The sequence below is a fragment of the Cyprinodon tularosa genome, unplaced genomic scaffold (assembly GCF_016077235.1).
Source record: "Cyprinodon tularosa strain WSP-4 unplaced genomic scaffold, ASM1607723v1 ctg1138, whole genome shotgun sequence".
Lineage (NCBI taxonomy): Eukaryota > Metazoa > Chordata > Actinopteri > Cyprinodontiformes > Cyprinodontidae > Cyprinodon > Cyprinodon tularosa.
This window is the reverse complement of record NW_024037935.1, coordinates 46064-107011: the sequence shown is the minus strand read 5'-3', so window position 1 is coordinate 107011 and position 60948 is coordinate 46064. Positions and strand designations below refer to the sequence as shown.

Here is a 60948-nt window from a genome sequence, read left to right as displayed (position 1 = left end):
AACTGTCTAAATGTAACTGTACTAAATTGATATCTACCGTGTACGATTTATCTTGTTTCTTTTCCATTAGTGACATATCTACTGTTGCTTCTGGTAGAATCCAGGGAGGTATAATTGATATTGGTGTTGTTTGACTCATTTCTAAACTATTCATTTTAAATTTTTTTATTTTATTTTCAATTGTCCATCCAAAACTCCTCATTTCTTTCTTTTCTTTTTCCCAGCATGGATTTAAAATGTCCAAAGTTGGGTGATCCCCTTTATTTCCTTGTAAATTTAACCAGTAATTGATTTCTAATTTTGTTCTTCTTAAATCTAATGGCATTTCTCCCATTTCTATTTCTAATGCTGCTGTTGGTGTGGTTTTAAATGCTCCAGTACATAATCTTAGTGCCTGATGTTGGATAATGTCTAATTTGGTTAGATATGTTTTAGCTGCTGAACCGTAAACTAAACAACCAAAGTCTATGTTGGATCTAATCATACTTGTGTAAATCTGTTTTAGTGATTTCCTATCTGCTCCCCAGTCACTGCCAGCCAAACATCTCAAAATATTCAAGATTTTCTTACATTTATCAACAACTTTTTGTATATGTATATGCCATTTTAATTTTTCATCAACCCATAATCCTAAAAATTTTATACACTTTACCTGCTCTAACTCTTGTTTATATAATTTTAATTTTATTTCCTTGTTTATTTTTTTCTGAGTAAATAACATTACTTTCGTTTTATCAACTGAGAATTTAAATCCCCATTGCAACGCCCATTTCTCTATTTCAATAATAACCTTTTGTAATTTTTTAACAATAAAATCAACATTTTTCCCTCGTTTCCAAACAGGTCCATCATCTGCAAACAGTGAACACCCCATGTCTTTTTCAATATCTTTAAATACATCGTTTATCATAATTGAGAACAATAGTGGACTTATAATACTCCCCTGTGGAGTTCCATTTTCTACTTTATATTTTCCTGAGGTAGATTCTCCTATTCTAACTTGTATTTTCCTACCTGTTAAAAAGTCTATAATCCATTTAAATATTCTCCCTTTAATACCAATCTTGTATAATTTAATTAATAATCCATCCACCCACATCATGTCATATGCCTTTTCTATATCAAAGAATACAGCCACTACACTTTCTTTATTTACTCGTGCTCTTCTAATTTCGTGCTCTAAACAGAGCGTTGGATCATTAGTGCTCCTCCCTATTCGAAAACCACTTTGATATTTTGATATATATCCTTTACTATTTAGATAATATACTAGTCTATTATTAATCATTTTTTTCCATTATTTTACATAAATTAGATGTTAAGGCTATTGGTCTGTAGTTTTCTGGGTTTGAATGATCTTTCCCTGGTTTGGCTATTGGTATTATAATTGATTCCTTCCAGTTCAACGGTAATTTTCCCTCCTCCCAAATTTTATTATATAGTTGTAATATTATATCTTTAGATTTTTCACTAAGTTGCCCTATCATTCTATACCAGATTTGGTCTTTACCTGGTGCTGTGTTTTTTTGTCTTTTTAAGTGCATTGTTCAATTCCGTTTTTGTAAACTCAACATTTAACAAATTATTTGTTTCTTCAACGCTCTGTATAAAATCTTTATATTTAATTTTTGTATTTTCTCTACCTTTTCTTCCATTTTCACTAATATTATTTGAACTATGAATTTTACTAAATGTTCTTGCCAATATTTCAACTTTATCTTCATCTCTTATTATGTTTGTATCATCTATTTTTAGAACAGGATAGTCAAACTCTCTTTTAATACCATTCATTATTTTGATTACCTTCCAAATTTTTTCAATTTTTGTTTCTTTCCCTATCATATTACAGAATTTTTTCCAATATTCTCTTTTTGCATACTTTATAGTTCTCCTTACTATTGCTTGTTTTCTTTTATAATCAATTAAATTTTTATAAATTGGATTATGTTTGAGTGTCTTAAATGCTTTATTTCTTAACTTTATTGCTTCTTTACACTCATTTGTCCACCATGGAACCATTTTCTTATCATTTTTACTCCCTGATTTCTTTATAGAATTATCTGCTGCTTCCATTATTATTTTACCAATTATTAAATTTAAATCATTTATATCCATACTCATGTCTACTTTTTCTAAGTTTATTTGACTCAAATATCTAAATTTAGTCCAGTCAGCCTTATTAAAATTATACTTTTTCCCAATTTTAATATTCCTATTATTTAAATTTAGCCCTACTCTTACTATTATGGGGTAATGATCGCTACCTATTGTAGATTTTTTATCAATAAACCAATCACAAATACCAGCTAAAACATTTGAGACAATTGTTAAATCAATAACTGATTCCATCCCCGTTCTTATATTGATTCTTGTTCCCTTTCCATCATTAATACATACTAGATTTTTCATTTCCATTATTTCTTCTATAACTTGTCTGTTTTTATCATTACATTTACCCCACACTGTACTATTTGCATTAAAATCTCCACACCAAATTACCTTCCCTTCCAAATATTCATTTAACTCCTCCATTATTTCAATCGATAATGTTTTACATGGATTATAATAATTTATTATTTTTAATTTACCTTCTTTTTCCCATATCTCAATTACTACATATTCTAGTTCTTTCCCTTTCCCCAATATCTGATATTGTATTCCTTTTTTGATAAATAATGCACATCCTCCTCCACTTCCCTCTGCTCGATCTCTTCTTACACTATCATATCCTTTGATCACAAATTCTAATGTTGTTTTTAACCATGTTTCCTGAACACAAACAATTTCCGGTTGTTCTTCCAGCTCCTCAATATAACCTTTAAGTTCCTGTCCATTAGCGATTAAACTTCTAGCATTCCATTGTAGTATTAACATGAACCGTTTTCACCCGAAGGTCCTGGTCTCCCATCTTCCTCCAACTTTTTATTTATGTTCTCCCATGATCCCTCTTTAAATCCCAAAAACTTTTCAGCTCCTCTCACTATTATTTTAATCTTCTCAGTTTTGTGTTTGGCTTGGTCAGTGCAGTTGACAACATAAGCTATGAATAATATTAGTTTTTCCACTGGAATTGTGGCTTTTTCTTCTGTCTGTACTTTGCTTTGTTGTGTAGTTTGTCTCACTGTTTGTTTAATCTCTCTTGTTTCCTGTTCCTTCACATTCTTAACTGCTTCTGCATAGCTTATGTTTTTAGTTGTTTTAATCTGTACGATTTCTTTTGCACTTTTCCTTACTTCGCATCCTCCAAACGTGACTCTATGGTTCCCTCCACAGTTACAACATTTTTCTTGTTCTTCTTTACACTCTTCTAATTTGTGATCTTCTCCACATTTTGGGCATCTTTGCCTCCCTTTGCAGACTGCTGCTATGTTTAGTTTAGTTTAGTTTATTTAGGATCCCCATTAGCTGTAGCAAGCTACAGCTATTCTTCCTGGGGTCCAACAACAAAACATGAAATAAAAAAAATTACAAATGAAATAAAATTATGCGGACATTAAAACAACATCTCCCATAATCTATACATATACATACACACATATACAGATACATATATACATATACATATATACCCATATACATAAACAGAAACAATCCAAACTAATCAAAACAAACTACAAAGCACAGCAAGTGAAGAAGACTGTCCTAATCATGTTTTACCTCTATATTTAATAAATGTTCTTTCAATGATTTTTTAAATTTCCTTAAATCAGTTATCAGTTTAATGTAATTCGGCAGTAAATTCCATGCTTTCATACCTCTATACATAACAGTTCTTTTTAAGGCATTTGACTTTACTTTAGGCAAACTAAAGTTTCCTTCAGTCGCATGCCTAGTCCTGTATTCGTGATTCTCTGAACTAAAAGTAAGGTTTGTAAATAACATATAAGGTGTTTTTAATACAGATATGTTTCTAATCATAACAGTCAATGAGTATGAAAGTCTGTCTTTAACCAACAACCAGTTTAATTTTTTATGCATTGTTATGATATTTGTCCTTAAATCACACTTCAATATTATTCGGGCAGCTCTATTTTGTACATGTTGTAGTTTATTTAGCATCTCTCCAGGGGCATTTGACCAAACGACTGGGCAGTAATCCAGTTGAGAAAATATCAATGATTGGATTATCATTTTAAGAATATTTGGGGACATAAAGGTTGCATGTCTTCTTATGACTGTGATTCCTCTACCCATCTTTGCAATCATGTTATTAATATGTTTTCTCCATAATAACGTGTTATCCACCGTCACTCCCAGAAGCTTGGACTCATGCACATTCCTTATCGAGACGTTATTGATATTAATATTCAATATATGATTACTGTTTACGTTGTAATTTGACCTCACAATCATGCTGTTAGTTTTTGCTGTATTCAATACCAGCTTATTTGCTTTCACCCATTTATCCACTCCCACTAGTTCGTTATTCATAATAATTTCTAATTCATTATTTGTTCTTGCTGATGTATATATAGTGGAATCATCTGCATACATAATTATTTTAGTTCTTTTGAGTATGTATGGTAAGTCATTTGTAAATATTGAAAATAATAAAGGACCCAGGCAGCTCCCTTGAGGTACACCACATGTTACAGTTTGTTTTTCAGAAAATGCACCATTAAAATATACCGTTTGTGACCGGTTAGTTAAATAACTGTAAAACCAAGTAAGTGCAGATTGTTCAAAACCATAGCAGGAAAGTTTTTCTAATAGCAGATGGTGGTCAATTAAATCAAAAGCAGCTGAAAAATCTAGAAACACAACTCCCACCATATCTTTCATTTCAATACTCCTAAGCCAGTCATCAGACATACTAATTAGTGCTGTTGCTGTAGAATGAGCCTTTCTATAAGCATGTTGAGAGTGACAAATTATGTTATTAATCGACAGATAATTATTAATTTGTTCATATACTATGGTCTCTGTTATTTTTCCTAACACAGGCAGTAGACTTATCGGACGACTATTTGAGCTGGAAAAGGGCAGTTTCTTATTTTTCTGTAATGGGATTATTTTGGCTGTTTTCCAGGCTTGTGGACACACTGAAGACATAAAACTTAAATTAATAATGTGAGTAATTACAGGAGCGATTTCATCAGCAACCAATTTGAGAAGTCTGACATCCAGTTCATCAACACCCGGTGGTTTATCTTTGCACTTTTTCAGGCAATCCTTTACCCTCTGCAAGTTAACCATTTCTAATTTAAACTTGGACCTTTTCCCTTTCATTATTTCATTTCTTATTAATAAGTGAGATATTTCATTACTTAGGTTAGGCATATTTTCTCTTAGTTTTGCTATTTTACTAATGAAATAATTATTTAAATAATTAGCAATTTCTCTAGGTCCAGTTATGAAGCCATCATTTGTCTCAAGAAATAATGGATGCGTTCCATTCCACATTTTTTTGCAATCATTCCCCGCCTTCTTTACTCTATCTTCATAATAATTCTTTTTTTTCTTTTTATTTAGCTTGGTCACAGCGTTTCTTGCTTTACTATAGAGGCACCAGTCTTCCTTATTCCCAGTTATAATTGCAGTTTTTTTCATTTGGTCTCTCATTTTCATAGCTTCTTTCATTTCTTTGTCCAGCCAGGGTGTTTTCGATGTTCTGACGGTAAACCTTCTCAAAGGTGCATGTTTCTCAATCACAGGTAGAAATAAATCATCAAACTTTGACAGTGCAAGCTCAGGATTTCTTTCAGTCAACACTTTAGACCAACATATTTCTCTCACATTGTCAACAAAAGAATAAGGATTGAAAGATGCATATGATCTCTTAAAAATTATTGTAGGTCCTTGCCTATCTACCTTATTGTTTTTTTCTACTATAATCAGATTATGGTCACTGCTTCCAATAGGGACCGATGATATCTTGTTAACTGTTTCTGGAGAGTTTGTAAAAATGTGATCAATACATGTAGCTGTTTTAGTACCATCTTGTTTTACACATATTCTTGTTGGCTTATTCATAATTTGATCAAATCCACCTGCATTAGCTCCAATTTGTATCTTATTCTTCAGTGGACAGTTATGAGCAAACCAGTCAATGTTAAAATCTCCAAGTAAATAGACATCCAGACCCACATTCATATTAGCTAACATTTCACAGATTGTGTCAAGATATTCATTGTTAGAACTTGGAGGTCTGTAACAGCAGCCTACTAGTATAGGCTTTCTGTGAGGAAAATAAACTTGTAACCATAATATTTCAATATTATATTTCATCATGTCAGTACACATTTTCACAGGTAAATGATCTTGAATGTAAAAAGCTACTGTCCATATCTTTGGCATTTGAAACACCGAAGTGGTGGAGGTACATATGGTCTGACCTGAAAATTGAGGTATCCTATTTTGATGTTTTTTGGCAGCTCTTCATCTTCAAATTCAATAAGGATTGACAAGCTTCCTACTCTTTCTCCATTCACTGTTTTTGATAATCTTTTCAAGTTGTTCACCTTTGCACCCACAACACTTCTCTTGATTTTATCAAGATCTTCATCAAGAGGGATCCCATAAATCACTCCTCTAATTTTTTTATTTTCTCCCATGATTTTTTTCTCCAGAACAGTTCTTTTGCAGATACTCTCCACATTTAAAGCCTTATTCTTTTGTTCTATATCTTTACATATCACCAATAGGTTTCCGTCTCTCAAAATCTTTACCATTTCAACATCTCCAATTTTCTTTTTTATTTCTCTTGATACCACAATGGGACTGATTTTATCCTTTTCTTCCTCATTTTTAAGTTTTAATATTACTTTAAATTCCTCCCTCACAACTTTCCTCCTAACCACCCTTTCTTCTTCTGAGCTACTTCCTTCCAACTCCCGTTTATTACCTTGACTGTCACCTTTTCCCCTTCCTTCATCAGTTTTATTTCTTCCACGACCTCTCCCTCTCCCTCTTCCCGCAGGCGTCCACCCTTCAAAATCCTCGTCTTCCTCATTTCCTATCTCCATTTCCATCCGAACCATTCACATACCAGTTTATGCCAATCCGCCTTCTCACAAGTGATGTTTTGAATTTTTCCGCGTCCAACACAAACGTTCACCACACGTGCTCAACCGCTCGCGAGACCGTCCTTTCCACAGTTTTACCAGCAGGTGGCGATAAAGTACCACAGCGTTGTTCACCTGCTTCCAATGAAGCCCTGAAGGAGATGAAGTTTGCTTTAGTTTCCGGGTGTGCTGTTGTGACGTCCGTTGTTGTGAATTCGGGTTTAGTTCAGTCGTCGATACATCCACCTCATCCCTGGAAAGATTTAAACCCAGCGAGCAGCGGAGAGGCTGACGTTCAGCCTCCGGGTCCAGTTTTCAGGTCGGTGTTTTTTCCTCTCACTATTCAAACGGTCAAACTCTGGGAACATGCTAGTACTGGTCGCCTTTAATGCTAGTGGATCTGAGCTGGATATGAACACACTTGTTTGCTTGCATTCACATCAGAACAGTTGTTTCTGAGGTTTACTGCTGTCTAAAGAGATTATCTCTGTGTTCATGTATCAATGGTGAGCTAATAACTTCTGGTATGTCGACATAATCTTAATTCATTTCATGTTGAGCTAAAATCTCATTTCAAAAGGCTCCTTAAACACTTTGAATAGACTGCTTATTAAGGTAACAGAGGCACGAATGTACACTTTTTATGATTTAAAAAAATGTGAAGGTAGTGATAATCCAACAGAATTGAATTGTGCAGATTGGACTCTCCTAGCATAGAGTTAGGGTGGCCATTTCTATAGCACCAAAAAGGAGGACATTGTGCGGCATATCAATAAATTACTAAGGTGTACATAAGAATCGGGTAAAGTCACATTTATAGTACAATTCTTAGTAGTTTAAAGAGGATGCTTGTGTAGCTGAATAGAACAAAATATTAAAGAAATGTAAAAAAGAATTGGTTCCCAGCATTTGTATTTATTTAATACATTGTGGTGTTTAAAAAGTGACAATTTTTTAACACGATTAATTTGCGCAGAACTGCTGCAATTGATCATAAAGCAGTTATTTGGAAAAGAAGCTCGAGAAAGAGCTAGAGAATAGGACGATGCAAACTGCAAAAAGTGGATGGAAAAGAGGAATTCATGACATGGCTGCAGCGTGTCGAGAGTAAAGATGATTTCACCATGTTCTCTATCTATCCATATCTATATATATATATATATATATATATATATATATATATATATATATATATATATATATATATATATATATAAACTTGAGTCATGGAACTGTGCTTACAGCTCCTTATTTCATATAAACTAATAACTTGTGTACATGATACTTGTTGATGGCATTAAAATTATTTCTAATAGCATTAAAAGAGCATTAAATTAGAGTTCCTCATTCCTGTATAAAACCTGTGAACGCTTAATTTAATCTGACATATTAAAAAAATCCCCATCATCATCCAGCAGATGTTCAGTTTCTGCCCAAATATTTTCTTTCTGTTGTGAATTTTTGTAACAGGGATAACTAGGATCATACATAGTTTGTATGAACTCTGTTTATTCTCTGCTTCCAAACTCATCATCTCTTCATCCATTCCTGCAATAAGAATTTTCTTTTAAAGTTGTGAGATTCACTCTAGAATCTCACAACTTCTTCCTGGTCTGTTGAAGCACCAATAGTCTGCATCCAATTATTTAATTAATTGCTCATAGTTTTTGGGAATATATACAAACTATGCTCTAATTTCTAGATACCGATCTGTTTTTACTATAATTTAATTTGACAAACCGGGTCTTCTCTACATTCTTTTTTCTGTTTGGTGCGATTGCAATAGCGGGTCTTGATCTGGACGGACCGGAGGGGAGCAAAAAATAGCTCAGCTCCGTATTTTGACGGTGAAGGACGGAGAAGACGTACGTGGGCGGTGACGAGCGGAGGATGTGGAACAGCTCTCATTGATTTACATGACAGACAAGTACTCCGTACGTGAGCGGGGTGGAGCGCTGACGGAGTATGTGGAATCTGGGGGTAAAGGAGGACAAATACACGTCCGGCTGGGTGCAGCGCCGGACGCCGGACAGTGCAATGAAAATCCGGACTGTCCGCCCTAAAGCCGGACATCTGGCCACCCTACATAGAGTTGATCTGCTGACTCCACATCTTCCACCTCTGCTTTCTGCATGCTAAACCTCTACTTCTAACTACTGTTGCACCGATGCCATTTTTTGGCCACCAATACCTGGCTGTGCAGTATCGGCTGATACGATACAATTTGTTTGAAATTGATGTTTGTGTGTATATATATATATACAGAACTGCATCCTACTTAGATGTAAAATAATTACCATCATGGCTTTGTCAAGCTGCTGCCTACCTTTGTGAAGCAGGAAAAAGACTAAAACAAAGTGAATCCAGTAGAACTTTTTTATTGCCTACCTGGAATGGGTGACAATAGTTGAATAAACTTTGGCTCTCAAAATGGTATCGGTATTTGTTGGTACTCACCGATACAGATACCACCATTTTAGTGGTGGATCGAGGCGCCACCCAATTCTGGTAAATGGAAATCAATAAATGAATGCAACAAAAAAACATTAGCAAAGTCGGTCCTCTGTCACCTAAAGTGCATCTCCAGGATTAAAGGACAGTGTCTCGCCAGGGCCGTGGAAAAAACAAATGTATCTTTAGTAGAATTGATCACCGTAGGGTTGTTTTTAATGCTCGGGCTACAAAGTGGATCAGAAAGCTGCAGCTGATCTAGAATGCTGCTGCTTGCGTCCTCACTAAAACTAAGAAAATAGAGCACATCAGCCTAGTTCTGAAGTCCTTCCTCTGGTTCCTCGTATCTCACAGAACAGAATTCAGAACACTGTGAATCAGTGAATGGTTTAGCTCCAAAATACAACACAGACTTGTTGTCATGGATAAATGGGCAGACTTCTCAGCTCTACCAGATCTATTCTACAACTAACACCCAAAACCAAACACGGAGAAGCAGCTTTTATTTCTTATGCTCCACTTATCTGGAATAAAATCCCAGAAAACTGTAAAAGTGCTGAAAGCCTAAACTACTTTAAATCAAAACAGGTTTACTATCAAAATTAAAGGCCTTTGACTGGTTTATCTAAACATTGTTAGTTATGTTTTCACTCCCAACTTTCCATTTTATTTAATTTTTTTTATCAATTTTATCTTTTTTAATGTAATCATGTTATTTTAATGATTTTAATATATTCTCTTTAATTATTTGTGTTGCCTTTATGCTGCTTTAGTGTCATGTACAGCCTGCTGATATGCTTAATAGATAAACTTGCCTTGATGTCTGTGCTGTAGGAGGATCACTGCAGAGGTTCAGTGTTAACCTGCGTAGCAGAATCGCTGAACTACATTTAAAAATAAAGAAAAATTTTGATGTTAAATATTGGATTTCATGTGGGTTTCAGGTGATACTTGATGGGCCAGCTGTTGATGCTTTGCTAACATACAGAGAAACATGGCCAGCAACTTCCGGAGCTACATCTGGGACCCCGTCCTCATTATATGTCAGATCGTACTGATGCAGTGCATCTACTACAGTTTCCTTGGCCTGTGGTTGGCTGGAGTGGACAGCCTTGTGCAGAATGGCCGGTCACTTGATCAGATCTTCAGCTATGAAGTGAGTTGGGGAATCCTTCATCTGTTCCATCATTTCTCTCTCCGCTCTTGAACCTGCATTCTTTTTATGTTTGCTCTTTTTCCACAGGTCCTTGGTTTTGCGACGATGCAGGGCAGGCTGTCAATGATGGCCTTCATCTTGAACTCTCTTACCTGGTGAGAATTAGCTGTATTCTTTAGCACATTTAAAGGGACAGAGACATTAGGAGGTGTTGTCGGAAAATTTTTATTTCTCTTCTATTATATATTAATTTATCCTATTTACTCACTATAAAAGTTTTCACTCAGTCTGTTTCTCTCTCAAGGCCACACAATTTTCTGCGGGATGGTGTTTGTAGACCAGACATAGCTTCTTCCCATAACAAACCAGATTCTTTCTCAAGGTTTATTCTTTCTGAGGTCACCTCAGATCCTTTACCCCGGTACAGGGCGGAACTGACACCTGCTCATGTTTATCTATTTGTAGAAATGACCAAAAAACAAGCACATGGTGTTTCATCCACACGCCTTTCAAATGGGGCTTTAAAATTTTCAGGTGGACTTTCTCACTTTTTACCCACTTATCACAGTAAATATAGCTGCCATTGTTCCAGGCAAAGAAAGGATAGGATAGCTCCGCCCAACGTGCATCGGACCCAATTTTTAACCGCGCAGCCAGAGCAGCAAAGATGCTTCAGCCGCGCGTCAGAACTAAACTTGTACAAGCATCAAAAATGAAGCAGAACACGCGTTTTTGTTGTTCCTGCTGCTTGCAGTGTGAACGTAGCATTGGAGGTACAGGTCATCAATGATTGGTAACAAAAGAGCACACATTTTTTCATGAAAATCAGCTGCTGACGATCGCCTCTAGATGTAACCTTTCCTCTAAAACACTGAGCCTCCATCCTCTATCCTCTCTCTACCTGCCTATGTTTCTGTCACTGTCAGTCTCTGTTTTTAACATGAATGGTTGAAGAGTCTCCTTTGTGTTCAACATATAATCATTCTGCAGCTTTTTAAAATTCTACCAGGCTTTAAACCTGGTAGAATTTAGTTGTTTTTAGTTTTTTTTTTTTTTTATTTCATATAGCCTACAGTCTCTTTGAGGGACATGTCATCTGAGCTACAAGCTAATGCCAGCATCCTTCTGTTCCGGCAGCGCTCTCGGGTTGTGGTTCTTCATTCGTCGAGGGAAGCAGTGCCTGGACTTCACCGTCACCGTTCACTTCTTCCACATGATTGGCTGCTGGATCTATAACTCCCACCTCCCCTCGGCTCTCTCCTGGTGGCTGGTCAACGTGGCCTGCATCGCGCTGATGGCCGTCATCGGGGAGTACCTGTGCATGCGGACTGAGCTCAGGGCGATTCCAGTCAATACTGGACCTAAATCCAACCTGTGAACTCTTTCTCCTGTTTTATTTAGTTTTTTTGAGACACGAGGAACTCAATGCGAAGAGTAAACCTTCATAAACGGACAGACTGAAATGTTATGAATCCTGTCATAAAGTGGTCCTCCAGCCCACCTGATATTTATTCATAGCTGCTTGTTTAATGTTGGACAGTATTTTCTCTGTAGCTTATTAAAAATGTGTCTTTTATTGTTTTTAAAAGCGTATTTCGCTACAGCTGGGAGTTATAGTTTGTATGTTTACTCATCTTAATATCTTTTATTGTCACATGATGATAATGTGTGCAATTTATACAAACTGTGCCCGCATCATCATCATCCTCATTCTGCAAGTTTTAGGCGCAACAAAATAGTGGAATAAAAAAAAAAACAACAAGCTTTTTTAAGGGGATTTTATTTATTAGTAGCTGTACTGGCAGTTGCGGTTCTAGACCAAATGTACCAGGGGGGCAGCGTTTTTTCATGGGGGCCCAGAAAAGCATGTAATAAAAAAAAAAGAGCAAGGGATTCAAATATATTAAGAGAGCTGCATGAAGGGAAATTTCTGTTCATCTAGGTTAAATTAAAATTCTATTTCTTGTTAGCTCAATATACATTTATAATTTAGGAATTTTACATATTTGTGATCTAATCTAAATATTACAGTTTCCTATAAAATCTGAATCTGATAAATTCAGTTGTAAAAATTATAGTATTTTCCAAAATTTGTTTTCAGAAAAACATTTAGTTCATGAAAACTGGGATCCTATGTCAATACCACTGAATCTTATCGCCTTATTGTTTTTAAATAATTGGTCAGACAGAATTTGTAAAGGGAAAAAACAAAATAGATCCAAAGGACCTATAAGAAATTAAGTCTGTTCCAGAGCATCATCATTAGAATATCTTTTAGCATTTTGTCTTCAGTACAGGGGCCAGGACATGATTTACTGGGGCACTGGCCCCTTTAGATCATGTCTAGAACCGCCCATGTTTACTAGCTTTGGGGTTTACTTTTACGATGGAGTATTAGCGCCAGGCTAGAAATTTTTTTTCTCTTCTATTTGGAGAATAAAGTAACGAGAATAGTCATAAATTACGAGAATAAACTCCTAAAATAAGGAGAAACAAGTTGTATTTTATGACAACTCTTAAAAGAAGCAGTTTCTTCCCTAAAATGAGGAATATCGAGCATCATGTGAAGTTATACTTTGGCTCTGGTTTGACCAATAAGGAAATCTTTTAGCACCAGCATCAAACTGGGCAGGATGTCAAAGTGGACTCAGGCTGCTGATTGGTGGAGCTGGTCGGCCGTCATCTGCTGGTCGGAGCTCAACGCTTTCTTTCTGAAATGGGTTGTTATATGATGACTTAATTCTCATAATATTACAACTTTTCATTTTCATTCCCATAATGTTACAACTTTTTTCTCATAGTTGTACGACTTTATTCTCGTAATTTTATGACTTTATTCTCATAATAATACGACTTTGTTCAGTGCAGCTTCTCTCAGGCTGATAGTCTCTGGGCTTTCAGTTAACCCAGGAGTCCTGTGACACAGGTGATACAAATCCTTTGTGTTTAAATCCCAGGGATTTTAGCAGGACAGGGGCTATGCAGTAATTTGCTCAGAGAAGAGAATCACACCTGAGATCCTGCTTTGAGAATGTATTAGGACAAACTGAGCCACATGTCATCCTGTGGAATATGATGTTTCCAGCCACACCCCTTTTTAAGCCAGGATTTACAACCTTAATTATTTAAAACCAAGATAAATGTACCCTTTCTTAAATCCTGCACAATTCAGCTAGAAAATAATGACCTGTAAACGCTCCAATAACCCGACTGAGTGTTTGGTTTTTTTCTCTGGGTTTATTTTAGGCCTCAATTTCTTCCTCTGGTAATATTTGCTCATTCTTTAGGCAAAAAAATAAGAAAAAAAGATGAGATAACAAGGATAACTCGTTTCCAGCCTTCTTCCTTGGGACTTACAGCGTTTTCTGGATTACGGCTAAATTGGTGTTTTGTTTTTTTTATCATTTTTATTTTGATCAAACAGTTTTGTCAATTATTTAAAAGCATGTTTTAGGGGTTTTTTTCCTCCCATGTGGACATAATAAAAATTATACAGTGATATTAAATGTTACAAAGTCTTAACAAAATGTTAATAATGGATAGCAAATGGAGGGAACAGCAACGATTGCCCTTCACTATTGTATTAGTGAATCCATGTAAGGTAGGATTTTTTTTCCACTATTATTGCAAGCCGGAAAAAAAAAAAAAAAAAAAAGTTTTTGGAAATAATAATTTAAAACAAACAAAAAAAGGAATCCAGAACTGAAACTTTGAAAAGTTTTAAACTAAAAGGAATTTAGAATAGCTTTGCTTTTCTAAATTTTATTTTTTCAAATGGTATATTTTCAAATGTAGGTTTTTTTTTACAGATTATATTTTTTTCCAAATGAGTTACATGAATTGCATATACAGATCACATTCTGTTCACTTAGAGCAAACGCTCACTCTTGACCAATGAGAATGTTTCTAACTTTTATGCAGACCAATAGGAATGCATCTTTGCTCTTCACTCTAGAGGAAAGCCCGCCCCATAAGGAAGAGAATGTAACCTGTGAAATGAAATTAGAAAATAATGTAATTTATAAACTGTAACCTTAAAAATAAAAAAATAAAATGTGAATGAAATATAAAACCACTGAGATTTTAGAAAAAATAAAATAGGTTCTGAGAATAGAGCAAAGTTACTCTCAAAACCTTTTTGATAAAGAAGTTTTTAAACTTCTCACATATGGTTTGCATTTTCTTTTAAATTTCCATTTATGAAACAAGTTTTATGACCTTAACAATAATGTAACAAAATTAACTCCATACACATGCATGTATAGGCTAATTTCAGAACAAGAAAAAACTTGACCAATGATATCTGCTGTATCGTTTTTCCTCTAGTATGTTTGGACTCACTGTAAGGCTTCATCTTTCTGACAGATTTGGGATCTAAACCAAATATAATTGTAACAAACATAAACAAAACTCCAGTTTTTTTTCTGGAAAAGTATCCCCAGACGATGACACTGCCTCCACCCAGTTTCAGTGATGTGCAGTGGCTCAGATATCCCAGTCCAGTCTAAGTGGACCATATCTTATTTTCTCACACTTTTCATCCCTGACATACCTATACCTATGTATATCAGATGTTTGTTTTGTTTTTTTGTATAAACATGAAGAATGCCACACACAGAGGCAAAACCGATATGACTGAATGCTAAAACTGAACCACCAATTTACGTCTTCATGCTGTTGGTTTTCCAGTCTTAGTTAAAAAGCACACTTTTATACGTCAGGCTTTTTAAAATGGTGTGCAGATGTTTTAGAGCTGCTGTATGTCTTGATTTTTGTTGGAGGAAATGAAATCAGGGCTCTAGATTAAAGTTTTAAATTCAGACATATTACAGCACTCTTGTTCAGCTTGCTGCATTTTTCACAGCTATAATTGTTTTGGCCTTGTGTCTGCATGTATTTATGCATTATGCAGAGCAGCCTGGCTCTGCATTTAGGGACAGTTTGTCAGTCATCATCTGAGCCGTGCAGCAGGGAATACGATGGGAAGAAAAAGTAGACGGGTTTTTTTCTGGAGCAGCGCCTCCCTGGTGCCTCCAAAACTCTAAATGATCTGCTTTCACTTTTTAGGTCTTATGGAAGACTCAGATGCTCTCGTTGCTTGGATGAGGCGCCTTTTTTGCAGAGGGGTTCAGTCAAAGAAAAGTGTTGTGTCTCATTTGATCAATATGATTAATGAATAAGAAACTGCCGGTTAGAGGCTGTTTGGTTTTATTTTATGTGCAGAAATCTAGAGAAGTAATTTTTACTTAAAATAAGTGCATTTGTTCTTGGATTGAGGAGGTACAAGAGACATCTTGCCAATGGAACAAGACAGTTTACACTTAAAATAAGAAAAACACAGTTGCATTGTCTTATTTCAAGTGCATATTATCTAGTTATCTTATTTTAAGAGTAAAAATACTCATGCCATTGGCAAACTATCTCATTTACCTACTGAAATTAAGAGTAAATACACTTAATTTAGTTAATTTTTTTACTTATTTCTAGATCGTTTTTCCAGTGAGATCTGAGCATCCATACTTGTTTTAAACAGCCTGACCAGATGATCAGATCCCCTTAAATCCTCCTTCTCACATATAAAGCCTTAAATGGCCAAGTTCCATCTTCTATCAGAGATCTGATTGTTCCTTATGTTCCTAACAGAGCACTTCGCTCTCAATCTGCAGGTTTACTAGTGGTTCCTAGAATTTCTAAAAGTAGAATGGGAGGCAGATCTTTTAGTTATCAGGCTCCTCTCCTGTGGAACCAACTACCAGTTTTAGTCTGTGAGGCAGACACCCTGTCTACTTTTAAGGCTAGGCTTAAAACTTTCCTTTATGATAAAGCTTATAGTTAGGGTGGCTCAGGTTATCCTGAGCTATCTCTATAGTTATGCTGCTATAGGCTTAGACCTCTGGAGGACATAGGGACCCCTATCTCATCATTCTGCTTCATTCTCTCTCTGTTCTCCTATTCTGCAGAATCTGTTAGTTCAATCTCTCTAACCTTCTGCTCTCTCTGCTTTTCCTCAGAGTAGCTTTGCCTCGTCTGTTCCTGTTTGGCTGTGACGTCATCCTGGAAAGAAACATCAGCTGTGCTGCTTCCATCAACACCCTTGTTTATAGATGTTGGAGATCTGCCTGTTTTCCAGTGTGGTCCTGTTTCTCTGACCGTGACTAACTGGATGTGCTCTCTTCGTCCTCTGGCATGGGAGCTGCCTTGGAGCTCGTCTGCCTGGCTGTGTTTCCTGGACGGGGCCGCCTTTTCAGCTGCTTTTTGTATCTCTGCTTCTGTCTCCTTGAACCCCAGTCGGCCTCGGCAGATGGCCGCTCACACTGAGCCTGGTTCTGCTGGAGGTTTCTTCCTGTTAAAAGGGAGTTTTTCCTCTCTACTGTCGCTACAAGCATGCTTAGTGTGAGGGATTGTATTTGAGTCAATGAGTCAATGCAATCAACTGGTTTTCCTTAGATAGAAAACTTTGTATCAATTTGACTGGATGATCTGGTTGAACTGTAAAGTGCCTTGAGATGACATGTGTTGTGAATTTGGCGCTATAGAAATAAACTGAATTGAATTGAATTGGATTGAATTGAAAATACTATAGCATTAACAGACATGTACTTGTAATTCAGTCTTGATGTGAAACCTTGAAATTATATATTATATGTAATTAGCACAACAGTATAATCATCCATCCATCCATTTTCCGTCACACTTATCCCAAGCGGGGTCACGAGGGGTGCTGGTACACCCCGGACAGGTCGCCAGTTTATCACAGGGCAAAACAGAGACAAGCAGGACAAGCAACCATTGATGCAAAAACTCACAATTATGGAGAATTTAGAGAAGCCAGTTAACCTAACAGTCATGTTTTTGGACTGTGGGAGGAAGCTGGAGTACCCAGAGAGAACACACGGACACTCAGGGAGAACATGCAAACTCCATGCTGAAAGACCCCAGGCTGGGAATCAAACCCGGACCCTTCTTGCTGCAAGGCAGCAGTGCTACTGAGCCACCCACAATGTTATCAAAACATGTATTTTGCATGTACATTATCAATTTAGCACTTTTGGCACATCTGTATTATTGTGCTCCATTAACACATTGTTTTTGTTGCATTTGTATAATGTGTTATATTACATGTGTAGATTTTATTGACTTTATACTGAAAATGCAATGTGATGTGCCTATTTTTAAGCATAAGTTACAGTAATCTACTTATGCTATGAAGCATTGAGTGTCTGTCAAAGGCAGTGTATAGTGTTTATTTCTAACCACTGAAAGTTGGTGGTAGTGGTGAGGTAGAAAAAAGGTTTTACACTGTAAATGACCAGAGCATTTTTTATGTTAATGTCATATTTTCTATACAGGCTGTACATTTTATTTTGTATATAAGAGGATTTTTATTTATTTTTTTCAACAAACGTCTGCCATAAAGTGTTTTGTCTGAGGTTAAACAATGCTGTGAGGCAGGTTTCCAAGTCCCAAATCTGCAATATTTATTCAGATGTTTTATTTATTTATTTATTTAAAAAGCTTTGAGTTGGAAGATCGTGTTCAGTAACGGCAGACAATTATCTTTTCTCACATATTCTCCATGGCGGTAACTGCTAAAGGCGACACCCACCACCAGTTATTTTTAGGGTGTGATCCTATTTTCACATAAGGGTTGGTTTAATCAGGAAAAACTTTCCTGATTAAAATGTTTTTAAAATATAATTTCTAGGTTGCATTTCCCCCTCAAATTTCCATCTACAGTAGTAGCCGTTCAAAATTTCCCCACTTTCCTTGATGGGTCCTTGGCTAGACTCCTACAATTCCTTTCTAAACATCAAACTTAGTACTAAAATATTCTTTCTGTCATGATTTGTGGACATTTAGATCTAAAGAGATGCGTTATCTCCTGGTCAGACCCTGTAATTCAGTGAAAGGTGGAGTCAGAGTAAAAAAAAAAATTGCACACTCAGGAGAAGGCCAGTGGCTGGAAGTCGGAGGGGAGTGGGCTGCCATTTGGCTGGCGTTTAAGGGCTAATTTAAATGGCTGTTACTGTACAAAATGTCTTCTTCAATCTACTGTCTGGTTAAAGTTAAACTTCTTGCTATCTCCACCAAAGCTACAGTGTGTAGTTTTCTCTGTAATGCTCTTGAGATGTTTTCAGGTGGCTCTTAAACAAATCTGTTTTAATTTAGCCCTTGAAGGACTGTTTCATGTCCTACTTCCACCACAGAAGCTACCTAGCTGCTGTCTTCGCTCCCTCAACAGCTGGTCCTCCTTCCACCTTCAGCAGTTGGCCCATAGAGGGTAGCCTTGGCCTGCCTCTTCCTGCTCTGTCTCCCTGGCGGGCTTTTCCCAGATGAACCTCCATCCTCCTGCAGCTACCCTCCCTACACTGGAAAAAATCTTAATCTAGATTAGTCATTTTTTCTTCAAATAAGTACACTTGTTCTTGGATTGAGGAGGTAATAAAAGAAAATTAGTAAAAAATGAAAATGTTAGAACTGTAAATTTACAGTCAGATGTTTATATTACTGTTTATATATATATATTTATTTATTTTTCTTTACTATTTTCAAGGCTGCACTTAAAAAAAAAGATAAAATTGTCCACAAAGCTGTTCCAAAGGAAATTTCTTTTTGTTTTACACGTGTGTAAACAAAATGACAAATAAATCTGTCCAAGTCTAATAGAGACATTTTGCCAACGGAAAAAAACAATTTATACTTAAAATAAGAAAACTAACCTGCATTGTCTTATTTCAAGTGGATATTATCTAAATATCTTGTTTTAAGAGTAAAATACTCATTCCAATGGCAAACTATCTTATTAGCCTACTCAAATTAAGGGTAAATACACTTAATTTAAGACATTTTTGGTTATTTCTAGATCCTTTTTCCAGTGTAGCCTTAAGCCCTCTGTCCAACCGATGGACTTATCCGATCTACGGGCATCCTACTTTGATCCTCTGCTTTCAATCTCTATAGCCAGCCTTCCATAACCTCTCCCCCACCTTCAGCCCTCTCTTTGCCCAGTGTTTTTTCTAATCTACAGCCGTGCCCCTTCCCTCTTTTCCTAAACTAGCACCGGCAAGCTGCTGCTTCTACTGCTGTAGTCCCTCAACTCCAGAGGGCGGCATGGGTAGCAGCCTCGTACCGGTTCTGGACTTCTCTCAGCTGCTGACTGCCTGAAATCAGGAACGGCGTCTCACCCTCCCTCTGTTGTCCGGGTGATTCGTCCCGTTCTCTTTATAATAACAGTCTGCTTGCCAGTCGTGGCTGATGTTAGTCTAGTTCACATAAATCGTTTTATAAATAGTGTTTTATTAGTTTGTGTAGGTTGCTCAGTGGTGCAGTGGGTAGCACTGCTGCCTTGCAGTAAGAAGGTTCCAGGTTTGATTTCTGCAACGGGATCTTTCTGCATCAAGTTTGCATTTTCTCCCTGAGCATGCGTGGGTTCTCTCCGGGTACTCCGTCTTCCTCCCTCTGTCCAAAAACATGACTGTTAGGTTAATTGACTTGTCTAAATTCTCCTTGGGTGTGAGTGTGTGCATGAATGGTTGTTTGTCCTGTGTGTCTCTTTGTTGCCCTGCGATGGACTGGCGACCTGTCCAGGGTGGACCCTGCCTCTCGCCCATAGAGATAGGCACCAGCACCCCTTGTGACCCTGCTTGGGATGAGCGTGAGGGAAAATTGATGGATGGATAGCTTGTTGGGATGGTATAAAGGCCTAACTTGCCACACTCACATCTGAGCATACGGTGAACTCTATAGTCATGAATTTTCCAGCTCAGCTGCCGTAGCGCAAAGCTGTCTGCCTCCATAAATTCACAACCAGCTCCTATTTAATTATAAATAGCAATTTCTAAGACAACACAAACAGAGAGATTGAGACTTTAAGTTCATAGATGATAAGAAATAACCAGAGATGGGAAGTAACGAAGTACAAATACTTCGTTACTGTACTCAAGTAGATTTTTCTGATATTTTTACTTTACTTTACTACTTATTTTTATGGCGACTTTTTACTTCTACTCCTTACATTTTTACACAAATATTTGTACTTTCTACTCCTTACATTTTAAAAAACTGGCTCATTACTTTAGTTTTGAATCATTTCAATGGAGTTACCGTTATTATTTTTCACGTCATCAATACCAAATTCAATCTAACTGGATGGGAATCTACGTTGCATTTGACGCACCACTACAAGATGAATCGACAGATTCGGCGGTATTCATTGGCGGCAAATCATTGCAGCTTGGTGGCGGTGGCGTTAGCATAGTAGTATGGACGACGAGATGATTGAAAATGAACACAACGGAGATCTAGTCCGATTGGCAGACATCCATTTAAAATGTAGGCAACGGCATGAAAAAAGTGGTTTCTACTTTTACTTTTATACTTTAAGTAAATTTACAAGCCTGTACTTTGTTACTTTTACTTGAGTAAAGAAGTTTAATCAGTACTTCCACTTTTACCAGAGTATTTTTTAACACAAGTATCTGTACTTTTACTCAAGTACGGAAAGTGAGTACTTTTGCCATCTCTGGAAATAACATACTTATGTATAATGTATAACATTTCTATCAGTAAATCCCTGTAAATATCACGAACGCTTTAAAAGATGCTGTTATATCAGCAGCAGAAGATTGGAAAGAAGTTTGAAATCTAATAATGTTTCACACTGAGACAGCTCCTCTAATGAGATGCACATCATGAAAACGTCTTTACTTCCTTGGAGGTTTTCCCACCGCAGGCCGTGATCTGTCATTTTCAGCCACTTATGCCTCAGCAGGAAGTATCCAGGTGGAAAGCAGCAGATGGGCGAGCACTAACAAGTGAAAACAAAAGCTATTTGTGTTCCTCATTACGCAGACTGTGCCGTACGGGAGTTACAATTTATAGCAAACCTCGCTGTAACAATCTGCACCCCGGCAATCTAAAGAATAATGCACACACCAAGTCTTGTTTTTAATATCTGTGCTTTATTGTTCCAGTAGCATTATTCTCCCATATATTGCTTTACAGAGTCTTGGAAATGTTTGTGTAAAAAAAAACAAAAACAAACAAACACTGAACTTATTTTTTTACATTCAGGAATTCGTCCTATGATTAAACAGTTATTAAAAGTCATCCTACTTTTAGAGTTTGAATGATCAACAAACATATTCATGCTTTCATCAAACACACATGATGGAGCAGGGTCCTCTCCATAGATATTGCTCATGCTTAAAGGAGATGACTGTTACCACCAGGCACAAAAAGGATTGACATGATACTACTCTTTTAAAATATGAAATCAGTAGAAACAGCTAACGAACATGCTCCTGGGATAATGAGAGGTGAGGGCTGTGTGGAGATTATTAATCTGCATAACAAAGGATGCTTGTTAATCCTCATGCATGGACCACCTAACATGTTCAAGCTAGAATCAACGTTTCATGAGCTAAATAATAGAGATAGACCGATACATATTAGAGATACCGGCATTGGTCAATGCATGCATGCGTTGGATGATTAATTAGTGCATTCAGCAGCCATGGGTTTGTTTCATGTAAGGTGCATGCATCCATTTGTTATCTATTGTTTGATTTGTTTAAATTCAAAGTTGTGTAACATTTTTGATCATTGTGTCGTGATCAGTGATATCGGCCTGAATAAGATACCGCAGATATTGGTGTTGGGTTAGACTGATTGGCTTTTAAAAACCTCTATCGGTCGATCTCTATAAAATATCATGCGAGAGGAATTAAATCTCAGAATCAAACATCTGCAAACACCTGCTAGGAATGTTGGCTTTAGAGGAAATATGTGTATATATATATATAGATATACAAAAAAAGTCTGACACCATTTAGGTAAAACTTGAGCAAACACATGCTAAACAGGTCACAGTTCCTTCCTTCACTCTGCAGTAAAAAATAAAAAAGATTCTGCCCTCACTATTTATGGAGTATTGCAGATGTTTTATTTTTACCAGATGATTTTGAAAATGTTAAATATGTTGCTGCAAAGTGCAGAACTAGGTTATGGACTTTGGTGTAAAAACTATTCAGACATTTCTTAGCTATGATTTGAACTATTTGGTGACTTCCTGGAGTGTCTCTGATTGCCATGAGGCAGCACAGGCTTTGCTGTTCAGAAAATATTGAATAAACTAGGCGCAGCTAAGGCTCCCATATGGGGGATGTGGGACGTATTAAGGCTAAAAACATGCTAGAAATTGTGTTATAGATAGGATTTTTTTTATTCTTGTAGAGGTAAAATGCAGAACTTTGGATGAAACCAGATGGGTTTCATAACGTTATCTGATTGTGACCAAACAGTCAGAAATCCAAAGGTGGTTTTGGTCTATTTTTGCTGATAGTGGACAAAGTAATTAAACCAAATGGATTCTGGAAAAGAAAAAAAACCTCCCTAAACCAAAATTACTAGAGAGGCTCAGAAGGAACAGGAAAATATTTTATCATGTGACATATTTAGTGAGGCATGAAACCAAAGCGCCACTCTGCAATGAAAAAAAAAAAAATCAACTTAATTTAGCTCAATTCATTTGTATGTTGTTAAAATTGAAAATGAGTAAGTCTGGTTTAAATGTTAAATTCACTTTACACTGCAAAAGCGATCCAGAAATAAGTAAACAGTTCTTAAATTAAGTGTATTTAACCTTAATTTGAGCAGGTAAATACGATGAAATACCAATAGAATTAGTATTTTTTCTCTTAAAATAAGATAATTATATAATATGCAGTTGAAATAAGACAATGTAATTGTTTTTTCTTATTTTAAATGTAAATTGTCTGGTTCCGTTGAAGAAGTGTCTTACTTTCCTCCTCAATTCAATGAAAAAAAGCACTTATTTTAAGAAAAAATTACTTATTTAGATTAAAAATTTTTTTGCAGTGTATCTGAAATTTAAAATTCCATACCGAGTAAATCAAAAGTAAATAAAATAATCTACTTCTGGTTTAAAAAGGTGAATTTGTTTCAGGGCTGCATGGTGTTACTCATGTTTGTCAGTGAATTTAACCTCAATGGTTGACTCTTTGGTAATGGACGTGGCAAGTGAAGCAGCACCATCAGCTGTGTTACAAATGAAAAGGGCTCTATACAATGTTGGGATTAGTTAGTGATCTGCCTGCAAAATGTCGGAAAAATCTATTACAGATTATATATGGCTTGACAATAATTCATTTTAAAATTTATTGATCTCACATTGGAGAAATTTACCTCTGCATTTAACCCTTCCCCTTGGGAAACCATCGTGGGGCAACCAGGGAACTATATAAACATATATATATATATATATATGTATATATATATATATATATATATATATATATATATATATATATATATATATATATATATATATATATATATATATATATATATATATATATATATATATATATATATATATATATATATATATATATATATATATATATATATATGTATATAGGGAAAAAAATCCATTACTATGTCTGTTTCAGTGCATATTATACAGGGGCTCTGGCCCCTGTTGGCCCTTGCCTAGAACCACCCATGCACATGAATCATAAATAATTAATTTCCCTTCCAAATGTCCCACTCTTATTTTATACTTATATTTTAACTATTATAAACCATATTCACTGCAGATGAACAATATTCAAGCAGATCTTTCTATGTTTAACCTGCAGCTTTGATTTTACACACACATCAACAGGTGATAATAATAATGAAAGCTGTGACTTAAGGCAGAAGGCCAAATAAAAAAAGAGGCATGTCCTTTTACACAACTACCGTATGATTGTCGCTTTACATCACTTTTTCTTTACAAAAAAATAAGCTATCGTAGCATTTGACCCACTCTATCCCTGATTGCCTATTAACTTCTGTTTTTTCTAGTTAACCAAATTCTCCAGCTGTTTTTCGGTAAATGATAAATAATAAGGTTTGTTCACACTGACATCCTGCTGTTGGTTTTAACTTATCGTTCCTGCCTTTTATAAACTGTTTAGGCTACTGGTGCTCATATCATTGTATGGGGGAAACCAGCCTCGGACTGGGAACGATTTTCGGCCCTGGCATTTTTCCATCTACACCGGCCCACTTATGGACCCCCCTACAGTCAAACGCGTGCGTCTCAAATGTGAAACACAATACGAATACACATTGTTGATTATTTATTATCTATCTTCAAGCATCACGCAACAACCATCATAAAGACTTCTATAATGCGGTTTTCCTGCTGTTGGTTATTAACACGGACGCCACAGTGACTGCTGCTGCGTAGCATCCACACTTGCACGAAGTCAGCCAGACACCCACTCACACATACTAGGTCTACAACCTAATTAGCAGGGTTAAAAGATGTCACTGTAAGCCCAGGAAATGTTCATAAACCGCCTGGATGTACGAAATCTCTCCCAATTTGAACCAAAGTCTATTGATCTCTTAGGCCATAAATCTAAAGAAAAACATTTTTTACCCAGAGACGGCCATCCTTAACTGCCAGATTGGGAAACATCCCAACCTGGCAACAATGCACGTAAGATGGGAAACATTAGCCTTTAGATTCCAAACCCCATCAAGCCCTGCAACATATTCAAACATAAATTCGCCAAATACATGAGGAACATCATAATTTGGTTTAAAGAATACATTTTAGTTTTATTATAATTTAGTTTGTTGCAAGGATTTTACAGTTTGAAGAAATAGAAAATATGCCAACCGTCACTAGGATGTGCATGAAGAGGAAGGGCTATATATACTGCCTGCATCATTTAGATAGTTAACATCGGATTACCTCTTGAGCTCCTTGAGTTATTTACCGTTACAGGTAGGAGCTTTGGCCGTAGAGTAAGTGTTGGGGCCGCTATGATTTAAGGAGGACCAAGCCTTGCACGCTGAAATTTGGACAGGCCTACCAGCCAAATTCCCAGTATCACAGATTACCGGTCTGAGCCTGGGGGACACTCTTGGCCTTCTTACTACTGGATAAGTATCGTTTTAGCGCCACATCAGTTACAACAAACAAAGTGACTCTCATCTAACAAAGCATCGTCTAAACTCTAAGCAACACTGACTTACAACTGGTTGTTCTGCAATACATCTCAACTGGACCTATTTAGCATTTTTAATAGAATAGAATAGAATTCAACTTTATTGTTATTACAATGCAACCAGTACAGAGCAACAAAATGAACTCTCTGCATTTAACCCATCCCCTTGGGGAGCTTTGGGCTGCCATTGTGAGGCACCCAGACAGCAGTGTGGAGTTAAAGGTCTTGCTCAGGGACCCAGAGTGACAGTCAGTGGGAAAGAGTGGGACTTGATCTCAGAATGTACAGGACCTGAGCGCAATGCTCTAACCATTAGTCTGCCACCCCCTTTGATATCCTGTAATATAAACACAGTCGACCAAGCCGTTGTCTGGAATGGAGCAACTGCTGCTTAATTTAACTAAAGTCTATTTTATTAATGCTGTTTGGCTTAAAAAGCTTTATTTTTCAGGGTTAAACCTGTTTTATAGCCGATTGTAGTTTAATGTGCATAAATATCATGTTTAAAATATCATGTTTATTTTTCTTAAGGTATAAAACTTCATATCCACATTCAACGTCATATCCACATTAATTTACTGCATTTGATGAGTGTCTAACTTGTCCCACCAACACACTAAAACAAAAATGATTAGTTTACAAAGTTTTCAAATACTGTATCCATTTCATCAACTAATAATTATATTTTTATTTAAAATGTTCTATTTTAATAACAGAACTCACTATTGTATTTAAAATCATGACACACCAGATTTATAAAAGGCAACTTTATCTAATATTATTAGTCCTGTTTCTCTGAATGTGACTGGCTGGATGTGCTCTCTTCATTTTCTGACATGGGAGCTGGCTCGGAGCTCCTTGAACCCCAGTCGGCCTCAGCAGATGGTCGCTCACACTGAGCCTGGTTCTACTGGAGGTTTCTTCCTGTTAAAAGGGAGTTTTTGCTCTCCACTGTCGCCACAAGCATGCTTAGTGTGAGGGATTGCATTCAAGTCAATGAGTCGATGCAATCAACTGGACTGTATGATCTGGTAAACTGTAAAGTGCCTTGGGAAAACATGTGTTGTGAATTGGCGCTAAATAAATAAAGTTAATTGAATTAAGTTTATTTATTTATCTAATGCATGATTCAAGCATTAAATATGCAATAAATAAAATGCAAAATCAAATAAATAAATTAAACTATTTAAAATACCTTTAAAATGATGAACTGAAAAATAAAATCTAATTAAAAAAGAATTCACTTAAAAAGAACCATAAATATTTCATTTTCTACGTATGAAAGATGGCAACATAAAATAATTATGTGTTTTTGTAGGGGTTACAAAAAAAGTTAAAAAACAATCCACTGCACTTTGTTAAGAAGTTTTAAGACGTTTTGCTTCCCATCCAGGAAGCTTTTTTAAATTAAATGTAAGAATTAGCGCCAAGTTCGAAGCTTTATATAGTAGCCCAATAAGTTGTTGTGGCTTAGAAAACACACAAATTGAACCAGAAAAACGGGTCTGCCCCTTAGGAATGTGGAGTCGTTTGGGTTCTAAGTTTACCTCCAATACCCGATACTGGTCCCTCCCTCTAAAAGGGGGGGGTCATTAGTAGCAACTGTGGTCTGGCTGCCCAGGTGAGATGTTTTGTCCCCTGCATGGGGGAGGGTGACAGGCTGAAATGTTTGGGAACCCCTGGTCAAGAGAACTTCACTGAACAAATCAAGTCAATAATAAAGTTTAAGAGTTATGAATATTTATTCAAGCCTCTGTATGTAGTTTATCTAAAATATGCTAGCAATGGGAGAATAAATAATTATAGGAATAATAAGACCCAGATTATAAAAATCAGTAATTAACATTTGATTAATTTAAAGGAATTTAAACTTTTAATGTTTTAACTATATTTCGTTTTCATTGCACAACCACGATTCACATGTGTTACACTTGATTTGCTTAAACACACATTTTGGATATGAGGTTTATTTATTGAGTCCAATTGATCCCTGAAAAAAGCCAAGTAAAAGCCTGACCAATGGGATTCATATGGGATCCATAGGAAATCATAAAAGGTGTAGTTTATGAATCATATCATGGAGAAAAAGTGTTTTGGTATTTTTAAAAGTCATGAAACGTTATTGACCAGAATTGATTGTCCTACCAACGACAAAAACAGCTCAGTGTAAAAAAAAAAAAAAAAAAAAAAAACATTTCTCCCTTTTAAATCCTTGGCTTTAAAAGTAGAGGAACTCATTAAAACAGAAGAGCCCTACATCCTATCACCCGTCTTATCATCCAGCAGAATAGCATCTATAAAGGGGCCCCATTAGGCCCAGTCAGGACCAGCATTAGGGGCAGGATGAGAGCGGCCAGCGGCAAACGTACGCTGGGTGAGCAGCTGGGGGTGCACAGGTCAAACAGACTTCCCTGGAAGCGGATCTTCCTGGAGTCCTGCCGCAGGGTCTCCCAGATGGAGCTGACTTCCTCCTGACAGTCTGACAGCGCAGTGAGAGCACACGTGTGGAAAGCCTCCCAGTGGCTGTGACAAAACAAACAAAGGGGCCATCAGAACCCACCCTGCCACAGCTTCTCGCACATTCTTCTGCGGCTGTGGATTAATTAGCTGCCAATAGTCTGCTGCTCACATGGCCTCCAGTGAGTCAAAAACCCGTTTTGGATCGCCATGGCAACAGCATCCGGGAGCGAGACAATATCGCAGATGATATTACAAGTGGGCAATTCTCAACAGAAGCCTTGTAAGTGTAAATCTTTGCCTGCAATAAACTGCCAGAGATGTAGAGTTTGTGCTGAAACAAAGTAAAAGAAATTGTTCCCTGGATTTCATTACTGCTGCAGTGAAGTCATACATTATTTAACACGATTAAACAGTCTCAGCATCCTTTATTTCTCTATTTTCACCGTGAGATTAAAGCATCTGGCCCCCTCTGTACAGGACTTGATTAGGCATAAATATTCACACCCATTACTTGTACTAACTGAACTGAAATGATGTGAAAGTGTTTCAGATTTGATCACTTCATTGAAGAATTTGACCCGTTTTTGGAATTTAGATCTAAAATCAATTGCAGTTTTCCCAAAAGTGAGGTTAGCCAATTTCTAAAGGAAACAATAGAAGTTCACTGTCACTTTACTGCAGATACACTGGTATTATGTTTAAGGTTTAAAAAGATGAGGAAGGAGTGATGGTAACAAAGTAGAAACAAAAGGGAGGAAGGAAATAAAGAAGAAAGCATGAAGGAAAGGGAACAAAGAAGGAAAGAAATAATGAAGTAAGAAATGAAACAAGGAGGGAATTAAAGAGTTAAATAATGAAGGAAGAAATAAAGCAGGAAAGGCTGGCTGAGGGAAGAAAAGATGCAAGAAAAGAATTAAAGAAGAAAAAGAAGTAAGGAAAGAAAAATGTAATAAAAACAAAGAAATAAAAGTTTCTGAGGAAGGAAAGACAGAAGGGAGAAAGGATGGAAGAAAGAAGGGCAGAAATAATGGAAGATTTATGGAGGGAAGAAAGAAAAAGAAGAAAGTGAAAAAATAAATAAGTAAAACTCAAAGGAGAGTATGATCTAATGTCTCTCCTGCGCTGCCTGGAAATATGAATTCAAAATGATTTTTAAATCTCTTTTTGTGGGGTTTGCATACAAATGGAAAAGCAAATTTCCTCTTTAGTTCTGACACACTAAAAGCAGTCTGGAAAAACTTTGGAGGATCTATTAGCGCTTTTATTTATGAGTCAGAAAATGCAGACTTAATTTTAAGATAAAAAATCATTCCTAATAATCCATTTATAATGGTAAATAAAAATTTTTTAAATACACTTTGATCACTTTTTACAAGGAAATCTTATGAAAATGAGTTAAAGAACAAATTGAGTTGCCTTGAAGAAGGAAAGGAAACTAAAGTTTGGATTATCTGTTGCTAATTTTATATATCAGTCACAAAATGCAGCGTTCTGTTCGAACATAACACAATAATTAAAAAACAAAGATGAACCAAAGGGAGACAGACACCACTGAAAAACTCTTTGTTCAAAAGGTGTAGGAAAAAGCCTTCTATGCACAAAAAAGAATTATTTAATTTAAAATTCTTATTCTGTAATGCTATAAACAATATCCAATAAATGCTTATAGTGATAATAGTTTTATTTATTGTAGTACTGATAATAATCACTTTACAATAATAACAATCATTATTATCATCCTCACTACTACTGCTCGGATTATCGTTAATATTTGCCGTTACTAAAAAGAAATAGATAATCATCACATTCCATTTCCAAATGAAAACCTATTTATGCAAATACCTTTTAGTCTATAAATCTGACTTCTAGAATCTATTTTGTTCACATGGAAATTCATTGGGAAAAATTATTATTCATCATTTCAATTGATTAAAAAAATTATATATTTTTTTTCAAAATAGACAACTTTCATTTTAAAATGAACAAGCATTTCTTTTAATGCATTTTTATTAGAAAACTGGAACACATCTGCCTCCATCTAAAGGAGGAAATGAGAGGAAAGCATTTAGACACTAATAAAGAATACATTTGGAGAATATAAGAATGTTTCCCTAAAAATAGTTTGATCATTTTCATATGGCTGAAGAAACTAATTAGCGTCACCTGCACACGGCCTCCACCCCCCGCTCACTGGTCACGTTCTCCTGGTAGTTGTCCATGCTCTCCCCCAGCTCCAGGACGCATTCAGAAAAGTCCCTATAAACGTTCTCACACCTCACATCGACACCGTCTACAGGCACGGATTGGAACAGGAAAACTGCAAAACAGAGAGAGCCTGTTAGGTTTGGATAATTACACACAACAACACGGACGGATTTAGAAAGAAACAACCAAATCTGTTCACAATCCTGCACTGGAAAAACAATCTAGAAAATAAGTAACATTTCAAATTAAGGGTATTTACCCTTAATTTGAGTAGGTAAATTTGATACTTTGTCAATGGAATGAGTTTTTTAAATCTATAAATAAGATAAATAGATAATATGCACTTGAAATGAGACAATGCAATTATGTTTTCTTACTTTCAATGTAAATTGTCTTGTTCCATTGGTTAAATGTGTCTTTTACCTCCTCAATCCAAGAACAAATGCACTTGTTTTCTTTGCATCAAGACTAAGGACAAGTATAATACACTGCAAAAACTATCTAGAAAAAAGTAAAAATGTCTTAAATTAAGTTTATTTACCCTTAATTTGAGTAGGTAAAAAAGATGATTTTCCAATGGAATGAGTATTTCTACTCTTGAAATAAGATAATTAGATAATATGCACTTGAAATAGGATACTGCAATAGTTTATTCTTATTTTGTCTTACTTACCTCATCAATTCAAGAAAAGTTGCAATTATTTCAGAAAAAAATGATTTATTTAGATTTCAACTTTTTGCAGTGTGCAGCACAGAAATGTTTAATGCTTTCTTTTTATTTTGATTTTTATGTCCTATTTTTTATATCATTTAACCAGTATGGTTTATTTTTCTAAAGAATCCAAACAGCGAGGAAGCCCAGGCTATTATAATACCTTTAAATACAGTAGCAGCCATTCAAAATTCCCCCACTCTCCTTAATTGGCCCCTGGATGCCCCCCTACAATTCCTTTTAAACATCAATCTTTGTAGTAAAATATTATTTCTGTCATGATTTGTGGACATTAAGATCTAAAGAGAAGGGTTATCTCCTGTCAGATCCTGTGATTCAGGGAACGGGTGGAGCCCAAGTAAAAAATATGTTGGGTTCATAGAGGGGAATTTGCTGGGACTTGCAGGGGAGTGAGCTGCCCTTCGTCTGGCATTTGACTGGAAAATGGCCATTGTGAATGGCTGCTACTGTAACATGCAGGAGAACATGCTAAGCTAAAAGCTGTTAAAAGAGTCCAGCTTGAATCTCAGCATAAATTCAGCTCCACATTAGAGAAAAATCTGCAAACTTTGGTGGTGCCACGCCTTGAGTGGAGAAAGGCATCAGCTCCCCTGTGGTTAGTAGATCTGTGTAGAAATTTAGTGGATCCCTTCATTTAAGAATGGCTAGAAGAACAAAAAAAAGAAGCCCTCTACTTGGCTACTAGCCATGCACATGAAGGAGGACAGCTGAGCCGCATTGTCTAACCTGAAAACTAGCCATACACTTTAGCCTGATTGAAACATTCCTGTGGTTAAGTACGGTGGTGGCAGCATCATCCTGCGGAGATGCTTTAAAAAAATCCATCACCTGCTTCAAAATCCTTCATTACTTAAAGGTGATAGATCCACCAATGCTAAAGCTAATGCTTACTAGTGTTGCACCGATACCAATACCAGTATTAGGCGGGGCCCAGATTCAGCACTAAAATGTTGTTTTTTTTTATCTTAAAATGTTAGCACAAAGAAGAAGCCATTTCTCAGCTCTATCAGGGAGCTACTAAGATCTTAACAATTCAATTCAATTCATTTTGTTTATATAGCGCCAATTCAAAACACATGTCATCTCAAGGCACTTTACAGTTCACCAGATCATACAGTCAAATTGATTAAGTTTTCTAAGGAAAACCAGCTGATTGCATCGACTCATTGACTTGAATGCAATCTCTAACACTAAGCATGCTTGTGGTGACAGATGGGAGGAAAAACTCCCTTTTAACAGGAAGAAACGGCCACCAGAACCAGGCTCAGTGTGAGCGGCCATCTGCTGAGGCCGACTGGGGTTCAAGGAGATAGAAGCAGAGATACAAAAGCAATGCCTGACTCCTTTAATTTACCCTAATACTACTGGTGATGCAGAATCCCTTCATATCAGTATTGGAATTATAACCAGAAATTTATATTTTTGACCCCTCAAAACATATAAAGCCATTATTACTATTAGAGATGTCCCAATCCAGGTTTTTGCACTTCTGATCCGATACCGATATTGTTTTTGGACTTCCGATCCGATACCGATACTGGCCGATACCAGCCTATCCGAGCATGTATTTAAGTTTAAGTTAAAGTATTTAGCCTTAGTTGCAAGACTCATGTTGAAAAGGGTTTTAGTACTCTTGATAACATCTAGCCAGCTAAATTAGGTGAGATTGAATAAAACACAATGCTTGGTAACAACAAACTTACCTGTTTATTAAGAGATAAACACAAACTGGACAAAATTATGAATAGCAATCTGAAATTGCACAGTGAGCAGTAAAACCGTAAACAGTTAAAGGTACAAGTATTACTGTAAGTTTTAATAAAAATGCAAAACAGGGAAACACTGGCACAAAATAGTAGAATGGGTCGTTTCAATCGGCGAAACTGGAAAATACGGACCGGATTTTTTTTTTTAAAACTGGATCGGCAGTCTGGATCGGCATTTTACATGCTTTGCCGATCAGAGATGGGAAGTAACGAAGTACAAATACTTTGTTACTGTACTCAAGTAGATTTTTCTGATATTTTTACTTTACTTTACTACTTATTTTTATGGCGACTTTTTACTTCTACTACTTACATTTTTACGCAAATATCTGTACTTTCTACTCCTTACATTTTTAAAAATTGGCTCGTTACTTTAGTTTTGAATCATTTCAATGGAGTTACCGTTATTATTTTTCACGTCATCAATACCAAATTCAATCTAATTGGATGGGAATCTACGTTGCATTTGACGCACCACTACAAGATGAATCGACAGATTCGGCGGTATTCATTCGCGGCAAATCATTGCAGCTTGATGCCGGTGGCGTTAGCATAGTAGCATGGACGACGACATGATTGAAAATGAACACAACGGAGATCTAGTCCTATTGGCAGACATCCATTTGAAATGTAGGCAACGGCATGAAAAAAGTGGTTTCTACTTTTACTTTTATACTTTAAGTAAATTTACAAGCCTGTACTTTGTTACTTTTACTTGAGTAAAAAAGTTTAATCAGTACTTCCACTTTTACCAGAGTATTTTTTAACACAAGTATCTGTACTTTTACTCAAGTAGGGAAAGTGAATACTTTTGCCATCTCTGTTGCCGATACGCATTTTTTGCCAATATCGGCGTCCCGATCCGATACGTGGATCGGATCGGGACAAGCCTAATTACTATGTATCTTTTATTCAGTAAAATAGATGTGTGTTTATTATTTGGTTTTATTATTCCCCTCTGGATGTTTGCTGCATTATATTCCAGATACTTTGAAGTGTTCAGTTCTAATGTAACAAAATGTAGAAAAGTTTGAGGACTAAAAGCAATTCAGCAAGGTGCGTATTGATCTTGGTGCTTCCTTTAAGGCAGTTGTTGGAGCTACTAAACTGACATGCTTTCTTTTATGCTTTCATTACGTCATATAACAGATTTAAAAAAAAAAAGGTTTTTATACCATTAAAAATATGTTTTATTGTGAATGTAATGTAACATGCTTCCTTATGTATTTATTTATTGTCTTATAATGGAATTTCTATAACAGTGTTTTTATGTGTGAATGCAGAGTGACACATAGGACTATATAGCAGCCAGAGTCTGTACCCAAATCAAATGTCCTTCGGGACAATAAAGTTAATCTAATCTAATCTAATCTAATCTAATCTGTTAGATAGACCTCAGATGCAGCTGACCTGGATGTGAGTATAAATAAGTGGCACAGAAGTGAATCTGAAATGCTGTGGATGCTGTGAAGCTTGCAGCCTGTACTTCCAGCTGGTGGAGGTGCAGGTCTCATATAACCATCGTCACGCATTCCTCAGATAAAGATAAACACCCACCCAGAAAAAAGGATGAGATGCATGGAGATAAAAATAAGCGAAGCCTAATAATAGCTCTCTTTTCCCAGATCCTTTAGAAAACGAGGTTTTTGCACTACTTTACCAAAGGCGATCGCAAACATCCATCCGATCTTCATCGACATGAGTAATAATCCCATTTCATCCCATCTCAATCCAGGCAAGATTTTGGGAGGAGGAGGAGGCTGCTTCTTCTCATGCACGGAGCAGATTAGCTGCTCCTTCTTATTTCATCGCAGAGTCTCGATAAAAAACCTCCTTAGATGTGGATCTCCGATCTGCTCCTCCTGCTCTCCCTCCCTCTCTTACCTGCCCCCCGGCGGGCGCTGAGCTCATCTCCCTGCCCCTCCTCAGCTCCGGACGGCTCCCACCTCCTGGAGCACAGCCTGTTCTCTGGGCTCCAAAATTAGGAGCAATATTTAGCTTTTTTTAAGTGGAAAGTGGAGTCATTTTGTTCACTATGTCATTCATTCATTTATAAAAATCTTACTTTGTTAAAAAAATATTTAGTTTGGAGCTAAACGTTTTTTCAAACTAAATATTTAGTCTGCAAATTAACTATTTAGTTTTTTTTAATAAATATTTAGCTCCATTTTTAATATATAGTTGAAAAAAATATTTTGCTCCAAATTAAATATTTATTTAACAAAGTGAACAAACTAGCACCAAGCTAGCTAAATATTTAGTTTGTTAAATAAATATTTAGGTTGGAGCTAAATATTTATTTAACAAACTAAATATTTAATGTGAAAACTAAACATTTAGTTAGAAGCTAAATATTTAACAAACTAAACAAACTGGCATCAAGCTAGCTAACTATTTAGTTGTTTAAATAGATATTTAAATTAGAGCTACATATTTAACAAACTTGATATTTAGTTTGTTAAATATTTAGTTTGAAACTAAATATTTATTTAACAAACTAGCTAGCTAAATATTTAGGGCTAAATATTTATTTAACAAACTTGATATTTAGTTTGTTAAATAATTATTTAGCTCTAAATTAAATATTTATTTAACAAACTTGATATTTAGTTTGTAAATAAATATTTAGCTCTAAATTTATATTTATTTAACAAACTTGATATTAAGTTTGTTAAATAAATATTTAGCTCTAAATTAAATATTTATTTAAAAAAAACTTGATATTTAGTTTGTTAAATATTTAGTTTGAAGCTAAGTATTTATTTAACAAACTAAACAAACTAGTATCAAGCTAGCTAAATATTTAGCTAGCACCAGGCTAACTAAAAATCTAGTTTGTTAAAAACAATATTTAGTTCGGAGCTAAATATTTATTTAACAAACTAAAAATTTAGTCTCAAGCTAAATATTTAAATTTGCAACCTAAATATTTAGTTTGGAGCTAAATATTTAACAGACTAAATATTTTATTTGCAAACTAAATATTTATTTAACAAAGTAAGATTTGTATAAATGAATGAATGGCATAGTGAAAAAATCAGTTGGAAAAAAATAAACTCCTTATTTTTCTCTTAAAACACAGTAAATAACCATAAATATTGCTTATGATCCACTTACTTTTATTTTGCAGTTTCTTAAACCAAAGAACTGAATTACGGGAGGCTGAATATGTTGCGTTATAATCGATTCAATCAACAAAGAGCAGGATTATCCCCTCATACCTGAAAAGGATTAAACATAAAGTATAGTTTGAGGAATTGCTAAATTGATACATCGTAAACTAGGATAGGAATTAAAATCAAATAAATATCTTAAATGCATGTATAGTCCTTGGTTTATTTGGTGGAATACATTTTTGTTGCTGCACATCTAGATCAAACATTTTTGACCATCTTCTGAAACATGGTTCCGCAGTCAGAGCGGATGGAGAGCTTTCATGCAGGATGCCTGGTGTTTCTTTGTTTTTCTGGACGGGCTGGCTGTTTGCCTCAACCTGCTCTACTCCACAATGTGATTCAGAATAAGCGGGCACATTATTTCTAACTGACTCTCTCAGTTATTCCCCACCAGATTGTCTCCTCCTTGCCCGACGGGAATCACTCTAGTGTCAGAGTGCATTGCCAACCCTTCTTTTTTCCAGTGCTTGGTCAATTTTTATCAGCCTCTCACTCTGGTCAGCTTTTATACTGTTTCTGACTTTCATCAGTTTGTTCTACCTGCATACACTCGACCTAAAACCTGCTCCCAGCCTGTTCGGTCATTGTCTCAGACATTGTCTTGTTACAGAACAGTATTTTAATGTATTGCTACCAGATGTGGGTAAGTCATAGCCTGGGTGCCAGTCCGAACTTAGTCCCGCCCACAAAGTTTGAGATCGGGGAAGTTCGGTCTGGCTCTGCTCCATAGTAGCGCGAGTATTAAAGCCCACTGTCAGGCGATCCAATCAAATTGTCAGGGCGGGCTTTATACGATGATGGACAGCTGACAAACAGTAACGTAATCAACCACGTGACCAATGCGCGCTTGGGTGACAACAATAATGGCTGCCGCTGGAGAGTTTAGGTGTGTAGATTCTGCTATTAGGTCTGTTCTAGAAGATATCGACAGCAAATTAATTTTAAAAGAGGAACAGAGAAACGCGATCAAGTCTCATATTCTTATTATAGGCGTGCAACTGCACGCTTTGATTTTTGTGGACAACAACTATGCCTCGCTTAAAATACGTCACGCACTCCGTTGCTCTTATTGGTTGTAGGTCTATCCAATTGAGTGCAGAGGCATTTTTTTTCCTGGTTCGTTCGAAACACGCCCCATAATCACAGCTCTATGGAGCAGTATCAGACTCATATTCTGACTAGAATTGAGTCGGACTACGTCAGGCTAGGTAAGTCAGGTTCAGAAAGTAAAACCCTGCCCAGTTTTTTCTTTATCCTGTTCACATAACCAGGTGATAACAGTAGCTCCCTGTCTGTGTTGTAGAAGTAGATATGGTACAAATAGTTGGAACTAATCTATGTACAGGGGTTTATACTCTGGACTTGGATTATCCACTTCTGCCTGCCACAAATGAACTATAATGACTTTGACAGGAACAGTAATATAATAAAATTCACTCCATATTTTAGTACTTTATTTGGCTTTTACCCAGTTTATAAAGCTGATGAACTTTCATGACCTGTATTTAACACCAACACTATGAAAAACGGACTTATCCATTCATATGGATGGAGTATGCGAAACACCTCATCAAGAGGATAAAAGCCTCCATCTTTGAGGAGGAGAGAATAAAACAGGTAAATAAACCTGTAAAAAAGTTGGGAAAAGATTGATAGTTCATAACAGCTGCCGTTGTTACTCTTAAAGAAAATAAAAGCACAAACAAAAGACTTTACAAGGCTCCAAGTTAGTAAGTAAGGTTTAGATGCGTTAGATTTAAAGAAGAAGGATCAAAATAAAACTTGACCAACAAATAAAATACTTCTGGTTTAAAGTCAGATTATTCGTTTTATCCTGATAAAGCAGGGAGCAAACCTCTTTAACACAGTTTTGGCTTCACAGCTTCCGTCTGGCAGTTTGTACCACAGCTCCAACAAGTTTCACTACATAAATGTTGATTTTTGAAAACAAATGTATCTTTAAAATGTGTCTTAATGTCTCTTTAGTGTCTGAAAAGCCAAAAGCTTGATCCTTTGTGAATGGAAAGGCAAAGAGGCCCAGTACGGCGAGTCAGGGTTACTGGTCGGCCCCGGCTGCCCTCTTGGTTCGTTTCCGTGGAGATGTTTTTGGCGAAGATTCTAGAAAATCAGAGGTAAATTAAAAAATTACATGAATAATGTGATTCTTTTTGTTTTTCCTCCATAAAAACAAATACAGGAAAATACAGATGTCATACTCATGGCATTAAGAGTCTCCTGAGGAATCCAGCTGATGTCTACGTCGTTTACTCCAGTGGTACCCTTCTCTATTTTCACAGGAAGCCTTTTCCTCTGCAGAAAACAAAGTGAACGATTTAAAGAGGCCCAGCTAAAGCAAAAACATTCATAAACATCAATATTCAATGTATATGGGAGGATTTTTAGATAGATAGATAGATAGATAGATAGATAGATAGATAGATAGATACCTCTTCATAAAACCTCAGAAGTTGGACATTCAGCCCCTTTTACTCTGATAACCACACATAAAATGGAGCGATGGTCTTGGGAACTGGTCCAACTGTGTATAATTTAATCTCCGTATAAATCCAGCTGTTCTGCATAGGGCAGCAGCTATTAATTCTCTTGGTAATTAATAGATCTTTTTTTCAATTCATTGTTTCATCTAGAAAGGAATATCTACAGTAATTGTTTAATCTAGAAAGGAATATCTACAGGAATTGTTTTATCTAGAAAGGAATATCTACAGTAAATTGATATTGTTAAACAAATAAATGTTTCAAATGTAGAAAAAACGGTTTCATTGCTCAATTTAGACAAATTGCAAAAAAAAATGCAAATTGCAAAAAAATGTACAAATCATATATTAAAACTTACATATGCATTTAATAATATATATAATTTTTTATATTAATATAAGCAATGTTGATATGTTTTGAACCATTTTGTTTTACCTGCAGCTTTTATAATTTAACTTTATTCTATTTATTATCATTCTATTCTATCCATTTATTCTATTTATTATTATTGGTCTCAAATTGGCAAAATGTACCCCTGCATTTAACCCATTCCCTTGGGGAGCAGTGGGCTGCCATTGTGGGGCGCCCGGGGAGCAGCATGGGGTTAAGGGTCTTGCTCAGAGACCCAGAGTGGCAGTCTGTGGGAGTGGGGCTGAGACTCAGAACATTAGGATTCCAAGCTCTATGCCCTAAACACTAGATTGCCACTCCATTTAAATCAGATATTCTTTTAGCAAATAGCATGTTTTAGAGCCTGTGTATCATTATTTTAGGTAACGATTTGATTCAATAACCAAATTAGTTGACAGTTATTCAAACAGTCTGCATGCCTAAATCAAGGGGACTTCTACCTCACATCTGGATCCATATATGGCGTTCATGCATTCAAACAGAAAAACAAATGCATACCGTCCTGGTCTCCAGAACCTGATACATCCCAAAGAGCAGCAGGAGAACCAGTCCACCCAGGAACACGTACATGAACATTCTGCAAAACAAAATCAATTCTTCAACTAATGAAAGAAAGCTGCATTAAAGAGCTACTTCTTTTTCTTCCAGAACAGTAAGCTGTAATTTGTTTTGTTTTTATTTTAGGGATTTAAAGTCGTAGGGAAGCCGCTGTTCCAACCGTTGCATTTCCGAAGTCTCCTGAGTGGTGCACGACTCTACACGAGTTAATAAAGTGAATGTGATTGGTCGATTATCAAGGGGGCAGGATTGTTGTGGCAGAAGGTTCGCAAGAAAGTTTGAGGGTGGCCAGTTTCTCAGAAGCATCGTTTCTAACCGGTTACCAACTTAGTGCTAGTAGGTTCTCAATGGGAAATTCCATTGGGACCAAGTAGCACTAAATTGGTGACTTAGAAACGACGCTGTCAAGGAACGCTATGGACAGCGGAAACATGCAAGAGGAGGAGAGTTTAGTGTCGGAGGTCGTGGATGAGTCTCTTCCGTCATCCATTTTTTATTTAGAGGAGGAAAGCGGGGACGAAGATGTTGTGGAAGAGGACGCCAGGGCGGCAGAAGCTTGGTTTGGTGTAGAAGGCTTCCAGCCGTACATGTTTGAGCCCTTGCCTCGCAACGCTGCCAGTTCTGTTAGCTCTACGCCTGCCGAAGACACAGACGTCCATCCCCGTGAACACTGGGACGGAACTCAGTGGGAAAAGAAATTATTCTTATTTCTTATTTCAACCGTTGCATATATTAGCTACGATATATGAATCAAGATGCTATGACCAAAAATATTTGATTGACAGATGACCGTTGATATATGATTGGATGAATTTAGGTGTTCAGGCTGATGTAGAACTAACTGGCCTGCAGAAGGTAACGAGAAAAAAAAGATTTCAAGACAAGATTTCTTTAAAAATAGAAATTTTCTAAATTTAGGAACAATATAGTCTAATAAAGATTACATTTATATACATGTTTAAACCAGAATGATTTCACATTTAAATATGATTTCCCTACGACTTTAAGGGATATGTGCAGTTCGTTAGCAGTTTCCTCTGCAGCAGCAGCTCAACACAGAAGACGACACATCTCATCTCATTGTGTCGTCTTCACACCTTTCTGACAGGTTGTTACAAGCTTTTTAATATTCTGGGGAAGCTGGTGCTGTGAAACAAAGGAGCTAAAAATGACAAATAAGGGAATCATTTCTGCTGCAAAAACTGGTTTAATGGTTTTAATTACTTCAGACACGGTCATGCAGGGATTTCAGGGAAAATGCAAATGATTGTGGTCTTCCTCGTATATTTGCACTTTGCAAACGTTGCAGCAGCAGGAGAAAAGTGCCTCATCTACACGTTCATAATCTTGAAGTATGTCAGTGGTAGGATATGACAGGTGTTGGTGAAAAGCCTTACGTTTCTCCATCCAGTCCCTCTTCTCGCTCCGTTATGGTGACCGTCTGGTTGTAAATGGCCGACTGAAACACGTGGCCCTGAATAAAAGAAAAATGGAGGCATAAATTCACAGATCCATCTGCTCTTAACGCCACTCAGAAAAACTGTAAGATATTGGCAGGAGTTGACGTTTAGGATTTTTACCATTCATTTGCCCAGAAACTATTTTTACTTGCCCAGTATAATGTTTGATAAATACAGTTCTTAATATTCATTTTTGTATATATATCAATGAAACATATTTGTTTTTTAAATGTTTTCTTTTGTAATTCAGTATTTTTTTTATTTTACAGACTCCTTGTGTGTATATGCATGCCTCAGATAATGAACTCAAGCCTACATTACCGTGTTAACATGCTTTTCAATCCTTCCTGCACATTCTTTTCAAACTAAACTTTGCTTTAAACTGTTGTGTGCTTGGGAAAAATACAAATTGTAATGTTAAAAATCTAAAAAAAAAACTTGACAGGTTAAAAACTTAAGATAAATCACAAGATAGAAGTCAATGTCACAAATGAATAACTTATTTTAGAGTCCCAGTATGTTTATACAAGATAATACTATTAATATAATGTGACTTTTCTAGAGAATCATTATACAGTTATTTTACACAGCAACAAGACAATCATAATAACATAACAGGTCACCAATTTAGCATGCTTAGCTCTATAACATTTAAATGCACCTCTCAAATGTCTAAGAGAAAAAAATTAAATGAAGATTTTTTTATGTATGACCTGCATCACTGTACTGAAGACTGCCATATGAAAGCGCTTTCTAGCTTGTTTGTCGTTTTGGTAACTACATCAAAATTACCGCTAGGTTGAGAAAAATCACGCCATCTGGCGGAAAATCTTGCGGCTTTTTCAAATCACGTGTCTTTTTCAAATCACGCGAGAATGTGTACAAAACAACAAAAATGGCGCCGGCTTGGTCCTTTTCAGCTAATGTCAGTGATTTAAAGTAATTTTGAGTGATAAATATACTTTTTTGCGATCACTGCACTCGCCCGGCGGGCAAACGCAATGACATTTGTACTCTCCCGACAATAAAAAGCACTTGCCCAGGGCGATCGGGCAATGGTTAACATCGAGCCCTGGATATTGGGGTATAAATCTTTACATTCTTAATACATAACTAGGTCCCTTTAAAATGAATAATAGAAAAAAATACCCATTTAACCCTTTATAAGGCATTAAACATTTTAAGTCAAGAGTGTAACTGGAAGACGGAACAAGATTTTATTACTTTTGTAACATTAAAAAAATATCATTGCAAAAATTGAGGTCAGTGTAAAGCCAAAAACAGTTCTTTTATAAGAAATTTGAGAAAAACACTTACAGAAACACATTTTTTGTTACAACATAAGCTTTAAAACATTAATGCTGATACATGTACTTAATTGTTTTAAAGGAATAGTACACCCAAAACATGATTAGCCTTCATTTTCTACTCACCCCCATGCTGAACAACACTCTGGAGTACTTTTTTGATATCTCAAATGCATCTGGAGATCTGGGAGGCTTCTTGCTGTCTGCTGACATTCAAATAATGGAGGTCTATGGCGCCCGAGGCAGAAAGGTCCATAAAAGTCCACAAAAAAACGTGTCAATATTCCTCCATACTGCTCGTCCAATGTATTCCAAGTGTCCTGAGTGGGTAGCATCCAGAATTTAGGAATTTTCAGGAAATCCTATACACTACTGTTTATGCTCTAAAAAAATTCTAAATGACTTCGTTTCGAGTAAATTATGGACGCTACCCACTCAGGACACTTGGAATACATTGGACGAGCAGTATGGAGGAATATTGACACGTTTTTTTGTGGACTTTTATGGACCTTTCTGTCTCGGGCACAATAGACCTCCATTATTTGAACGTCAGCAGACAGCAAGAAGCCTCCCAGATCTCCAGATGCATTTGAGATATCAAAAAAGTACTCCAGAGTGTTGTTCAGCATTGGGGTGAGTAGAAAATGAAGGCTAATCATGTTTTGGGTGTACTATTCCTTTAAAACAATTAAGTACATGTATCAGCATTAATGTTTTAAAGCTTATGTTGTAACAAAAAATGTGTTTCTGTAAGTGTTTTTCTCAAATTTCTTATAAAAGAACTGTTTTTGGCTTTACACTGACCTCAATTTTTGCAATGATATTTTTTTAATGTTACAAAAGTAATAAAATCTTGTTCCGTCTTGACATCCATCATGGAAAACACCTTCCACTCTCTGCACCAGACTGTAGAGGAGGAGCTGAGCAGCTCCTTTAGTGAAAGACTTTTAGTTCCTGTTTGTAAAAAGGAGCGCTACCGCAGGTCATTCATCCCTGCTGCAACCAGACTAAACAATGAGACACTACAACGACAATAACTTTAAAAATGTATAATGTGCTATTTACTCTATGATACCCAGTGCAATAACTATATATATATATATATATATATATATATATATATATATATATATATAAATATCTTGATAAATTTCCAGATCAGTTTCTGAAAATCAACTGAAAATCATATACAGTCGTATGTTTACATTTTATCCCTGCTGCACTTTAAAAATGATAATGTATTCAGAGCTGCCCTGAACGGAATTTCTTTTTGTATAGACTCTGTGTGTAAAAAAATTACAATATAGTCTGTTATGATTCCACCATAAAAAACAAAACAAAAACTGTCATATGTTTCTTCCTTTAGGACTTTCTTCTCCTTTTTGACTATTTGAGCTGATGTAACGAGTAGACTTCTCCACTGTGAGATCCATAAAGTCAATTAATCAATCAATCAATCAAATGAAACACAAATCAGAAATTGTTGAATGGCAAAAGAAAAAAAAAATCTTTGTAAGAAAATTACTGACATCTAGTGGTGAAAATACGTATTGCAACCAATCTTTGGCTGAAAAAAAAAATCATAGAAAACAGGAGCCCTTTCCCCTCACCTCAGAGTCCAGGTAGTTAAGGAGGATGACCAGACCGAACGGTCGGCCCGCCATGGGCTGAGCCGGGATAAACGAGTACTCGAAGGAGGCCTGAGCCTGGGGCTGGACCACGGTGTTCAGGGGCAGCGCCGTGAACTGCAAAACACACAGGATAAGACCATCATACTCTGGATACAGACTTAAAATTTAGTCAATATACTCCTTTTTTTTTTTACTTAGTCAAAATAATCAAACAACGTTTTAAGAGAGATTTGTTCAGTATTATTTGAAATCTGCTGCTGTCTGACTTTTCCTGAACAACTCAAGAAGATATCTCGGATACAGATGTGAAGGAATGAATAGAAAATGTGTGATGATGGTAATTCTGGACGCCACTTACGTTCTGAATGTAGAACTGGAAATCTTGGGGATAACGGAAAGAAGCTTCCAGGGACTGAACTGTGAGAGTCTGGCCTCCTTTATTGGTGAAACCCACGAGGAACCTCACAATTTCATTGGCAAGAAACTCTGAAAACATCACAAATTACTTTTAGCCATCAGTCCCATCACTTAAAATGTCAGTTTCATAATATTCTACTTTTATTTATTAATCATTTATTTAAAAAAAACAGATAAAAAACAACATTTGAGCAACCTTCGCCTGTGGTGAAGATGATGGTGGTGTCTGCATCAGGGTGGGAAGTTACAACTTTTTCATCCGCTTCATCAGGGTCGTCTTCTCCTCCGTCCTGAAGGCGAACACAGAATCGCTTCGTAACACAGCAGCGCATGAATCCCTGCGGCATTTCACAGACGTCCTACATACCGGGGTTTGGATTTGATCTTCGTCAACGAGCATCTCGTCTTCATCTTCCTCCTCGTCTACAGCAGCATCTGCATCCTCAGCGGCGTCCTCTGCAGAGTCTGCCTCTGCATAAACTCGACCTGCAAAGAAGGATCCCAAACATTTCAGCCTTGGATCCCCAGAAGTAACAATGCAACAGGCTGAGAATCCCCTAAAAATACATTTATTGATACAAAATGTTAAATAAATAAAATCTAAATGATATTTAATCATTTAAAATCCTGTTTAAAATTTTTTAAGGATATTTAATTGTACATTTTACTGTTTAATTATACATTTAATATAAGAATCATATAAATAAATGTTTCGTCTACTTATTTCCTGCTACATTTATGTATTTCATTCACGTTTAGTCTTTTATGATATATTTTTGCCTTCCATGCACCTCATGGATCACATCACAGTGACTTGTGACCCCTCACTTTGGGTCTCATGCTGAAGTAATATCTTCTAAAATCCCAATTATTAACTGAGATTATTATTCTCAATAACATGAGTTTTACCTCATTAGGAGATATGTGGAAATTAGGAGTAAAACTAACACATTTTAAAATTTATTTATTAATCTATTAATGCAACAAAAAAGTTAAATCGCTTAGTTGTTACAATTTATATGATTTAATTTTAGTGTCCATGTTTATGGACACAAAATTTATGGGTCTAAAAGTTTAGTCTCACAGAGATGATTCCAAACATTTTAACCAACCATACGAGAGGTGTTCAATAAGTAATGCCCCTGACCCACTTCCAGATGTTTGATCGACCTGAAATTTTGCAAGTGAAATTATTTAAATCTCTATAGATTAAGTAGCAAATTAAATTGCTCTGAACTATTTGTGGTTTCTGACTTACATGTGTTTGAACTGAGTAAACTCTGAAATTGAGCCTTGTCGAGCAGTGATCCGGTCTCGCACAACGGGAGACTTTTGATAAAATTAAAGCAACTTATGGTGATGATGCCCGTTATATGACCTTGCTAAATGTTTTACAAGGTTATATTATGGGACATTGTCACTTTAAGTTACTTTAATTTGATCAAAAGTCTCCCGTTGTGTGCGTTGTTTCAAATACAAAAACTCAGACCTTCTCACATGCAAAATATACACACATATATACACATACACACGTATATATGTATGTATGTATGTATGTATGTATATATATATTAGGGGTGTGCAAAATAACCGTAATGATGATGCATCGTGATTCTAATTTTCGTGATCTACTGCATCGATTCTTGACGCCAAGTATCGATTATTAATAAAAAAAAAATTATAAATAAAATTGCATGAATGTTTGGCGAACATCAGCCAAAAACAAGTGTAATACAACTTCCAGTCCAGTAGATGTTGCTGCGGATGTGTTGACGCACACTGCCTTGTGTTACAAGCATTTCCGGCCGCCAAACAAAACATGGAGGAGAAAATATTGCAATGTATCGCAATAATTCAAGTATCGTGATAGAATCGCATCGTGGCCTGTGAATCGTGATACGAATCGAATCATGACTTCTTTGGCAATACCCACCCCTAATATATATATATATATATATATATATATATACACACACACACACACACACACACCCACACATATATATTTATTATTATTCGACCACAGTCAACTTTGACAAACTGCCCAATTCAATGCTGGTGCTAAAAGATTTCCTTATTTATCAAACCACAGAACTTCACATAGTGCTCCACATTCCTCTTTTTTTTAATGAACTTTATTTAAACAAAGTGGGTACAAACAAGTTAGGCAATAAGAACATTATAATTCCAATATTATGTAAGGCATAGTAGAGGCAGATTTCAGAATGGAAATACAAAGTAACTTTGCACATTTCTCATTTTAGGGAAGAAACTGCTTCTGTAAGAGTTGTCCAAAAACACAACTTTATTGTCGTAATTTTATTAATTTCTGCTCGATGTTACGACTTTATTCAATAAAAGAAGAAAGAAAAAACCCTCTAGCTTGGCTCTAATACTCCCTGGTAGAAATAAACATCAGAGCAACAAAATGAAAAATAAAGAGTGTGAGTCACTGAGCGGAGAAAGAATCGAGGTTCTCCTCATATCTATGGTGACGTGTCCCAGAAGGAGGGAACTGCTGCTGCTGCTGCAGCTGGAAGGCTAAGCAGAAAGTACTGAAACTATAAAAACACCTCCTGATAGGCTGCCTTTATGTTTAACGATAAGCCTCGATTATTCCCATTCATTTCACTGAGCTGATTTAAAGGTTAATATAGGAACACAGACGCAGGTTTAGCTGTAGCTTGAACTTCATCCCAGCTTTGACGCTGTGCCACGTCAATATGAGCTGAAAACTCTGTATTTATTTTAGGACGAATAAAAAAAAGCGAAAATAAAAAACAGAACTCCTCTTTAGAAAGGAGATAAAGACTCACCGACAGATATGAACCCACAGGGGAAGGCCAGCAGGAAAAGCAGCAGGAGTTTAGATCCAAACATTTTGGCAGATCTGAAGTTAGTCACACATCAGCCTCTGGGAGAAGAGAGAGAGAAGAGGCGCTGGAGAGGAGGAGAAGAGGAGCTGGACCCGCCTCTGGAGGGCGGAGCAGGCGTTCAAAGGCAACTCGCAAATCTGAGATTTCGTCAGATTCGTTAAAATAGTATAAATGATAAACATAATGCATAATCAGGTGTGGGTAGAGACACCAAGGGGTTTTCTCAAGCTGGAGTAGCAATACGTTTTTTTTTCAACCAACAAATTACTCCAGTAAGAGTAGACAAAAAATTATTTTTGGTAAAATACCTATGCAAGTATTGTAAATGTTGGCTCAGAAAATGGGATTTAATGTTTTAAATCAGAGGTCTTCAACAGGGGGTTCGCGGCCCCTAGGGGTTCCAGAGAGGTACTGCAAAGTTTTGTTTAATTAGACTTTTTTTATATATATATATATATATATATACACTCACCGGCCACTTTATTAGGTACCCCATGCTAGTAACGGGTTTGACCCCCTTTTGCCTTCAGAACTGCCTCAATTCTTCGTGGCATAGATTCAACAAGGTGCTGGAAGCATTCCTCAGGGAGTTTGGTCCATATTGACATGATGGCATCACACAGTTGACGCAGATTTGTCGGCTGCACATTCATGATGCGAATCTCCCGTTCCACCACATCCCAAAGATGCTCTATTGGATTGAGATCTGGTGACTGTGGAGGCCATTTGAGTACAGTGAACTCATTGTCATGTTCAAGAAACCAGTCTGAGATGATTCCAGCTTTATGACATGGCGCATTATCCTGCTGAAAGTAGCCATCAGAAGTTGGGTACATTGTGGTCATAAAGGGATGGACATGGTCAGCAACAATACTCAGTTAGGCTGTGGCGTTGCAACGATGCTCAATTGGTACCAAGGGGCCCAAAGAGTGCCAAGAAAATATTCCCCACACCATGACACCACCACCACCAGCCTGAACCGTTGATACAAGGCAGGATGGATCCATGCTTTCATGTTGTAGACGCCAAATTCTGACCCTACCATCCGAATGTCGCAGCAGAAATCGAGACTCATCAGACCAGGCAACGTTTTTCCAATCTTCTATTGTCCAATTTCGATGAGCTTGTGCAAATTGTAGCCTCAGTTTCCTGTTCTTAGCTGAAAGGAGTGGCACCCGGTGTGGTCTTCTGCTGCTGTAGCCCATCTGCCTCAAAGTTCGACGTACTGTGCGTTCAGAGATGCTCTTCTGCCCACCTTGGTTGTAACGGGTGGTTATTTGAGTCACTGTTGCCCTTCTATCAGCTCGAACCAGTCTGGCCATTCTCCTCTGACCTCTGGCATCAACAAGGCATTTCCGCCCACAGAACTGCCGCTCACTGGATGTTTTTTCTTTTTCGGACCATTCTCTGTAAACCCTAGAGATTGTTGTGCGTGAAAATCCCAGTAGATCAGCAGTTTCTGAATTACTCAGACCAGCCCTTCTGGCACCAACAATCATGCCACGTTCAAAGTCACTCAAATCACCTTTCTTCCTCATACTGATGCTCGGTTTGAACTGCAGGAGATTGTCTTGACCATGTCTACATGCCTAAATGCACTGAGTTGCCGCCATGTGATTGGCTGCTTAGAAATTAAGTGTTAACGAGCAGTTGGACAGGTGTACCTAATAAAGTGGCCGGTGAGTGTATATTCCACCCTGCAATTTTTTTCCACTAATTCAAATGTCTTTAAATCCACATTGACATATATTCAACACATTCAGCAACACACAGGAGCTCTTTCAAGCTGGGCACCGTTTCATTCACAACACCTGTCCCATTAACCAGGAATCAGAATCAGAAATACTTTAATAATCCCAGGGAGGAATTACTTTAGTTACATTACTCTATCTGTAATAGAGTGAGTGTAGGACCAGTTTGATATAACACAATTTAATACAATATATATAATTAGGTGGTCCCTGCTCCTTCTCACCATCAGTTTGGGGGTCCTTGACCTGGAAAGTGTTGAAGACCCCTGCTTTAAATGTAAAATCCGACAATATGATGTGCAAGTTCTGGTGTTTTACAGTATGGAATAAGATAAATCTAAATAGAAATAGATAATGTGTTTATAAAATGAAAAATTTGGGCAGAAGAAATACTTCCAAATAACTTTTCAACATATTGTCAATCTTTAAAATAAGTAAGTCATATATGTGAGGAAAGGATAAAGAACTTCCCGTGGCGGTTTGAGGTTTTTTCATGGCGGCACAGAACAAGATAATAACAAACACACACACAAAATAAAAACAGGGCAAAAGCACATCATTTAATGTATGAAGTGAGTCACAAAGCAAAGGTCTGGCTCCCTGAACAAAGACCCTTAACCCCACTCTGCTCCCTGGGTGCCGTACAATGGCAGCCCACTGCTCCCCGAGGGAATAGGTTGAATGCAGAGAGTTCATTTCTTTTCTCTATACTTGTAACAGTGGAATGACAATAAAAAAGCTGGATAAAAAAAGGTTGAAGACTGCTGAACTAACAGAGGAAAACTGTGATCTTTTCTCAGTATAACTAAGGCTTAAAGCTGACTGTAATTTCAAAATAATTGATTAAATAGTAAAGGTAAAATATCAAATTAGTCCAAGGGATGAATAATGTAGGGTCTTGTCTGTCAGCGTATATCATCATAAGACAATGGTTTACTATTACACTACCAAAACTAATATGAGAAAATTAAAAATTTCATAACATCTGTGTATTTACCCTTAAATTAATCAGATAAAAGATATAAATTGCAATAGGAATATGTATTTCCACCCTTATATCTTATCTCTTTGAATTAAGATAAGATCTCACCTTCCTGTTCCGATCAATCAAATTTCACTAAATAAAAATAAAACAACACTTAGAAATCAATTATTTTAGTGTATGCTTTTATCACAGTTGCTATAGCAGGGGCCAGGACCTGTTCTACAAGGGCATTGGCCCCTGTTGGCCCATGTGGTCCCCTGCCTAGAACTACCCATGAGAGCATCTAGCATTGACCGTAATTTTACCTGAGAGTGACTAACTCAAGTTACTTTGAATGAGTTGATTAACCAGAAATTTAAGTCCAGTAAAAGTAGAAATACTGTAACAAAAAATACTCAAATAAAAATAAAGTACAGTAAAGTACAGTTATTACAAAAAGATGCATTCTATTCTAAAAGATAATCAATAAAATGTAACAATTCAATACCCACCTCTGTTCTACATAATAACTAAAACAATCAACATCATCACATTTTATGGAAATGGAAAATGAAAACAGAGACACAATATGTGTTAAATCATTATTCAATGCTAAACATACAGTTAGCTGGAAAATCTGAAAAAAGAAACATACTGAAAGTATTACGTAAAAAAAATCTGTGGTAACAGATGTTAATTGTTGATACGTTTAACTGGAAGTGGGTTCCCAGATGGCCTGACTACCTCCATCACACATTGGAAATCAAACATACTGATGCTGAAGCTGCCATCTTTAGTATCTATCTATTTGTTTTCTATACTTTGTTGAATATTCACTCGAGCAGAGAGAATGTAAAGTTAAAGGTTAAACTATTAAATACTGCAAAATTGGAGAGTAGAGAAAGAATTAGGCAAAGTGAAGAGAAGTGGTCCCTATGTCCTCCAGCAGTCTAAGCCTATAGAAACATAACTATAGAGATAGATCAGGATAACCTGAGCCACTCTTACTATAAGCTTTATAAAAAAGGGAAAGTTTTAAGCCTACCCTTAAAAGTAGACAGGGTGTCTGCCTCACGGACTAAAAATGGTTGTTTCCACAATAGAGGAGCCTGATAACTAAAAGATCTGCCTCCCATTCTACTTTTAGAAATTCCAGGAAATACGAGTAAACCTGAAGATTGAGAACAAAGTTTGAGATCTTGGAGCTTAAACCGTCTTGCTGTAAGGGAGCAGCGCTAACAATGCAAACATACTTGTGCATGCATTTGAAATTCTACTGATGTGTTTATTTGAATAAAAAGAAAACACAGCAACCTGAATATAAGTGGTACCATTCAAAGCTTAATACTGATTAACTTCTTAACACCTGTCTATGAAAAGGCTGTGTTAAAGGACTGTTTTTAGTTCTGGGCTTTACAGGCACTTTCTTGAAAAACTTGCTTGTAAATCAAGGAAAGCCTAGCAAGAACAGTTTGAGACCTTCTGAGTTGAATATTTTTAACTAATCGTGGGTTTTCCCATCTAGGTCTTCGTACCACAGGAGCATCTTTCTCTTTGTAAATCATTGGGATAAGGGGGTCATGTGTAGCTGTTGAATCAAACTTCACAGATTTTGCACAAAATCCACACAGGTCAGTAGAGCTTCTCATCGCTAATTCTCACTAAACAGTCATTTCTGTCAAATGTCAGTTTTACATTAGATTTAAAAGGTGACGTTTGTCACAATTATTAAAAGAAGACAATATTATGGTACTAAGTAAATGTAAAATAACATTTTTTAATCAGAAAATGCCCCACAGTTTGCATTGAGGACAAAAAATATTTTACAGAGTAATATTTACAAACATTGAAGAGAATCGAAATAACCTTTATTGTCCCTTAGTGAGTGAAATCCAAGCAACAAAGTGAAACTCAAATAGAAGCTCACATATACATATAAGGAAAGAAATATAGAGCAACTTACCCTCAGGCACAAAAACACAGCTTCAGACATCGAATTAAAGCAGGAAGCAGAAAGAAGAACAACACCTAGAATTTAAAATTAAATAAAAACAAAAAATATTTAATGAAGTGCATTTAAAATCTGTTGAAAATGTTTTTTCCCTTCAGTGTTTTCTACATTTAGCAACTAAGCACCCCCATCTGCAGCATTGCACTGTACCTTATTTAGTTATTAAGAATAGCATAACAAAAAAAAGTGTGCAACTAAAAAGGATGATTTTAAGGAAATAGGCAAATGATAAGTGTATATTCCATTTGCGTGATAAACACAAGTAATTATTTACCAGAAATAAAAAAAAAACCTGTAATGATGTAAACACGTTCATTTGCTGGGAGCAGAAATTGTTATTTTATCTTGCAGTAATTTAGCATGCAGCCACCTTCATATGTGCATGTACTGTACATGCAGCGTTTGTTTCTGAAGATGCTTCCTGAGATTCTCAGGTCTGACTGTCTATCTTGCCTGTTGTTCCCTTTGATGCACTCGGAGTCTAAAAAAAGCATGTGGCTTTCTGCAAAAGCACACATCCTGTAACAGACCTTTGAGAAAAAAAAAAAAGAGGCAGGCGAGCCTCCTGCGTACCATCAGAGTGTGCAAGCAGAAACACGCTTCACACCCTGTAGAGCAGCTCAGCTAAAGAAAGAATCAGTTTAAGGAGTTAATTTTAAAGCATTAAGCATCATGGCATCACATTCAAATACGACACATCTAGAAGGTAAGTCCTGATGGAAAATACTTCAACTATTTAAAAAACAGGAGAACTTTAAAGGATAGATGTGATACTTAGTTTTAGTACATGAGTGCACGTACATATGATTGTATTTATATTTTCATTATTAAAGAATTTAATCATTGCGGCAAAAAAATTGTTAATTAAATCACATTTTGTTTAAGGTTTAGGGCTACTTTGTACGATTTTAAATAAACTACAGAAAACTCTCAGTTATGGTCCAGTCACCTGCAATCATTAGATGAAACTTGTTCTGTAATAGACTGATCATGATTTATTCTGTGCAAGCAATCCAACCTGTTTCAATTTTAACGCACAAAGTTGAAGCTACATCGGTTATTCAGTGATTTTCTTTTTACGATTTTGTTTGCAAATAAATTTTTTGCAGTGTTAAAAGTTAAATTTAAAACCGATCCATTTAGCTCCGCTCTGAATTAGTGTTGTATTATGTAATTATTGTGTAATTATAGTACAGTATATGTTACTCCAGGTGTTGTTGTAATAACTCTAAAGGGGTCAATATACTTTGACACTGCATATTTAACACTGTGGAATTTACTGTGTAAAGAAGTCCAGTCTTGACTTCAGGCTTAGTAAGTCAGAAAAGGTTGTAAATTAATCCAATAAAAATAGTATTTAGTGTTTATATTCCCTTAAACAAAATGGGCTTTTTATAATGTAACTTTTCATCTTCCGTTTTGTCTGGAAAAGAGCGGCGGGGGCAGCAAAGACGTCCATCTCCTCAGACACCTCCTGCAGCTCCCCTAAGGGAAGCTTGATGATTTTCACGATCATTGTGGTGTAAATCTCCTGGAATACGGAGGGTGAAAATATATAGAAAGACAGAAATGTGAATGAAGTTAAAAATGCAATAAGGGTTTAACTACTGCAGGTTTCTGGCTGATCACTGATCTTTAAGAAGCTTGATATTCCGATTCTGATTTTAACCGATTTAGAAAAAAAATCTTTGATGTTTCAAGCTTATCTTACTGAAAAACATTGAACAATGTATAAAAACTTCTTAAATAACTGCTCACAAATATGAGTTTAAAGTTTAGAGCTTTGACAGTGGGGGATTTTTAGACCTTTAGATTCAAAGATAACATTTGTTGAATAATATCAGATTCAATTCAATTCCGTTTATTTCTATAGCCCCAATTCACAACTAATCTAAGCACAACTAAGCACTTTACAGTTCACCAGATCATAGAGGCAAATGTATTCAAGGTTTTCTATCTAAGGAAAACCAGTTGATTGCATCGACTCATTGGCTTGAATGCCATCCCTCACACTAAGCATGCTTGTAGCGACAGTGGAGAGGAAAAGCTCACTTTTAACCTGAAGAAACCTCCAGCAGAACCAGGCTCAGTGTGAGCGGCCATCTGCTGAGACCGACTGGGGTTCAAGGAGACAGAAGCAGACATGGAAAATGCAACTGTAAAAGTTGCATTCAGATTCATGTCAAAGCAGTCTAATTTAATCTATTTCCCAAAATTGAGGAAACTGAATTTGACTGATTGGCCGGCCGATCAATTAGTAGATCTAACATTTGTTTATTTACAGTTTTTTTTTTGTTATACTTGATCCAAATACTTGATTTACTATGAGTTATAAAATGCACAGTTAAATAATCCAATGTTCTTATATATAACTATAAATACTAGAGATGTCCCGATCCAGGTTTTTGCACTTCCAATCCGATACCGATATTGTTTTTGCACTTCCAATCCGATACCGATATTGTTTTTGGACTTCCGATCCGATACCGATACTGGCCGATACCAGCCTATTCAAGCATGCATTTAAGTTTAAGTTAAAGTATTTAGCCTTAGTTGTAAGACTCATTGAAAAGGGTTTTAGTACTCTTGATAGCATCTAGCCAGCTGAATTAGGTGAGATTGAATAAAACACAATGATTGGTAACAACAAACTTACCTGTTTATTAAGAGATAAACACAAACTGGACAAAATTATGAATAGCAATCTGAAATTGCACAGTGAACAGTAAAACCGTAAACAGTTAAAGGTGCAAGTATTACTGTAAGTTTTAATAAAAATGCAAAACAGACAAGAGTGGAAAATATTCTATTAACTTAGAATCAGGACTCTACTCTTGAAAAAAGACACTGCTTAAAAAAAACCCAGTGCAAATAATAGTGAACTATTACACAAAAATGCCTTATACTCCCCAATGTCCTCCACACCTAGTCTCCATCTACACATCGTGCAGGATAAAATAATCCCACATGGCTGACATTTTCCCGCTATCTTCCAATTCCCCTGTTTTAATGGTTAGGCCGGGAGACAGACCCAAAAAGACCTGTGGGTGTGTTGAAGGTGTTCTGGAAAATACGGACCGGATTCGGGGAACACTGGCGCAAAATAGTGGAATGGATCGTTTCAATCAGCGAAACTGGAAAATACGACCGGATTTTTTTTTAAAAACTGGATCGGCTGTCTGGATCGGCATTTTTACATTCTTTGCCGATACGCATTCTTTTGCCAATATCGGCGTCCCGATCCGATCCAGGCCTAATAAATACACTTAAAAACATGAATTAAATGATTAAATATCATTTAAAATGCATGCATCAATTAAAAAATAAATATAATTATCTAACCTTATGCATATAAATTAAATGATAAAATAATAATAGTGTTATTTTCAGGCCCAGTCAGTTGTTATTTTTGGGTCACATGCTGAAATATTTGGGAACCCCTGATTTAAGGGAGAGCCCGGCCGCAATGGGGAGGAGGAAGCTGCTTGTTCTTCTGACCATGACCCAGATTTTTATGTCTCGTAAATTTAGAGAAAAGTAAACAGCGGTTTGTACACTTGTAATTATTCAGTAGAATTTTATAACTGAGGGTTTAGAAGCCGAGCCCTAAACAAAGAAGGATAAAAAAAAAGGATGTTTTATATTTTATTTATAAGACACTGGAGTTACTGTGGTGAGGCCGTTCTGGCCTATGGGTGAAATAAAATGTTTTGAGTGTGCCTGCCTGACTAGGAGTGCGTTCAGAGAAATCTTGCACCAGCCTCTATGCTGTAATGTTTAAGGTAGAGGGGACAGAAAGCAGATGCCGGCAGGTCATGAGAGATAAGAATGAGTTCACACAGCCTGGCATGAAGCCTTCATGCCATCTTAAATTTACGTCCTTGATGAATTGAGGTGTTTTTTTCTTGGGAATAACCACATGTGTGAGAAAGTTTCCTTATGCAGGGGTAGGGTTTGTTCCCCTGGGGAGAGAGTGAGTGTGTGATTCTGTAAGATATAAACGTATGTAGTGAAATGCCTCAGTCAGAGAGCTCTACCTCTCCATCCGAGGATGTTAAATACATTTGAACCTTATTTCTTACAAGAAATGCTTCTGCCTAAGCTTTCTAACGTCACACCGTCCAGAATGTTTAGATCTAATATTAACTTATATATTAGATGTGAAACGGTTCAGGCTGCCCTGATGCTGCGGCTCTAGCTTCTAAGCTCTGGATCAGACTGGATCTGGTTTCAGCTCTTAATGTCTGCAGCTCTCATCATACACACTCACTGACCTTTAATGCAGTGTTAGAGTTGACATTCTTATATTGTTTGATATTTATATGGCTTCTGTGTTTGTTATTGTGATTTAATGGCTTTATCCATCAAACATGACTAATACAGCTGTTGCTTTTGTTGCTGTTTGCTAAACTTGACTTTAAAGAGAAAGAGCAGACCAATCTAGACGCAGCATCTCTTATGTATCAGACGTTCTGACAAACTGACACCTCTCCCACATTGGTGACATTTTCCAAGAAAGGTCATGTCTATATATATATATATATATATATATATATATATATATATATATATATATATATATATATATATATATATATATCTATATATATATATAGATATATATATATATATATATATATATATATATATATATATATATATATATAAATAACAGACATTTACATAAAAATAAAACAATACACAAAAATAAAAATTGTTTTATTTTCTGAGTTAAAAATGACTTATTATCTAATGTTGTGGTGCTGCAAAAACTAACCCAGTGTAACCAAGTAAATGTTAGAGCAAAGAACAACACAGACTTTTTTCAAATTTTCTGAGGTAGGAAGCGAATTATGCATGCTTTGCTGAATTTGTATTCCTGCAGCACTTATGAAAAGTTTCTTGCACATCCATGCTTGCAAAAGTCTGTGTGAAACCGCATCTTCTTCTGCTGACGACAGAGCAGAGCTGTGATATAAATCCCTTCGTCAGGAGTGCATGACTTTAAAAGCTGGTTTATCACATTGCTGCTTTTCTTCATCTCCTTCTTATTCATCTACGTCCTGGGTCGAGGCTTACTTTGAAATGTTTAGATGGATTTATTAACTAAAAATATAGTTTTAGAAGAATTTCTAAGAATTTGGATGAATTATTGATGGAAAACAATGAGTTTAAGATGGTGTTTCATACCTGTTGTCCAGACGTTGCCTGGTATTCTTTCTAGTTAGAAATGGTTTGTATTGGTTTGCTTGCTTTTTTAAAAATAAGTACTTCCTTCTAAATAGACAGCGAATGTTTCTAAAATAGACCTGGTTGACAGTGTGGTGGGGCTGTGGTGAGAGCTGCCCCCTCATTGAGCAGGTTGGGTGTTTCTTTGTGAACATCTTGTTTCGCTTCTCTGTCTTACAGACTGTATTCCTACGCCGAGCCCTTCCTCCTGTCCTGTAAATATAGCAAACAGCTAAACATATATTTACAAGAGAAAAATACATGTTTTTCCCCTTTAGAAGTTGATTATTGTTATATTAGCTGAAAACTTGAACATATCAGAAGGAATGTAAATCATTCATAGCTGTCAAGCCTTTCCAGATTGTGTGGTTCATGAATTTAAATGTAAATTAAATGGATACATGGAAATAGAGATGCACCGATCTCATACTTATATCTGTTGGTCCTGATATTGAAGAAAATGTGGGTATCAGTGAAAATGTTAGGTTAAAAATCTCTGGAACAGCAGAAGATTTTACACATTTTTTAGTCTGAACTCTTACGGTTTTATATTTGTTTTCCGGATGGAATTTGTTCTGTTCAATTTGCTTTAATAGAGGAGCCATAACAGGGGCCAGGACCAATTCTGCATGGGCACTGGCCCCCTTTGGCCCCTGTCTAGAACTGCCAATGAGTACAACTATGTTTTAATAAAGAGGCTCTTACCAAGTAATGACTTATGGGTTCTTGAACCCTTTCTTTTAACCCAAAGAGAAACAATAAAATCAGGCTCAGTTATTTAAAGAATTGATGGCTCAACTTAAAATAAAATACCATCTATCCATTTTCCATCACACCCAAGCGGGATCCTGGTGCCTATCTCCATCTGTCTACAGGTGGGAGGCGGGGTTCATCCAGTCCATCGCAGGGCAACGCAGAGACAAACAGGACAAACAACCATTCATTCACACACTCATACCTAAGGAGAATTTAGGCCCCGTCCACACGAAGTCTAAACGAACACGAAACGCTGATATTTTCCAAAACGTTTGTCGTAAAGACGGAGACGTAAAATAAATGTGATCGTCCACACGAATGCATGAAAACGCTGCAAAATGTATGCCAGGCCTGTAAGTGGCGCTGTGGTACCAAAGCAAAAATAAGCGACGAAATGTTGGGCATGCGCACTAATATTTATACATAGTTGCCCTGCGGGTCCATTTTCGTGGTTAAGTCAAATTCAGGTGCTGAACTATGTCGTTGATATTGCTCTGTTCTTCCTGGAGATATTCCAGAAGAAGAAGATTCTGTTGTAAGCCCGACAGCAGGGTGAGTAGCATGAGCAGCAACCATTCAACACAGTACGGCGCCATTGTTGTTGTGATACTGTGTCGCGCATGCGTGTTTAGAGGCGACGCTATAACGCATGCGTGTAAAAAAAAAAATGCGGTTAGAGCTTAAAGATGGAAACGCGAAAACGGCGTTTCAGAATCTTCCCACTCTGAAGGCTTAATAAAAAAAAGATCGTTTACAGACCCCCGAAACCCCGGCTTCGTATGGATGAGAGGCTGGTTTGGTGAAAAATTTCAGGGTTCGGCTTCGTGTGGACGGGGCCTTAGAGAAGCCAATTAACCTAACAGTCATTGTTTTGGACTGTGGGAGGAAGCCGGAGTACCCGGAGAGAACCCACACATGCTCAGGGAGAACATGCAAACTCCATGCAGAAAGACCCCTGGGCCAGGAACTGAACACGGAACTTTCTTGCTGCAAGGCAACAGTGCTACCCACTGCTCCACTGCGCAGCCCTAAATTAAAATGATTAATCCAAAATGTATTTTTTTTTTCTCAATTAAAAAAGATTTTTAGTTTTTTGTTTTCTTTTACAGCAATATCTCAGTGCAGAGTATCTCTTGAAAAAGTTGTCAGTTTTGCATTCTTTATTCTTTTCTGTATCTTGATTACACTAAAAAGAGCGTCACAGAGCCATGAATCTGACATGGCTGAACTAGTGTTTATCTGACAAAAGTATGTCAGCATGTCCAGAGAAACAAGCCAAAATGTATTTCCTTAAAGCTGTGCTTCTGTTTTTCCACAGATGATTATTTGGCATTAAAAGCATATCTGATTGTCCCTGTCCTCGGCACAGTGCTGGCACTCTCACTAGTCTTAAACTTTGTTTGCTGTTTATCAAAAATCTGCTCAGGTAAGCCTAATATTTAACTCCAAGGCAAACTTTTTCATTCTTATACATTGTGGTGAACTTATGATTAAATATGTTGCTACAGGGAGAGGAAGATGTCCATGTAGGAAAAGACGAAGGTATGTAGCCCATGTTATTTAGTTTGATGAAAGGAACAAAAAGAAACTCATGGATAGTTTTTCTGTTTGTCTTATGTTTCAGTCGTTGTTCAAGACAGATGGAGGAAAATCCAATTTATGGAAATCTAAGCTACACGGATGCAAGTAGGTACTCTGTGTGGGTTTCTGTTCTGCTTTTAAAAAACAAAAAAAAGAATCTTCTCCAGCAAAAAAACAAACAAAGACATTCTGTGAATTATAATATGCAATGCAGAAAGGAATCTTTGAAAAAAAAAGTAATGGGCTCTATCACTGATCTCCATTTATTCACTGGGTTGCTGATAGCCCATTGGAAGTACACGGTGCCGTGAAGTCACTGGCCGCCATATTGGTACTCCCTAGTTAGACCGGTCGCAATGTAAACAATACGTGCGCTGCAGCATCAAACAACGATGATGTTCTCATTTTCAGGGGAGCTTCAGACTTTTAAAATAAAAGATAAATTCGTCAGTTTGACACACAGATCCTCAGTCTTCAGTAGATTAATGTAATTTATGATTAAAAAAAAACAGGCACATTACATTGCATAGTAATTATGACGTCAATGAAGTATAAAAATCATGTAATATAAGATATTATACAAATCCATCGCAACCAAACTAATGTGTTGATGGCGCACAATAATACTGATGTGCCAAAAGTGATAAATAGATGATGTACACGTAATAGACATGTATTGATTACATTGTTACGGTAATTACATTTTATGTATCATTTCAAAACATCACAACGAGACTGAATTACATGTTAGTTAGTACATGTTTGTTATTGAAATATAAATATATATATATATATATATATATATATATATATATATATATATATATATATATATATATATATATACAAATGCTTAATATAACATGCAATATATTTCAGCACAAGACTTTTTCAAATAATATTCAACATCGACAGCATAATCCATTTATCAAGAATTACCACTTTGACATCACAGTAAATTAATTTCTATTTACTCTACTTCCTATTTTCTAACGTTGGACACAATATTGATGGCTAACTCAGTCAATAGAGTGAGTCCAGGATTGCCAGACTAATGTTACGCTACATACTATACTATAGGATACATGTGCGTATATATGGATTTTCTTGGTTAGTACATCCACTGACTGTGGAGTTAATCTGAAACATCTTCCCAGAGCCAGAAAACATTTTTAGGCAGCAATCCAGTAACTACAGGTGCTGGTCATAAAATTAGAATATCATGAAAAAGTAGATTGATTTCAGTAATTCCATTTAAAAAGTGAAACTTGTATATTATATTCATACATTACATACAAACTCATATATTTCAGATGTTTATTTTGTTTAATTTTGATGATTACAAATGACAACAAATGAAAATCTCAAATTCATCATATCAGAAAATTAGAATATTGTGAAAAGGTTCAAAATTGATGGCCCCTGGTGCCACACTCTAATCAGCTAATTAACTCAAACCACCTGCAAAAGCCTTTAAATGGTCTTTCAGTCTAGTTCTATAGGCTACACAATCATGGGGAA

The 60948-nt window shown here is 36.4% G+C and overlaps 4 protein-coding genes across 4 annotated transcripts; 1 reads left to right on the top strand and 3 right to left on the bottom strand.

Moving 5' to 3' along the window:
- Positions 1-2720: 2720 nt before the first annotated feature.
- On the bottom strand, positions 2721-7086 carry LOC119795547. The gene is made up of 2 exons (XM_038303609.1): positions 6280-7086; positions 2721-3369 (listed from the first exon to the last, which is right to left on the bottom strand). Exons 1-2 carry the CDS (start codon positions 6978-6980, stop codon positions 2868-2870), a joined length of 1203 nt encoding a protein of 400 aa, XP_038159537.1. The 5' UTR covers positions 6981-7086; the 3' UTR covers positions 2721-2867.
- Positions 7087-7109: 23 nt separating this feature from the next.
- Positions 7110-12373, top strand: sys1 (SYS1 golgi trafficking protein). The gene is made up of 4 exons (XM_038303621.1): positions 7110-7323; positions 10400-10611; positions 10699-10766; positions 11749-12373. The coding sequence occupies exons 2-4, from the start codon at positions 10450-10452 to the stop codon at positions 11987-11989; spliced, it is 471 nt and encodes a 156-aa protein (XP_038159549.1). The 5' UTR covers positions 7110-7323; positions 10400-10449; the 3' UTR covers positions 11990-12373.
- A 14631-nt stretch (positions 12374-27004) lies between these two features.
- Positions 27005-34743, bottom strand: LOC119795539 (neuritin-like). Its single transcript, XM_038303597.1, has 3 exons — positions 34462-34743; positions 30261-30414; positions 27005-28160 (listed from the first exon to the last, which is right to left on the bottom strand). The coding sequence occupies exons 1-3, from the start codon at positions 34514-34516 to the stop codon at positions 27932-27934; spliced, it is 438 nt and encodes a 145-aa protein (XP_038159525.1). The 5' UTR covers positions 34517-34743; the 3' UTR covers positions 27005-27931.
- A 2666-nt stretch (positions 34744-37409) lies between these two features.
- LOC119795534 (translocon-associated protein subunit alpha-like) lies at positions 37410-47220 on the bottom strand. The gene is made up of 9 exons (XM_038303582.1): positions 47076-47220; positions 44627-44745; positions 44456-44549; positions 44201-44328; positions 43822-43956; positions 40842-40918; positions 39385-39463; positions 38194-38287; positions 37410-38095 (listed from the first exon to the last, which is right to left on the bottom strand). The coding sequence occupies exons 1-9, from the start codon at positions 47137-47139 to the stop codon at positions 38034-38036; spliced, it is 852 nt and encodes a 283-aa protein (XP_038159510.1). The 5' UTR covers positions 47140-47220; the 3' UTR covers positions 37410-38033.
- Positions 47221-60948: the final 13728 nt, after the last annotated feature.

Bases quoted from the DNA above. Each gene is read 5' to 3' on its own strand.
- sys1 (XM_038303621.1), top strand. From the start codon at position 10,450: ATGGCCAGCAACTTCCGGAGCTACATCTGGGACCCCGTCCTCATTATA. The intron at 10,612-10,698 runs GTGAGTTGGGGA...CTTTTTCCACAG, and splicing joins ATCAGATCTTCAGCTATGAA to GTCCTTGGTTTTGCGACGAT. The intron at 10,767-11,748 runs GTGAGAATTAGC...CTGTTCCGGCAG, and splicing joins ATCTTGAACTCTCTTACCTG to CGCTCTCGGGTTGTGGTTCT.
- LOC119795547 (XM_038303609.1), bottom strand. From the start codon at position 6,980: ATGGTTCGGATGGAAATGGAGATAGGAAATGAGGAAGACGAGGATTTT. The intron at 3,370-6,279 runs GTAGCTTTTTAC...AACTAAACTAAA, and splicing joins AAATGCCAAAGATATGGACA to CATAGCAGCAGTCTGCAAAG.
- LOC119795534 (XM_038303582.1), bottom strand. From the start codon at position 47,139: ATGTTTGGATCTAAACTCCTGCTGCTTTTCCTGCTGGCCTTCCCCTGT. The intron at 40,919-43,821 runs GTGAGGGGAAAG...TCTTTTATTCAG, and splicing joins TTAACTACCTGGACTCTGAG to GGCCACGTGTTTCAGTCGGC. The intron at 39,464-40,841 runs GTAAGGCTTTTC...TTTGTTTTGCAG, and splicing joins GAGGGACTGGATGGAGAAAC to AATGTTCATGTACGTGTTCC.
- LOC119795539 (XM_038303597.1), bottom strand. From the start codon at position 34,516: ATGGGATTATTACTCATGTCGATGAAGATCGGATGGATGTTTGCGATC. The intron at 30,415-34,461 runs GTAAAGTAGTGC...TCTGTTTTGCAG, and splicing joins GATGTTTGCGATCGCCTTTG to TTTTCCTGTTCCAATCCGTG. The intron at 28,161-30,260 runs GTGACGCTAATT...GTTTTGTCACAG, and splicing joins GGGGTGGAGGCCGTGTGCAG to CCACTGGGAGGCTTTCCACA.